Raw genomic sequence first — 71,282 nt, 5'->3', positions numbered from 1 at the left:
ATAAAGAAAACAAAAAATGATTGTTGTCGCATTAAACAGATGGAGTACCTTATTGAGCTCCACCTTCAGATTGTATGGATCACTTCCGTACGTGAACAGAGGCTTCTTGAAGCGTTCGACTGCCCGCTGCTTGAAGCTGTTTTGTGGAGCTGGAGGGAGCTAAAAACATTCAACATGAATAAAAGAGACTGTAACACTGTGGAAAATGCCTGAAATCAGACTCTAAATTACCTGAGTTATAAATATTATCTTATGCAGAAGTTCAAGAAGCCTTTGGTTGGGATCATCAATTTGTCGAACCTTTCTCTGAGACAAACAAATTCCCGCCGATGCTGTGAACGTGTTACAAACATGAGTGAAACTAAAGAAAATCTCTGCTATTTTTAGGTATTTAAGTTTTAGATGTGAGGACACTGTTACATTTACCTATAAAACCTATAGAAATTAGGCAAAATAAAATTCTGAGTTTATCATATTTGTGCACATTAGCAAAACGGAGAGCTTTTACCTGGTCGTGCTTTTGCTTTTTGGCAATCCGCACTGCAAAATGCAAAACAGAAAACATTATACAGCTTTTGCATGAGAACACATTTAAAATAAAATAAAAAATGAACTTAATTATTAATGGCATTCCTTTAATCTTGTAAGAATAAAAAAGAAAGAAAGAGCTAAAATAAAATAAAATAAAATAAAATAAAAAAATGAACTGAATTATCAATGGCATTCCTTTAATCTTGTAAAAATAAAAAAGAAAGAAAGAGCTAAAATAAAATAAAATAAAATAAAATAAAATAAATGAACCAAATTATTAATGGCATTCCTTTAATCTTGTAAGAATAAAAAAGAAAGAAAGAGCTAAAATAAAATAAAATAAAATAAAATAAATGAACTGAATTATTAATGGCATTCCTTTAATCTTGTAAGAATAAAAAAGAAAGAAAGAGCTAAAAATAAAATAAAATAAAATAAAAAATTAACTGAATTATTAATGGCATTCCTTTCATCTTGTAAGAATAAAAAAGAAAGAAAGAGCTAAAATAAAAGAAAAGAAAAGAAAAGAAAAAAAATGAATTGAATTATTAATGGCATTTCTTTAATCGTGTAAAAATTAAAAAGAAAGAGCATAAACTCACCTGAGTATGTTCAGCTCACCAGAAGATTTCACACCGACATTCCCAGACATTTCTACACATTAAGAATGGGGAAAAAAAAATCTTAATGTAGCAAATTAAGTATTTTCCTTATTAAACAAGAAGTGCATAAAGGACTGGAAGAACTTTTCAAGAGATTTTTATATGCACCATACACTGTTTTGTCCTAAAAAAAATACAATAAAGAAGAAACATTACACGTTCATTCTTCTAACAAACCTCACTCAGTTCACAAGAGGGCGCTTTACTTCTAATATATGTGCCATTAAACCAGATGTGTTATTATTGGCTACTACATTATATCTAAATATGTAGCAACATTTAATTTTCAGTTTGCATGGCTAGAAGTATTTGTGTTTACTCAAGTGCATTGCTTTTTGAATGTGTTCTATCACAGTTCACATACAACAATACCTGTAACTAATCAGATGCTAAAGGCATTAGCATTCAAATGTTTTTGTAGAGGTAAACTCTGTCACCTTGGCTTTGCTCTTGTTCCTCTGAGACAGATGCAGAAGTTTCCAAACTCTGAGCCTGTGATCCGTCTTGTTCTCTGAGGCCACCGTTCTGGATCAGAAACATCATTATTAGCTGACAGACAGGTTGTGATGATGAAGAAACTGCTGGTAGTTTTCTGATCTAACCGGCTGCAGTGGGCCGCACATCCTGGTCCTGTTACTCTCCAGGAAGTACTTCTGCGCTCTCCTCCTGTCTCGTTCCGCTCTTCTCTCCAGTGAATTATAGGATGCACAGAGATTGTCCACAAACTTCATCATTATATCTGCAATCCTGGAACTGACCTCGATGATGTCAGGACGCACGTCTGCGTTTGGGGTCAAGCACCTATCAAAAGATGAAGAGAACACGTCCCTCTTGTGAAAACTAAGAAACTAAACTTTAAAAATCTATTTAGTGTATTGTTGAGGCACGGCAGAAACTAAAGGAAGCAACAACACTACATTTCCCATAATTCTCAGTGACAGAAGGCAAGAATAAAATACAGCCAAAGCATCAACTACAGACCTAATGCTCATCCTTTTCTCTTCATTTTGATAAAAAAAGACAGAAATAAAGATGAAATTGTCCAACGCCTTCATGTTATTTTTTAATAAATTTCTGTTTTGTTTTAGCCTACCAAGGCTGCATTTATTTGATAAAAAATAATAATGTAAAAACAATATTATTGTCACATTTTATCACAATTTAAAAATAAATGCTTTCTACTTTAATGTTAATATATTTTAATGTACATTAAATATATAACAAATTATTTATATTATAAAACAAATATTTTTCTTATAATCCTGATTTTTTTTATCATGATTTCCACAAAAATATTAAGTCACAAAAACCATTTTCAACATTGATAATTAACGTATTAAAAAAAAACGTATAAAAAACAATAAAAACTCATGATTAATTGTGATTAATTGCATTCAAAATAAAGGTTTTGGTTTATATAATATATGTTTGTATGCGGTGTATATTTATTATATAAACACACACACACAAACATGCATGTATATATTTCAGAAAAAGTATTAAATATTATTATAATATTAATATATACATGCAAATGCATATAAATATTTTCAAAATATATACTCTCTCTATATATATGTATTTATATCTACATAATGAATATACACATTACACACAAATATATTATGTGAATAAAAGAGTACTAATTGACAGCACTAATAAAAATGAGTGAAATGAGTGAAAACTGCAGTAATGATGTTGAAAATTCAGCTTTGCAACACAGGAATAAATTCCCACTAAACATATATTCACACACAAAACAATTCTTTCAAACTGCATTAATATTTCACCATATTACTGTATTTTTTTATCAAATAAATACTGCCCTGGTGGGAAAAAGAGACTTTATATGTGTAAGCAGCAACTGGGAATCATACCATTTAATGACCTCAGTCACTCTCTCAGAGAAGGCTTTGTCTTGTACTGGCTCATAAACCGCTTCCACAATCTGAAGACATGAAGAACATGAGCAAATCAACCTGACAAAAATGCATGATTTGATTGAAAGACAGAAGTTCTTTTAAACATCAGAATTTCTTCACTGTATGGTAAACCCATCACCTTAGTAGCGAGCGAGAGCATGTTTGCGCTGTAGAACGGAGGCGTGAGGGTGACCATCTGATAGAGGATGCAGCCAACGGCCCAAACGTCTGCCTTCTCACCGTACGGCTCGTTCTTCACCATCTCTGGACTGACATGCAAAAAAAATGCTCCACCTCAAGATCCGACACAGTTTCACCTGGTTATATTTGAGAATTGCAAAGTACAGACCAGCAATACAGTATTGTCCCAACCACTGACGTCAGCTTACTGTTCTCCTGTTTCTGTTTCGCAAGACCAAAGTCAGCTGGAAAACGATTCGACTGGTTATTATTATGTGTACTATATGTCAAGCAGTGTGCCCTTAAATATACTATATACGCTGTATATGAGACCCTGGACCACAAAACTAGTCAATTAGGGTACATTTTTCGAAAATGAGATTTATACATCATCTTTCCATTGATGCATGGTTTGTTAGGATCCGACAACATTTGGTCAAGACACAAATATTAAAAAATCTGGAATCTGAGGGTGCAAAAAAAACTAAATATTGAGAAAATCACCTTTAAAGTTGTCCAAATGAATTCTTAGCAATGCATATGACTTATCAAAAATTAGGTTTTGATAAATTCACAGTGGGAAATGCACAAAATATCTTCATGGAACATGATCTTTAGTTAATATTCTAATGATTTTTGGCATAAAAGAAAACCCATACAGTGACCCATATTTGACTATTGCTATAAATATACCCCAGAGACTCTAGACTGCTTTTGTGCTGCAGAGACATATATTTATATAATGCACTGGACAGATAAAAGGTGATATCAACTCACTAATAGTGACTTTATCTCTCTCTCCGAGCATGATATTGTTGGGTGTGAGATCTCGGTGGATGATCCTTTTCTCCTTGTGTAAGTATCTCAAAGCCAGACAGATCTGTGGAGGGTTCAATATGAATTTATTTCACTTTTATTTCACATTTTCCTTGTTCTGTTCTAGTGCCGAGCTCCTGACCTGTATGAAAATGTTCCAGACTCTCTCCTCGGTGAACGTCTGCCGTTTCTCTTTGAGAGAGCTGAAATGTTCAGCCAGAGGAGCTCCTTCTATGAGCTCCATCACGATATAGAGCTTATCAGCTGAGACAAAGACAACAGGGGACAGTTTTAAACTATATATATTTATATGGGGTCCAAATACAATGAAAATCTGGGATTTTTATGAATTATACCTCAAAAAAAAAAAAAAAAAATTATGTGTGTGTTTGTGTTAGAAGACAAACCAAATGATAAAACATTTTCAAACCTCGTGAACTTTCACTCAAATTCATTATTTGCAAGGGAAACATTTATATTAAATGAGGGAAAAAATTAAACTGAAGTATTTTCACAGATGTTTGGATCCCACTGTACAACTTAAATATTCATTATATGCATATTAATATCATACATATTAAGATTTATATATAAAAATAGGAGTACATACCTTCTAAAAATGTTTTGAAGTATTTCACAACGTTTGGATGAGACATCTGAAAGAAATGAAGAATTATTCATGACAGCTTTCAATGCTGAGCTTGTCTTAAAAATGAGAAATAAGATTTTGCTTAAAGGGGGGGTGAAATGCTATTTTATGCATACTGAGTTTTTTACACTGTTAAAGAGTTGGATTCCCATGCTAAACATGGACAAAGTTTCAAAAATTAAGTTGTACGTTTGTCACAAGTTTCGGAAAGTTTTTTTCGAGTATGGCTCTGTGTGACGTTAGAGCGGAATTTCCTTATATGGGTCCTAAGGCACTTCTGCCGGAAGAGCCCACGCTCCCGTATAGCGAGGCTGAGCACAGACATTTCACTGATCAGAGCGATTCACTGATCAGAGCGAGAGAACGAATTGTCACAAAAGAAGTGTGTTTTTGGTTGCCAGGGCAAGACAACCCTGCACAGATTACCAAAAGAGAAACAGCATTAAGGGACCAGTGGATGGAGTTCATTTTTACAGAGCATCAACGGAGTTGTGCAAGTGTTTTTGTTTGTTCCCTGCATTTCGAAGATGCTTGTTTTACAAACAAGGTCCAGTTTGACGCCGGATTTGCACATCGTTTATTTCTTAAGGATGATGCAATCCCAACGAAAAAGGGTCACGATCGTGTGTTGGAACCGCAGGCGGTGAGTAAAACTGCTTCAAATATATCTGTGTTGTTAACTTAGCTATCGGCGCGTAAGCACATCAAGTAAACAACATGCGATGTTGTCATCAAACTGCACTTTCCACATGTACAGCTTAAAAAAAAATAATAACTTAGTCATTTTCCAAAACCGCTAAGCAAATATATACAGTTTCAGTACATACCACATAGAGACGTCGTTGATGCTGCTCTTGTTAAATTTCAGCCTCTGGATCTGGATCTGATTCTGGATCATAAATAAACGGCTGAATCTGACTGTTAGCCATGGTTTGTTTTGGATGATGGTTTTTCCCTCACGGTAATGTCACAGCTTCCAAACGCTCTCAACGCAAAAGCTTACTCGCGCTCGTGATTCTTTAGCTCCGCCCACACATCACGCCAGTGTTGTAGTCGAGTCACCAACTGTCGAGTCCAAGTCGAGTCTCGAGTCTCAGTGTTCGAGTCCAAGTCCAAGTCCGAGTTACCAAAGAAGAGTCCGAGTCGAGTCCAAGTCGAGTCACCATCACCAGAGTTCGAGTCCGAGTCGAGTCTCGAGTCCCTTATTGGATTTTTTTTTTGTTTTGTTTTTTGAGGAAACAATAGCAACCAACTGAGTTGGTAGGCATTGAAGTCCATTATATGAAGAAAACATCATTAAATGTTTTCCTTAGAAAAACTTAATTTAAGAAAAAACGCCATAGATATCCTGGATGGCATTGGGAGGAGTAAATGATTAGGAAATTTTCATTTTTTGTGTGAACTAATCCTTTAACACTGTATTACAGAAATACACTCTGCGAAAAAAAGAAACGTGCATATTACAATGATTGTGTGTGTGTTTGTGTGTGTGTGTGTGAGAGAGAGAGAGAGAAAGAGAGAGCGCGTTTGTGTGTGAGTGATCACTCACACACAAACGCTCTCTCACGCTCATTGACGAGTGATTTAGCGTGAATGCGTTTGTATGTGTTCAAGTGAATGTGTGTGTGTGTGTGTAACGCTCATGTTCGTTATTTCCAATGTAGGCGCGCGGTATGCACGCTCATAATGGAAGCATCCAGGCGCGTCCGCAACGCGCAACGAGTTAAAAACATCTCAACTTTTCAGAATGCCACAAGTGCACCGCGGGTAATGTGACAAGAACTAACCAATCAGCTTCATCCTTTCCCGCAAGTGCCCGAGCGCTTTGGAAAAAAAGTAAAGTGAGTGACGTCAGTGAGTGTGTTGTCAAGCAAAGAGAGCGAGCGGTAGCAGTGTCTGATCCCGGCCGGTCTTGGGCACGAAACATTTTTTATAATATTTTTTGTCAAAAACAACGTGATGAATGCTCAAATCCGAGTCCGAGTCCAAGTACGAGTCATCAGTCCACGAGTCCAAGTCGAGTCACGAGTCCAAAGAATAGTGACTCGAGTCCGAGTCCAGGACTCGAGTACTACATCACTGCGTCACGCCTCCAGCCGGTCGTGTTTTTCCGGGAAAAATCGGTACAGACTATCTTTCTCTTATAAATATGATAAAACTAAAGACTTTTTGGAGTTATGAAGGATGCAGTACTACTCTATAGGTACTCAAGATTAACAGGATATTGAGTGAAAACGAGCATTTCACCCCCAACTCCCCCCCCCCCCCCCCCCTTTAATGAAAATGACTTCAGATGCATAACTTTTTTGAATTGCGACAATAATTTACTAACTAAACACATTTTACTCTTTCCCTGCCATAGACGAGTTTTTACAGCTTTTTGTGTTTTCACTGTTATACACTCGGGGGCGCTATTACACATCTTCTGAACGAGTTACAAAACCTCCCGAACAAAAATATACATGAACAAGACGGAAAAATCAGCAATCTCTTATGTAAACAGATGCATATGATAATGCGATCATCAGCAATAGACAGCATATAAAAGAAAACTGCATAATGTTAAATCAATGAGTAAAATGTTGATCTAGGAAGTGGTATATGACTGTGCAAGCTTTGGAGGCGTTAATGGAAGCGATTACTGGATTTAATGCTTTGATAATCATATTCAATGTTATCCAGATGTAGTTTTTGATAAAAAAAAAACTTTTGCTCAAAATTAAAATTTTAATGAAACCTTCGTGTATTCAAGTGTTGATAAAAAAAAGAATGATTTAAGCTAGAATAAAACAGATTTTTTTTGTTTAAAAGTAAAGGCTTTGATCTTTATTTTGGTGTATTGCATATCCAAATATTCATACAGCAAAATATACTGAAGGCAATAACATTTTTGGGAAATCATCAAAATCGCTGGCGGTGGCTGGCAACTTTTTTCAAAAATGCTGGCGGGGAAAGAGTTAAATGGCCAAAATTATGTAAAAATGATGTAATGAACATCATCGTTTAAAATACACTGTGATTTTTTATTACAATATACAGAAATTATTTACAAATACTTTTGCATAAATGCTGAAACTTTTACAGAATATGAGATTTATTTATTTGTTTCGCATCACGGTGATGAGAATGTGCTAAATTGTAATGCAAGCGAGGTCATAGTGCAAAAATCTTAATGTTTAATAAAATAAGATTTATTTGTTTTCATGAAAAGCCTTTATTTCTTATTATTTTAGTCTGAAATGACAGGTTTCATAGGAATTAGCAAAATGACTGAGCACTAGAGGGATGTCTGAGACGCACCTGCTCTTTAATGATGGTCAGCTCAGACACAATCTTCTCCACGCTGCTGTCTCTGGATCGCTTGTCTTTGCCAAAAGCTGGATTGTGAAAGTTTACCTCCTTCAGTGCCAGAATGTTCTGTCCGCTCTGCTTACGGACCTTTGAGTGGGAGCAAAAACAACCGTCAAAGTCTCAGTTGAACTGTTATCCAACACAGCACAAATATACAGCAAAGAAGACTCACCTTAAAGACGCTGCCAAAGGCACCGCTGCCTAGATGGTCCAAAACCGCATAACCGTTGATCACTCTCAAAGGAGGTCGGTTCTGGTTCACCATCTCTATGCTTTCCCTGAGAACATCCAATTCCTCCTCCTACAGAAGAGATAAATGCATGAAAACAGGCCAGAGAGAAAATGTTAGAGAGAGAGTTGACCTTTCTCTCAAACTAGTTTAGTGCAAACGTTTTAATTTAATGTTGGAGTAGCAGTGGGGTCAGTGTAATTCACTGATGAAGACACCAAATATCATCATTATCTTACCGATAAGAGCGCGATTTTCTCCTGCAGCAGTTCATACGCACTAATGTCTCTTACATAGTGTCCAACATCAATAAACATCTCAAACAACTCCGGAGAAAACAGTCTGGAACAAGCAGAAACATCATTTAATTTAGATGCATTCAAAAGCATAACACATTCTGAATAAATAAACCACTTTATTAAAGATAATATGAATAAAATACTGAAATAATGAATAAAAATAGAACAAACAAACAACTAGCATCCACACCATTTCATTCAGATACCAACCAATCAACAAATAAATACCCTAAAAAATTAAAATAAACAAATATATAAATAAACCACCTTGATCATATTAATAAAAAACAGAAATAAAACATTAATACATTTTTATATATTTCTATAAATAAAAAAGTTAATTTAATAAATTTCTGTCAAATAAATAGAATAAAAAATTAAATACCTTTTAAAGTGATGTCTATTGCGTTCCATACTAAAAAGGAATCGTAGGGCCCTAAAAGCATAACACTTCAGAAAAAAATAGTTCAATTATTATGTGATAAATACTGAATATTTTATATGAAACCTGTCTGAGACTGTAAATCATTTTTGGCGTACCTGTAGAGATTTTGCCTGAGGATCTTGAAGGTTTTGTGGTAAAATCAGTTTGCCAATTATGTACACACCATTCTCCTAAAACACCAAATCAAAGCATGTAGACTATATAAATATAAGATGCATGCAAATTGATGTTTTTGATTCAAGAGAAGCATGTGACAAAAAGAAGTGACTACCTGAACCACATTATGTGCTGTTGTGTCGTCCAAAACAAGCTCAGTGATGGCTGCACAGCATGCTGGGAACAGGGACAGTTGCTTCATTAATTGGGGTTTTGTTCCACAGTGCAAGACAATGCAGAATGTATCCCACTATGGAAAAGTCATCTCAAACACAGCCATGTTTATGCATTTGAGTGAATCTCACAAAAAAAAAATCTCCACTGTACCTCATTGTACATGCAACCTACAGTATATATTAATTCATTATATGTATATCAGAAATAATTATGCATGTAAATAATAAATGTATATCACACACATAAATCACAAAAAAGTAAAATGCACTCACAAATAAATAAATGCTACAGAAATGAGTAAAAATAATTGTAATAAATAAAAATATAATAATTATAATAAAAATAAAAACAAATACATAAATGCATTAATTATTAATAAATTAATAATAAATAAATAAAAATACATTTCACAGGAGTATTTCACTGCAAAAAAAATGTTTTTAAAAAGAAAATAAGAAAAAGATTGTTTTGGATCCTCCCATGTTTGAAGACTGGTCTTGATAGATGACATAATTTATGTAAATTAATTCAATTGTTCATTGTTAATTTACAAAGGAAATATTTGTATTAAATGAGACATTTTTTTTTTCAGTTTTTTCTAATTTTCTACAGTCTACAGATTTCTTGCCATATGTTTCTTGCATCTTATGATGTTATGAATGAAAACATGTCTGTGCATGTGTGTAAAACCACAAATTGCCGATTTTTATATAATCATTTGTAATTTTATATACAGTGTTGCGATGCATTGTGGCTGGATCAATAATGTAGCTATAAAAATAGTAGCCTGCTGAAACTGAAATGTATATGCATCTTCAACATGAGGTGCTGGATAGACACGATGAGTTTCTTTTTACTATACACGTTAGATGTGATCCAGCCGATCTGGTTTCGTGGTTGAAGTGAACCTTTTCTACCTGTTTCAGTGCTGTTGTTGCTCAATGCTCAGCAATGGCACGGACGCAATGTTGTCTGAGGGTTTGGCAAAAGGACAGTGGGACGATGGGCGGTGCTCAGGGTGGTGACAGAAGGAGGTGACTGTTTAGTTCTGACGTCAACGTTTTACGAAAGTCACAACGGTTCGTGAAAAATCACAGCTATTTTATGCAGCGTGTGCATTTTACTGTCTGCTTTGAAATTTATATGGTAGTTAAATAGCCTCAGTTATCATGAAAAAAAAAAAACAGGAAATTCCAACTTTGACAACATGCATATGATTTAATTTGATCATGATCATTAGTACTGAATTCCTGTACTTTCTCACCTGCCTGCAGATTGATGGTGTTCTCGGCCGTCTCTTGGGGACTCACCTCCGCCGACACGTGCTGTCTGTGTATCCTGCCCGCCGCGTTGGCGCTGGAAAGCGTTTCTATTGTGGAGCGATCAGACACGTACACTCGTTCTCTGAAAATAAAAGTTTTGCATGACTTAAAAGCGCAAGTAAAACGCTCAAAACCTGAGCGGACGGCATTGTGAGACTCACCCGTGTAAGATGCGCAGCAGCTGTTGCACGCCGCCCCAGGCCCGGATCTCAGCGCTGGTGTCGGGATCCTGACACAGCTGCACGAGGACCCACACGGCGCTCCACAGCAGCTTCACGTGCTCCGAGTGCAGGAGACTGAGCAGCACTGGCACCCCGTCACACTGACGCACCTGATCCCTGACACACTGCACCGAGCACAGCAACCTCAGCAGCTCCACGCTCAACCTAATCACATGATCAATCAATTCAGATTTAAAGCAGAAGTAACAGTGCATCACTTAAATAACAAAATTACAATTTGAGTTACATAATACTGGCTCAAGCAACTACCTGTAATGAAAAAATATAAAATTAAATGTCTTTACTGTGACTTTTGATCCATTCAATACATCCATTCATAAATACATGTGGAGTTATTTTTACTTTCCCCTAAAATTTTGAACTGTAGTGTATGCAATTCTGTTTTGTGTCACTAATGCGGTAAAGTTTTTATGGATGCACAGTTTGCAAAGATGAAAAAAAGGAGCTAATAGGATCTCATTGCATCTTGTAACTGCAATTTAAAATATCTGAAATTTCATTAAATTTCTCAGTGCACCTGAAAAAAAGTATTTTTAATGTAGCATATCCAGAGGCTAATACAAATCTAAACAATGTGGGTCTGGTTTATCTAACAGAAGTATTTACAAATGTACACAGAAAAATGACTGCAAAAGATATCAATCTCAGAGCCTTGTTTCTACTCACCTTTTGGAAAACATGTCATACTCCTGTAAAAAAACTAGAAGGTGCTCCACAAGCGAGAGCTCTGCAATCTTCTCTTTGCATTCTTGACTGAATGAAAAATGAGATTAATGATTAACTAACGTATCTAATGCATCATGCTGATTTGTCTGCTGTAGATATACATTACTCATAATATTAATTTACCTTTCAGCCAGTGTGGTGAGAGCCAGCAGAGATCCTAACACCACGCTACTGTCCCGCGTACAGAGCAGCTTCATGAGGGTCTGTGCAAAAGAAAAATGATTAACTGGAAATCAGTGCTATTTTAGGATGTTTGATATACTGTTATAGCTTTAAATAACATTTTGAATTCGTTTTTTTAAATGTATTTTCAGTCACACTTTATTTTAAGCTCCAATTCTCGCCATTAACAAACATGAACTAAGACTTTTGCCTCAATAAACTCCTTATTGGATGCTTATAAATAGTTAGTAAGGTAGTTGTCAAGTTTAGACATTAGGTCATGCAGAATATGTGCTTTTTAAGTACTAATAAACAGCCAATATATTAATAATATGCATGCTAATAAGCAACTAACAGTGAGAATTGGTCTTAGTCTAAAGTGTTGCCACATACAAAGTTTGAGAAAATTTTGTAGTTTTTGTAATTTTTATTATTATTTTAAATGTTTATATAGTTTATTTTAAGTTAAAATGGAGAGAAGGATCATCCAAAAAAAAAATTATATATATATATATATATATATATATATATATATATATATATTTTTTTTTTTTTTTTTTAGTTAGCATACATTTTTTTCCAGTAATTCAAGAATTGATTTTTTTTATAAAACAAATTCCAGTTTATAAAAAAAATATTTTTATATAATAAATAGTTCACACAATAATAATATAATTAAATATTATTATTATTATTTAATAAATAGCTTTCTTTTTAGATTAATTTAATGAAAATGAGAAACGGTTCCAGGACAAAAGCTGAAATAAAGTAAGTATTAAGTATTATTTCAATTAACAATTTTTTTTTTTTAATGGTTTGCATTTTAGTATTTTGGATTTTAATTGTAAAAGTAAATCACATTCTTGTAAAATTTCTTATATGCTTTATAAAGTTTGACTTCTTCAAAAAAACACTCTATAAATACCTTATGTGCACCGCAATTAATAATCCACTGCCTTTGCTCCTCAACAGAAGACAACTTCTGAAACATATCTGCAGAGCAAATGATGGGGACACAAGCAAACACATTATTCTTCTTGCGGCTCGTTTACAATCTGTACATACTGTGCAAAACACTGCAACATGTTTGTCTCACATGTCATTGCAACCAGCTGCTCGATTTCCAGCCTCTGTTCTCTGCATTCTAGATAAACTGTTGCAACCGACTCCATGTGCTGAAAAACACCCAATGAGACACGATGAACTTCCCCCAGCTGCTGTGCATTTTCAGCATGTTAACATTGTGACGATCTTTACCTCAGCGAGCTGCCCGGCGCCTTGGAGTTCAAAGAAGACTTTCTATAAGAGAAAACAGAAAAATATATACAGCAAATGAAAAGACAGAACGTCAGAGTCACTAATTGTATCAGGGTGTAAATAGCAATAGCTATAATACACATACATAAGATAACATAAAAGTAACACTTCACAATAAGGTCCCATTAAAAATTTATTAAATACAGAATTTACTGACCTTTGTTGACTCAAGTTAATAAAAGTACAGCTATTCATTGTTAGTTCATGTTAGCCTAAATGCATTAAATATTTTAATTTTAACAAAACTTCTGACTATAATAATGCACTAGTAAATGTTACAATTATTATGAACTAAGATCAATAAATGCTTTAAATGTTTTTAAATATTAATAAACATAATCTTATTGTAAAGTTTTACATATATATATATACATTTATGTGTGTGTGTGTGTGTGTGTGTATATATATATATATATATATATATATATATATATACTGTATATATATATATATATATATATATATGTATATAATGACACTAATGTTTCATTATATACTTTTTTTACAATAGTATATGTTATTAGACCAACTGTATGTGTTCATATTTTGCATTAATTGTTTTATTTTATACCGTCTTTAAAAACAGGTTGCTGTTGTTGTTTTTTGCATTGCAAAAATATAAACTTATATTTATAATGAATTTAATTTAGGATTTATTTAATTTAAACTAAATTCAACAAATAGGTTTATTAACTTAATTAAGAGTTTTAATTTCTACATATTACCAAGGTACATTGTTCCACATTTTTACGGAGTGATTTTTAGGATGATATTAAAGTGAGATTTTTGATCTCACCTGGTGAAGAGGATCCCTGATCAACAATCTCAAGCAGTTTAAAACTCTTAGGATGTTGTCCGAGGAAGAACTGTCCAGCCAGCTCCTAAAAACAAAAAATAAGACTAGTCTATAATCCATAACTGGCACACATCCTCAGCATCATGCTCATAAATGCACACCTGCAACCGAGTCTGTTGTTGATCAACGCAGTGAAGATGTCCAGGAACAGTCTGTGATGTGGCTGGTCACTAAAACACCTCTGATTTCTGTAGATCACACTGTTAATGAACGCTGGTTACAAAATGCAATAGAATAAGAGAAAAATTAAGAGACAATATGGGACACTGTGCACCTGAAGTTATCCAGCTCTGATGCTTCGCTGGTTGTGCCGATTTTCCGGTGATCAGGAACATTTGAGGAGTTCTGAGGCTTTCGTCCCTTGGATTGATTCAAAGATGAAACCTGAGATAGTGAGCAGAGATGAATCAACTACGTTAACTATTGACAAACTAAACTCACAGCACGCTCATGCACAATTCAGATTTTAACTGAGAATAAAATTGCAGTTCAATTCCTTAAGCAGCAAAAATAATTGTACTTCAAATTAAAGATTTAAAGGGACATTTCACCCAAAAATGAAAATTCTGTCATCATTTACTCATCCTCATGTCGTTTCAAACCTGTACGAGTTGCTTTCTTATGTTGAATATAGAAAAAGAAATTGTGAAGATAGCTGGTAATCAAACAGTTGATGGTTCACATTGACTTTCATAGTAGGAAAAAAATACAATGGAAGTCAATGGGAACTACCAACTGTTTGATAAGAAAGCAACTCATACAGGTTTGGAATGACATGAAGATGAGTAAATGATGACAGAACTTTCATTTTTGGGTGAACTGTCCCTTTAAGCAATCTGAAAAACAAACATTTAATTTAAATTACAATTAATTGTCCAAATTAGAATTTTACCTGTTTTGACACTGGAGCTGTGATCAGTGATAAAAGCCTCTTGAGATCAAGAAGCTCCCTAAAGAATATTTTAAAAAGACATTATAGATATCAGCAGAGAAACTAGAATCTCATCAGTAATAGTTTCGGCGATGACTTACTTATCTTTAGGTTTGGGGTTTGATCTGTTTGGTCCTCTAGACTTTCTGTCTTGGAGAGGCATGTTGACAATATCTTCATCACTTTCATGTCTGCGGATGACAAATACTTAAAGCAAGAAACTACAGACAAAAACTTGAAAAAAACTTTTCTTTTTTTTCATGCACTGGTCAATTTTGAGATTTGTGGAAACAGATCGAGTGGAAAAAAACATGCAAAATCCACTTTTATTATATTAATTATGTTGTTGCATTGCAAAAATACAAACTTACATTTATAACGAATTTATTATTCATTGAATTTATTAATAAATGAGTCAACCTATTTTGTTTATATTTAATTTAGTCCTAAAATCCTAATTTTAAATTAATTTATTTATCATTTAATCAATTTAACTTATTAATAAACACAAATCACGTCTTCATATTAACATGGCACACTGATCCACATTTTTACAGGCTTTTAAGAGTGACTTATATTTAAGACGAGAAATATTAAATGTTATTGGATTTTATAGCACTTATCAAGTTGCATCTGAGCAGTAGATTTCAATTACAATACATATCTTTAAAGACCAATCTTCTCAGTTTCTCATTTTTTTCTCACCACACTTTATAGTTTTATTCCTATCTATATTTTGAAGGTTATTACAGAGGGGTTTGTTCATAAATCATTCACCTGATAACATTTCATTCATAAAAAAATTTACTTTGTTTTACAGTATTTTCAGATTTATGGACTGATAAAAATATTAATCTCAAATCCACTATTTAAAACATTAATGAACCAACAAAATGAACCAGAATTTTGAATCTGGCTTCAGATTTCTGTTCCGAAAATATATAAACATCAGTACACGTTTAATAAGATGATGTATAATTTGTATATTTAAAAAGAACATTTCATAAGAAACTATGTTTGTTACTCATAATGTAATTAATCAATTATTAATACAATCCATCAGTTGTTGAAGTATGGTGGTCTATTATATTTTAGCATGTTAACCTTTATTTTAAGTTTCTTTTTATACAAACTCTAAATAAGTGACTAGAAATAACTAATTAAAACACCATACAAGAAACGTTAGCAGTTTGGAATGACATTAGTGTGAGAAATCAATTAGCGGTTACATTTTTAGACGAATAAAATAACTTTTTACATACATTTGAACACTTAAATCATATTTGCTCAGTGTCCTTGGATCATCTGGGGAATTTTCTGAATTTGAAGTCATTCTCCTCAGTTTCACCACAATATTATTAATGATTTTATATCATGTAAATACCAACAATACTTTTTTTTAAATCTTCTGTTTGAAAAGTGTCTCTTGTGCTATCACTCGTTAAAATAACTGCCAGAGGCGTTTGTATTTAATCAAACGCAGTTCAATTCGTGACTGAGGTAACGATAATACCTTTTCTAGAGGCCCCTGGCTGTATAAATGAGATTTAACGGCTTTATGATGTATTTTCTCACCTGTGTGGATCAGGAATATTTCTGGCCGTTGAATCGCATGACTGAAGCTCGTCATGTATTTGTGAGAAAACAACACAAGCTCGAATCAGGAACGTGAAGACACACAGCAACCAATCAGACAACGCGATTTTGAGGCGTCTGAGGTTACCATGGCGACACGTAACCAAACATTCCAAGATGAGCTCGAGTTTCTCTTTTTCCGTTGATCTTATAACATTATTTTTATTATATATATATATATATATATATATATATATATATATATATATATATATATATATATATATATATATATATATATATAAAATTATAAATATTTAATACTATTTAATCAAATATGCATTTCTAAGTGTAGGTTACAATAATAAACAAAAATGCATAACGCACAAATTTTGGACGAATTCTTTAATAACCTCTTTATTTAAATGTAAGACCAAAATAACTATTTTTATATATAGTTGTTATCATATAACTATTTATACTTTCAGTTTTACAAGCATTGACAAAAAAAAAAAAAAAAAAAAAATGTTTCACGTCAAAATATTCCCAATACAAAAATATAATTTATTGTAGGCTTTTATCCATACAGTATGTGTTTGTCGAAAGGAAAGATAAGATGCATGTTTGTTTACACTGAGGTTTGCATGTTGTTTGCACTCCAACGAATTTAAATATTATGCATGCTTCCCAAATTCAGAGGCAATAAGAGTTTTGCATGTTAGTTGAACTTTAGCTGTCTAAATATCCCTAACAGTAACGCATAGTTATAGTTTTTTTCTCTTAAACACCCTGTTCAATGAACTCCGCTCAACAGTGGATGATCTATAGGAATAACACACCAAATCAGCCTCAATTTTAGGAGATACCAGGAAACACACAGACGTTTGTGGTAAGGCAGTTTTCATAGTGACTTTAGTGATTTCCCTTGTGTAGAAACAACTAAACCTATCTGTTTTAAGGAAATATACTGTAAGAATTTGGACACTTAAGTCACACCTTTTAAAAAAAATTCTGAATAACATACTTAGAAAACTGGTAAAAATCACACACAGGATGCTGCATTAAAAAAAGTTAAATAATACAAAATATATAGATAAATAATAATAATAATAATAACATCAAACCATGCAACTTGGTTTTGTTATTTAATGCAATGCATTTTAAGACAATTTTAAGTGTGCATTTCATATTCAGATATTTACTGGAGGTTGCACTGACAAAAAAAGTAAATAATAAGATAAAATAAGATTAAATTAGATTAAAGATAATTGTTTTTTTGATCTATAATACAATTACTTTCATGTCTAAATAAATTTGTAGGGCATTATGGCTGTTTATTAGTATTACTTTTTACAAAAGTAAAATAATTGAATTTAAAAATAGAAATAAACTTTTTAGTTTTCTTTTTTTATATTATTGTATTTTTTATTATTTTATCTTATGGTTTACTTTTTAAGTGCAACTTACCGTGCATGAACGTCAGAGTTTCAGACATTTTAAGTTAAATACATTTGTAAACCACTATAGCGGTTCATTAGTGTTGGCTAAATCAATTATGGGTGCGGTCATTCCGAATTTTTACTGAGTCTTGCTTCCGGTCTTATTCCCTTCCAGCTATTTTTAGCCGTACAAAAGCACTTTTTTGCTGCTTGATATTGCAAATTGGTGTTATTTTAATGTTTTATCTTGATCATGAACACTCTGGTTTATAGTGCAAACAGTTTTATCATTTACTGCACGTTGTTATTTCCTGATAGCGGCTAATTAACCGAAAGTCTCACCCACACACTCGTAAAAATAAAGGTGCTTCCCGATGCCATAAAATAACCATTTTGTCTAAATGGTTCTATAAATAATACAATGGATGCATTGTTTGGTAAATCTCATTTTGATATTTTCCAGAGTCCATTCCCGTGCAGAATGACGAACCAGTGGGTGATTTTAGCCATCTACATCCTGACGTTTCTGATCGGCCTTCCTGCCAATCTGCTGGGCATTTACACGTTTTTTAAGAAACTGGGTGACAAACCCAGTCCGAATGATATCCTGCTCTTCAACCTGACGGCTTCTGACTTGGTCTTCCTTCTCTTTCTGCCATTCAAAATGTACGAAGCCGCCATTGGAATGAAATGGTATTTATCCCAGACCCTGTGCTCCATTGCCTCTTTTGTGTTTTTCACCACCATTTACACCAGCTCCCTGTTGCTCATGGCTGTAGCCATTGACCGCTACTTAGGGCTGGGGTTTCCATTCAAATACAGACTGATGCGTAAACCGCTTTACACCGCAGCAGGAAGCGTCATCATCTGGCTGGTCAGCGCTGCCCATTGCAGCATCGTATTCATCACTGTCCACATGCCAGATCCCAACGCCACCCTTCCCAAAACAGTCTGCTATGAAAACTTCACAGAGAAGCAAAAGAAGATCTTGTTACCATTTCGACTCGAAATGTTTGTGGTTCTATTCATGCTGCCGCTCTTAGTTTGTATCTTCTGCTATATCAGCTGTATCTGCATCCTGTACAGCAGGCCTCATATTAGTAGAGAGAAAAAGCAACGGGCCATTGGCATGGCGTTGTGCACGCTCACCATCTTCTTAATCTGTTTTTTACCCTTCAACATGTCTCATCTGGTGGGTTTCAGCAGCAACGACAGCCCATGGTGGAGATACTACACGCTCCTGCCCAGCACCCTCAACACCTGTCTGGATCCGTGCGTGTTTTACTTCTCCTCTTACACTTTCTGTGAAAGCAAAACGGTTTCTTTACTTAAGAGGTGGTGTTTTAAACCTAAGAAGACCAAGGAGAGTGAAACTGAACTTGTGACTGTGGCAAAATGAACATCAGATATGACTTCATGCAATTTGCAAGATCTGTGTATTAATTTAATTATTTTGGATACTCAAATACTCACCGTTTGGGGTTGCTAAGATTTTTTTTTTATGTTTTTAATAGAAGTCTTTCATGCTTGCCAAACACAGTAAAAATCTGAAATATTATTGCAATTTAAAACAACTGTTGTCTAATTTGCTGTTTTATTAAAATACTCTGAATACTTAACCACTTCACTTCACTTATTTTTATTTCCGCCATCATGGAAAACCTAAATACTAGGGAATTTTAAAATTTTCAGTTTTAAGCCTGTAAAATATAACAGAAACGCCAAATTATTTGTTAAAATGTTGAGAGTTTTTTCCTGGTCAGTTTATGGACATTAATAATATTTGATACATTTTAAAGTAATAGAAATCTCAAATTAAAAGCCAAAATCTGAAGAGTTTCACCAAAATATTATAAATATTAAACTTTTTCCTATAGCTTAATTATGGATTTTCTCAATAAAATCTGAATAATACAGAAAGGAATTTTAAAATGAATCTACAAAAAACTGAAACATTAAAATATTAATAAAACAATATTATTTAAAAATATATATATATATATATATATTTTTTAAGTAACAGTGAAAATGAAAGTGTTTCATTACAATATTCTGCAGATTCTAAATATTTTGAAATTTTCTTTTTTCCACCATCATGAAAACCTAAAAATATCAGGTTATTTTGAAATTTAATTGCTGTTAACCTGTTAAATGTCACCCCGTCCCGTATACGGGACACCTACGTTGACTATACTATATTACAATCAAATTTAATCTAATCTTGACAAACTATATATCGTTGGAAAGGTCTAAGACTCCCAAATATATATTATACCAATATTTTTTGTTAAAAATTATGTAGGAAAAGTAATAGATCAATTTATGACAAGAGTGCACCCTCAGAAATCTACATTACAAAAGGAGCTTTGACCTTTGTTTAAAAAAAAGACTTCCTCGTTGCCTTTTTCTCTATCACATTTTAGAAATCATCAGAAGTTATATATCACTTGAAAACATAAAATCTCAAAATTCATCTTTCAAAACCCATTTTAAAATCAGACATTGCATTACCATGTAAATGGTACATCAAAATCATGTTACAAAATGTTTTCAGTCATGAAATATAAAAATTTAGGTTTGTATCATGCACATTCAAGTCTATCTTCAAAAACGTGAGTGACAGTTAACAGGTTAAAACCTCAATATAGTCATAGAAATGTCAAATTACCAGCCAAAATGTTGACCTTCCTTCACTAATTAATGTCAGTCAATAAATAAACGATGACATCGAATGATGAGAATAATCAGAGATTTTATTTGAGATTTTGTCTCGGTGCATGAACAATGATTCAGTTTCATTCAGGACTGTGTGATTTCAATCTTAAATGTGCATCTTTTGGGATAGAGACTAAAGAAATCCTGAGGGAAAACCTGCAGAATCAGAACGTGGCATATTCTATCTCTCTGCCAACTTACACTGGTACTTTTTTAAGTAGGATCAGACTACCAAACACTTGCATATACATGTTTAGACACTTGAGTGTTTGCTTGAGTTCTTGAAAACGTTCTCTTGTGTTTTAGCGAGGGGCGGCCACTCTGCGGCATTCATGCATCCTGTATGCACACATGTAAAATATACCTGCAAAAACAAAACACACGTTCCATGAGACGTACAAGACTTGCTGGAGATCAAACCAAAAGAAATCCACCAGTACTGACCTGCAAAAAAGGTCATGAGCAGAGCCACCCAGCCCAGAATGTAGGACCATGAGAAACGCCAGTCACCGAAACGCTTCCCGAGGAAGTTGACCGTCACCCCAGTGTAGATGGCCATAGCGAGCAAAACAAAGAGCGCTGGAGACAAAAATGAAAAGTTCCGATGGTTTCTTGTGTTCATTATCTACCTGTAAAAGCATCTGGAAAGAAAAGACTTACTGGAGATAAAAAACATGATCCCTGCAGCGAAGGAACGGTTGAATCGCTCGAAGGCGGAGAAGTGAGCGAAGGAGAGGATGCCTGCAATGATTCCCGCAAAACACGACATCGCTGAAAGAATCATGAAGGCCCGGGTCGCGTTCCAGTAAGCTACAATTAAAGAGAAACAAAGAAACATGGACAGTTTAGCTCAGACTGATGGAGAAACATGTTTGGACTTTAACAATGATTTGCACAGAACATCACAAATTTGAGGAAACTGCAGGCTTTATCTTTGGAAGGAGGAAGTAAGTACGGCCCAACACTATTGGAATTGCTCAGTTTTTTATCCTCTAAAAATGAATCCCATTTTTGAGGGCCTAAACATGCTTGAAATTTAATGAAACTTTGCACATGCTCCAGAAGTGGGGAAAATTTACATCTGATATGGGTTTCAGAAATAGGTTTGGCAAAATGGCTCAATAGCGCCACCTATAATATTTCAACAAAGTGTCCCTCGAGCTATGTTGCAGATACATGCATGAGATTTGGTGGACACATGTAACACATCAGTACCTACAAAAAAATATGAAGTCCGAAACCCAACAGGAAGTTTGTTATTTTGACATTTCTCTGCATGTTTTGTACCATTTTTGCAATTTTCGGGCACTGTATTTAAACAAATGCATCCTACAGATTTAAACAGATCAACACTAAATTTGGTTAGTGTAATCTAAAGCCCTTTGTGATGTCAAATCGAAAGAGTTTTCATTGAAGGCAATTTTTACTAGGTGCCCTTGGTATTGATTTTTATTTCTTTAATAAATTTACCAAATATCAGGGTATTGTAAAATTGAAATTTTCAAGGCAGTATATATATATATATGTACATACACATACATACACACAGGTGCTGGTCATATAATTACAATATCATCAAAAAGTTGCATTACACACAGACGGATATATTTCAAATGTTTATTTAATTTAATTTTGATGATTTTAACTGACGAACTAAGGAAAATACCAAATTCAGTATCTCAGAAAATTAAAATATTACTTAAGAGCAATACGAAGAAAGGATTTTTAGAAATCTTGGCCAACTGAAAAGTATGAACATGAAAAGTACATACACATGCGTATATGTATACACACACACATACATATATATATAATTTTTTTTTTTTTTTTAAGTTTAGTGCATGAATTTGGGGCGAGATTCAGTGTTTTTCTGACTAATGAGAGAGCGTGTGTGTTAAGGAAACATGTCTGAACACAGTCAGTGCAGTAAATAATATCTTGCACTCACTCACCGATGCTGTCGGTCTGCGTGTAGCACTTGCCAGACATGCAGTATCTCCACAGGCCCTGGTGAGCGAAGCTGCCAGACAGTCTGTACTGCATCCAGTAGTCTGTCGCCAAGGAGACCACCAGGAGGATGTTGCCCACAATGGCACAGAATAAGCCTCCTCCCATAAAGCTGTACATCCTGAGGAACTAAACGCACTGACAGACACATTACAGTCAAACACACACACACACACAGAGATGCTCATCATGCACAATATACACAGGTCAAGAACTCATAAAACCAGAAGTTCCAAAAGAAACATTTTTGTCTGCACAAAGAATCTTTCAATGAATCGTTCTTAAAATGATTTGAACAAAACTGTAAAAATCTAAAGAACATTTTTCCACTTTAGTGCAGTGGATGTTGAAAGTAAAAAAATTTGGACTGTATTAAAGCATAAATATACCATAATATATTTTATATAATGTTATCAGACATTTAGTAAACATATTTACACGTTTCTCCGAAAAACAACACTACATGTCTTTTTTCTACTGTGAAATGTATGGAAGCCAATTTCCTCCACAATAAATAAATAAATAAATAACAAAAGGTAGGTGCGATTTTTTTCCTCACAATTCTGACTCTTCACACAATTGTTTTATAAAGTACAATTCTGGGGAGGGGGACACTGATATGTTGTCACACACAAACACAAAATTATGAGAAGAAAGTCACAAGTGCAAGATAAAAACTCGTAATTGCAAGAATAAAATCATAATTGAGAGTTTATAACATTTCTGACCTTATTTCACATAATGTCGACTTTATTTATAACATTCAATTGCGAGTCAGAAAATAAGTCAGAACTCCCAATTAAAAAGTTGCAATTAGGTTTTAAAATTTTTATTTAGTCACAGAAATGTACTTCCGTTTTAATGTGTGCTCTGCGTCGCAATTTTTGTTTTGGGTTTTGTGACTCCGCCCACTGCTCATTTAACCAATAGGATGGAAGCTAGGTCAGATATGGCAGATTCAACCCGATCTAAAAAGCATTAGCATCCATCTAAAAAAAAACTCTATGACCAGATGAATATAAGCACTAAATATATAAATATAAGCCAATGCCAAAATATTAAAAAAACTATATAAAATGCGCTTTCTTAATGTAAAATATTTCATGTATTTATTTTCTTTAGATTTTATTTGTAGTTTGTAAGATTAAAGTCTGACATCATTAGTAGAATATTCAGTATTTAAAAATGTAACAGTGATGACACATCATCAAAATATTTCTAAAGTGAATTGTAATTGTAGACTATAATCAATGTCATTTCAATAATTGGCCTTGTATTCCATACACAGGTATATATATATATATATATATATATATATATATATATATATATATATATATATATATATAAATAACATTCATGTAGCTCGAACAGCAACATAAAGGTCATGGGTTCGATTAGCAGTGAATGCATGAACTAATAAAAATTTGTATGCAGAATCCAATAAGTTGCTTTGGATAAAATCATTTGTTAAATGCATACATCTGATTTTAAGGATTATATGTTGTGCACAGCTGTCATATCAACAGCTCTGATTCATTTATACAGAACCTTTGAAATGTTTTACATTATTTAACTATTATGTTTTTTCCTTTATGAAAAGCAGATGTAGTGTGCATTGATCACATTCCTCACAAAGCCAGACTGACATCATGGTTGTACATGCATTTGCAATTTTCCTATGTTTTCAGAGTCCACACCACAGTTTACACAAGCAAAGCAGCATCAGTTACTCATACATCGGAACATGTGACATCATTGCTTCACATAAAGGACCAAACACCATTTAGCAAGCCAAATGCCAAACTGCAATGCCACAAAACAACATGTAACGTAATAGAGCTGGACAACAAACTCATGCAAAACAGCACAGGGACAACAAACAGTGTGTACCAAAACTACAGTAACACCTGGAGAAATGCACAGCTATCATTAGGATCTCTACATAAGAGCCTGAATGCAGATGCATCGAACTTCATTACATATGGTTGCTTTTGAACAAGAGCAATTCATAATGTGACACAGGCATGTTGCATTCTCAGTATTGCCACAGAGGGCGCTCTAGCATAAACCGTCTGAATATGTGAAAAATCTGTATATAAAATGTTGAATAATATTTCTAAGATATATATATATATATATAAGATATAAGATATACGTGTTATTTTTGCATGTTGTGATATGACTAATGCTTAAATATCCTGCAGATTAAATCTGTATAAACACTCATTCTAAACTTCTGCAGACTTTGTTAAATGTATGCATTTCAACAACGATTCTGCACGATTGCACAACATTGCCTGGGACACTGTGTTTCATATACGAATAAATGCAGTTTTTAAACGGAGTTTAAATATTATATTTAAAAAAAAAAAACAATACGTTTATGCATGTGTTCATCCATCTCCCTTCATTAAAGCAGAACAGAATAATGAATAAATGAACAAACAAATATGTAAATGCCAAAATGCTGTTTTTTTTATTATTATTTAAATTCCTCATAATATAATTTGTAATAAAAGTTTTTGTCTTCAGAAACAATTTTCATTAAAAGTGAAATTCTCACTCCTCACAACACCTTAAAGGTTTTTAATAAAGTAAAAAAAAAAAAAAATACAAATTTATTTTTTGAAAGATTACACTTTCATTCATTAAGTTTTAGGAGTTCTATTTATTTAGATAATAATATAGTTTGTAATTAAATATGTTGCCTTTAATTATAAAGTAATTTTCACTTCCAGTATACATGAAGACTTTAACAAGTTTTTATTAAAGTAGAAATTAAACAAAATTGTTTTTAAGATTAGATAAAAACTTATTTTCAATCCCAATTTATACGCAATTTCTAATGAAGGATTTTGTATTTAATTTTATAAAAGTTTTTACAAAAAGTGAGACTTTTGTTCACCACTATACACAAAAAAAATAAAGAGGATTACATCTTTTCAACCATAAAATTTCAAGAGTTTAAATATGGTTTGTCAGTTTGAAGGGCCTTTTCAATAGAAACTGCAACAAATGATCACATTTATCCTGAAAAACATCACAAATGTGAATTAATCAGGTACTGAGATGTCCGAGGGATCCTTACCTGAGGTCTTCAGGAGAAAGGAACCTGCTTAAGTATTGATCTTCCCAGAGGGGAAAAGAGAGAAAGTGGGACCTGCAGCGAGTGTAACGTCAAAAGGACCCGCCAGGCCAAATTCCAAAAAGTTATCCTCTCTGCTTTTCTGTCGATGGAGGCAAAATCCTTTAAAACAGGCTAAACAGAACAAATGCACTTGAGCTTGATGCTGTGGGAGCCACGTGACCGCTGCACGCCGGCCGGGTCTGCGCTCGGGGTTTGGAGGGGGAAGGCTCTTTTTGTTGTTGTACCGGCCGTTCTGGAACCGTGATGTGCAGAGGCTTGCAGTACTGCTGCGATGTCAATGCAACATGCTGAAGCGCACACTTTCATTCAGCCGTGCATGTGGTGACACACTATGAGTGGACACATTAGGATGTCGCTTGTGCACATTTTCACTCACATCACATGTCCAGGACTCTCTTTTGACTTTGATGTGATAGATGAGAGTTTTTGAACGGTGTTTTTATGCATGAGAAAATACTAATGTGGCTGCTGTGCAGTAATAAAGTAATGCAAGATCAGAAATCCTCTAGTAGAATTTACCACACTTTGAATATTAAAAATATAAAAAATATAAGTTGTAAATAAAATGTTTTACAAGACAATTCTTTTTCAGTCTTTCTAAAACAAAATTTCATGTATAATTAAATGTTACGTGATGCTTCTTTGTTATTATTTGTTAAATCTACCAATTTCTGAATTAAAAAGTGCTTCTGGTTTTCAGTGCATCATATTTTTGTCTGATCATTCAAAAGGAAAAAAGTTTGTATGAAAGAAAAGTTTAAAATTAGGTTCAGAAAAAATATTTTATATTCCAGGAGGATTATTTAAAATGTTGTTTCTTTCCTTAAAAAAAATCCCCTAGAGAAATAAAGTCAATTTCATTCATTAAAAGAACAGATGTATAAAATGTACATGAATATTGTTTGATTTTTGATCATTTGATAAGAAATGTGCAAGTTCATTTTGAGATCTCTGACTTTTTAATCGGAGCAAAATTTTACACATTGCTCAGACTCTGAAACTCCAGAGGAGGCTGCTGATTTATTAAGAAAAATTACATTATATCAAGTCATTTATTTGATCAGAAATTCAGAAAAATTGTGAAATATTATTACAATCCTAAATAACAGTTTTCTATTTGACGTAATTTTTTCCTATAACGTAATTTATTTCTTTGCTGAAAAGTTGTATTTTCAGCATCATTCCTCCAGTCTTCAGTGTCACATGATCTTCAGAAATCATTCTTAAAAGCTCATTTGCTGCCCAAAAAAATATTTCTGATTATGATCAATGTTGAAAAACAGTTGTGTTACATCATAGTTTTGTGGAAACTGATAAAAAAATTTTCAGAAAGAAAAGAAAGTTCATAAAGAACTAGAAATATAAATCTTTTAGAACATTATTAATGTCACTTTTGACCAATTTAATGCATCCATGCCGAATAAAAGTATTCATTTCTTAACAAAATTAGAACTTATTTTAAAATAAATGAAACAGTTTTGATACAGCTCTCACGTGTGAATTTAAAATACACTTAGACAGAATAACAGATTATATGCTGCTGGAGTAACTGTGGTGCTCACGTGGGTGACACAGGTTCACGTCTGGGCTGCAACATGTCAACAAATGTCCTGGTTAAAGGTTAAAGGTTACATGTCGGTGAGCTCAGGCTCTCGGAGTCAGACAGTGGTGGCCATTCTCACGCTCGAATTCACAGACGGCAGATGAGCCGATCGTTCAGGCTGCAACACATGGAAGAACAGTCAGGAAACACAAAAGGACGTCACACATCACTGAAGCGGAGTCAGTGCACGTACCAGCTGATGTCTGTACTCAGGCGGTGGTTTCAGTCTGGCTCTCAGCAGACGATGAGGGTTCAGGGTAGACTGAGAGAAGACGGCCTGAAGAGACGAGAAAGACACTTGAGAGAACATGAAGAACAAGCTCACAGTAACACACAACCAGCCTCCTTTACCTTCTCCACTGCTCTCGATACAGGATACCTGGGGACTCCATCTGAGGAGGAAAACAGACATTTATTAGGTTGAAGAAGCTGCATTTGAAGCCATGGCAAAATGCAACACACGTCGGTGACTGCCAGGGTTATTATTGGTTAATATTGAAAAACAAAAACATAAAAATTGTTGCTTAAAAATAAAATAAAACAATTTCTTACATTTAAAATAAGAACTTTTATTTCAGCTAGTTGCTAAGTATAACTAAAACCAATTTAACCAAAACATAATAAAAACTTTTTACAGGCATTAAAACGCACACGCGTGCACACAAAAACAAAAATAATAATAGTTTTATATATAAATGTATATAAGTTAATGAAAGCAGATAATATGAAGATGAAATCTAACTAATTTCTACTAAAATAACTCTGGTGACCACACATTAGTTTATTTATTATTTTATTAAAGGCAGCAAACTGCTATTACTTTATTACCCGAAACAAATGCAACTAATTAAATTAATGTTACTACTTTATTTATGACTACATACTATACTGTTATAGTGTATTTTAATTTTATTTTTTATTCTGATTATTAATTTTAATAAATTGATCTATTTATTGTACACTGCTATGAATAATTGTATTATTTATAAAAGCAATATGCATATGGCTTATAAACACTTTGCATAAAGGTCCTAAATAACATGTTGGAATTATTTTTTGCAGCTGAATCATTCTAAAATTCAAAGTTTATTTTAATTGATATCTAAAAACATTATGCATTATCCATATACTTGGATATCAACTGATCAGCATTTATGCATTTAGGAGATGATTTTATTTAACAAATAGAAAATTCTGTAAGCATTTGTTCATTCTCATGTTGTTCCGAACCTGCATGATTTTCTGTCTTTCATTGAACATAAAGGAAGATATTATGAAGAGTGTTAATAAAAAAAGAAAACAGCTACTGGTAGCCATCGACTTCCACAGTATGCAAAAAAATACTAATGGCCATCATTCTTCAGAATATATTTTTTGTGTGTTTGGAACAACTTAAATGATGACAGCATTTTCATTTTGAGTGCATTCATGGAATATGTTTAGCCCTGAATTGAACCCATGACACTGGTGTTGCAGGCACTATGCTCTACTAATTGAGCTTTAGACGGTTGGATGAAGCATCACTCACCACGTCTTGCGCAGTAGATGAAGGCCAGCACAATGAGGAGGATGAGGAGAGCGCAGGGGACTCCAGCAGCGATCCCAGCGATAGCAGCTCCACTGAGTCCAGCAGCTGAAACACATCAACAACAACCAGCTTCACAAGACTTCAAGCACACTAATTAGGGCAAAATTATGGATCAGTTTTATTTTAATGAAATAATACTTCTGTTTAGAAAGGAAACATTAAATTGCTCAAATGTGAGAAAGATTTCTATTTCAAATAAATGCTGTTCTTTTAAATTTTGTTCATTAAAGAATCCTGAGAAAGTATGTAAAACAGGTTCTACAAAAATATGAAGCAGCACAGCTGTTTTAAACACTGATAATAATCAGAAATGTTTCTTGAGCAGTAAATAAGCATATTAGAATGATTTCTGAAGATCAAAAGACCGGAGTAATGACGATGTTAAAAATCACATTTTAAAACAAACAAAATATATAGATTTTAAACTCTCATTTCTGTTTTCGAATTGTTTTCTAGCATTTTTGAAGCATAAGAGATGCATTTCAAAAACATTAAGAATCAAACTGATCCCAAACGTTTGAACGGTAGTGTATATTTTATTTGTAGTATGCATTAAATTAAATTTACATTTATGCATTTAGAAGATGCTTTTATCCAAAGTGACTTACAGCATTCAGGATATAATTGTTTTTTACTAGTATGTGTGCTCCCTGGGAAATTAGCCCACAAGCTTTTGCGTCGCTAACGCAATGATCTACCACTGAGCCAGAGGAACTACTTAATGTATTACATAATTACACATGCATCATTATTTTTCCTGATCACTCCCTCTGATCCTTAAAATAAAAAACGCATTTGTTGTTTTTGGCTGATTTTCTGTTCACATGGAAAATCAGCAACAAGGCTTAGTTGCAAAAACACACAGGTTCAGGTTTGCTTTTGGGCTGATGTATTATTTCTTTTTTTTTAAATTGCTCTATTCTGCTTAAAAAGCTGCATCCCACTGTGACAGATTCATTAAAGTATCAGTGCAGAATTAAGGTGTTAAACCATTTTCACTGTTTACTTTCAATCAATGGTATTTTTGGACTAAAGAGTTGTTGAAGATCATTATTTTCTCAAAAGATCAAGAAACGTTTGATTCCTGATGGTATGAGCCGTTTAAAGCTTATTCAGATTTGTGGTTCTCATCACCTGGTCCAATCCGATGTTGCTCAGACTGCTCTCCTGCGGTTCTGCCGGCTTTAGGGATGATTCTGATGTAGTACGTGGATTTTGGGTCGAGTCCTGAGACGGCGGTGGCTCTGGCGGAGGCTGGCTTTGATTGGATGGTGCGGAAGTCTGATGCGATGCTGAGTTTGGGTTGAGATGGGATTGAGAGCTCTGGGCCCTTCAACTGGATATCAAAGCCTTCAAAATACAAAGACACTTTTATTATGCACTGATATGATACTATTTGTAATTATTCACAAGCAGCATGTTAATAATTAGCATTTACCTGTAATAACGGAGGTGAGAGGAACGTGCCACTTTAGAGTTACTTCTGTACGATCACTACTCAGGAAAACACTCAAATTTGAGATTTGAGGGCCTTTATTAAAAAACAAACAAACAAAAAAATCCCTGTGCATTAATAGGATGAACAGAACCAGGGGTGGTTCTAGGGTGAGTGGAGATCCGGGGCTTAGCCCAGAAAAATCCATGTATGTGACTTTTTATTTTAATAAATCAGAAAGATTTACCTTGTTTAAAATATACAAAAACAATAAAAACAAAAACAAATTTAAAACATTTTATTTAAAGTATTGAGGAAAATACATTTGCTTTTTGCAAACAAAAATTAAGAATTGCAAAACAAATGAAACAGCGAGAAAGCAATGATTTTGCAATGAATATTTTCCATGGTCATATCTATTAAGTTATTTGCAATGCTGCTTTTATTTTGTGTCAGTTTGAGCTTGCAATACCATTTTCCCTTTGCGCTTTACTTTTCTGCACGTCTCTCTTTGTGGCACTGTTTTGACGTGGGGGTGGAGTCAAGGGACGGGGGCGTCTACAACATGACTCCCTGGAAGTGACGTCATCGGCCCGAGACGCAGCTCACTGATCCAGGTCATTTGAGTGAGTTCGGGAGTTCGTAGCGGGTTCGCGAATCATTTGAGTCAGTTCGGGAGTTCGTAGCGGGATCGCGAATCATTTGAGTCAGTTCGGGAGTTCGGAGCGGGATCGCGAATCATTTGAGTCAGTACGGGAGTTCAAAGCGGGTTCGCGAATCATTTGAGTCAATTTGGGGATCGCGAATCATTTGAATAAGTTCGGGAGTTCGTAGTGGGATAGCGAATCATTTGAGTCATCTGACTCCAGTTTGGGAGTTGTAGCGGGATCGCGAATCATTTGAGTCAGTTCGGGAGTTCGTAGCGGGATCGCGAATCATTTGAGTCAGTTTGGGGATAGCGAATCATTTGAATCAGTTCGGGAGTTCGTAGCGGGTTCGCGAATCATTTGAGTCAGTTCGGGAGTTCAAAGCGGGTTCGCGAATCATTTGAGTCAGTTTGGGGATCGCAAACATTTGAATCAGTTCGGGAGTTCGAATCGGTTTTGCGAATCATTTGAGTCAGTTCGGGAGTTCAAAGCGGGTTCGTGAATCATTTGAGTCAGTTCGGGAGTTCAAAGCGGGTTCGCGAATCATTTGAGTCAGTTTGGGGATCGCAAACATTTGAATCAGTTCGGGAGTTCGAATCGGTTTCGCGAATCATTTGAGTCAGTTCGGGAGTTCAAAGCGGGTTCGTGAATCATTTGAGTCAGTTCGGGAGTTCAAAGCGGGTTCGTGAATCATTTGAGTCAGTTCGGGAGTTCAAAGCGGGTTCGCGAATCATTTGAGTCAGTTTGGGGATCGCAAACATTTGAATCAGTTCGAGATTTCGTAGTGGTTTCGCGAATCATTTGAGTCAGTTTGGAGTTCTCAAATCATAGCTGTATATGGATAGGCATTTTTAACTAATTTAGTAGCTAGTTCTAATTACGTTTTCCAGGTGTGAAATGTGAACTCGTATTTTTTGTTTTAATGATGTGCCTTTTAACAGTATCAAGTATATTAAAAAACTAAACAAATCGTGCCTAAAAAGTGCAAGCATCTAGGCTAATGTAAAGTTACATGATGAAGTCATACTAGTGCACATGTGCATTTTGAGTGCGTTCTTTCACTGCATTATTCGGTGTATTCAAATGCATTTATGAATGCATGTGAATGATCACAAAATTCAAGATATGAACCCTTTGTGCCAAAAGGGTTCTTTCTTGTCATTATAGAACCTTTTTAGCATAAAAGGTTCTTTGGAGTTGAGTAAAGAACCCTATGGTTCTATATAGAACCCCATTGATCCCTTTCTTCTAACAGTTTGTTGTCAGAACTCAAAAACATGCACTAACTTTCAAATTATTTTATTTCAAACCAAGTCCCTTCTGCCCACCAAGACTGCATTTATTTGATTAAGATTATACATAAAAAATTGTAATATTGAGAATTATTATTAAAATCTAAAATAAGCATCTTATATATATATATATATATATAGTAAGATGTAATCTATACCCATAATGCAGTGCTTAATTTTTTTTAGCATCATTACTCCAGTCTTCTGAGTCACATGATCCTTCAGAAATCATTATAATATGCTGATTTGAAAACAGATGCAATGCTTAATGCTTTAAGGAAACTACGACTTTTAATTAATACAATGCATCCATGCTGAAAAAAAAAGTATTAATTTCTTTAAAAAGTAAAAAAAAAACTCCCAAATTTTTAAATAGTACTGCAGGCAGACAAATTGTGCCTTCAGAAATCAATATACATTGTGTGTGTGTGTGTGTGTGTGTGTTTATCAGTGGTATAGACTTTCGGAAGGTCGAAAACCCATTATTGCTAATGATAATCTAGAATGGATCCATACCCAGTAGAGTAGTGTCCTCAGTTTTATTGCCGAGAGGGTTGATGGCTGTGCAGGTGTAGGTGTCGAGGTCTGTAGTGACATTAAAATCATGAATGAACAGTTGAGTTGTGTTTGTACTGATCTGGTATTTGGGCCCAGTTTGCAAGAGGTTTCCATCCTTGACCCAGTGCACAAGAGCTTGAGGTGTAGCTTTAGCAGAGCAGTGAATCACAACCAATGTCTGTTCATCTTGACTCGTGCTGATTAAAATTACTGGGAGAAAATCCACTGGACCACCTGCAACATAATGCAATGAGATAATCTAATGCATCCTAATTGAAAACAATTCGGAACACTCTACATAAGCAACAACACAAATAGCACTTTTCATCTGAAGCAAAATGTGTAGAAAGCGATCCCATAATGCATTGCAACACTATGTGAACAAAACAACTCAAGGTGGTGGATAAATATATAAATAATAAATCAATGCATAAGAAAGAATAAAAATATGAAAATAAAATACAAATAACAAGGTATAATCCATTCAGACTCATTAAAATGTTTATTGAAAACAGTTGCATTGGTTTTATTAAGACTTTTATTTCCTTATTTATTTATTTGTTTGTTTAATTATGTTGAATTTGTGCAGGTTTGGGCCTACGAAGTGGACGGAGTAAAATAAATGTTGATTATAATTATTATACAATTTGTATTTTTTGCTATGTATATTTAGGCTTATTTGGGGTATCATGTATTTTAGCAACACACTTAAACCAAAAATGCTTGCTATTATTGAAATCCAATCAGTTTATTAATGCGCTATTTGAATGACTCATTTCAGTTAAAATACAGTCCATGTATGAGAGCTATTTCTACAAATAATATTCATCATAACTACATATGAAATATTAATAATTCTGAACTAACAAATAAATGTAACTTGGTGTCTGTAGAATTTCCTTGAAAATTAAAATATGTTTTTTTCTGAATGTATTAAGAATACAGTATACTGTTTATTTACATTACCACTTAAACTTTTTTGAACAGTAAGAATTTTGATGTTTTTTTTTGTTTGTTTGTTTTTTAAAGAATTCTCTTCTACTCAGCAAGCCTGCATTTATTTGATCCAAAAGTACAGAGGAAAACAGTAAAAATTTTATATAGTTTTACTATTTAAAATAATTGTTTTCTATTTGAATATATTTTAGATTGTAATTAATTCCTGTGATTTCAAAGCTGAATTGTTAGCATCATTCCTCCAGTCACATGATCCTTCAAAAATAATAGTAATTTTCTGATTTGCTGCTCAACAGACATTTATTATTATTATTATTATTACTATGTTGAAAATAGTGTAGTATACTTTTTTCAGGCTTCTTTGATGAATAGAAAGTTTAGAAGAACAGCATTCATCTGAAAAATAAGTATTTTGTAACATTATAAATGTCTTTATCATTACTTTTCTTAAAAAAAATAATAAAAATAAAAATGAAAGACTCCAGAAAAAAATTGACTCAACAGTTTTAAATATGGATAATAATAATATTATTAATAATAAAAGTTTCTTGAGCAGCAAATCAGCATATTACAATGATTTCTGAAGATCATGTGACACTGAAGACTGGAGTAATGATGCTGAAAATACAGCTGCGCATCACAGGAATAAAATGCATTTTAAAATATATTCAAACAGAAAGCACATATTTTAAATGGTAAAAATATTTCACAATATTACTGCTTTTGCTGTATTCAAATAAAAGCAGCCTTGGTGAGCAGAAGATAATTCTTTAAAAAAAAACAAAAAAATAAAAAAATAAAAAACAACGTTACAAATCTTTTGACTGGTAGTGTATACTAAATAACATTCCCCATAAAATGACTCCACAATTCCAAATATAATTAATTTGTAACTTAAGTATCAATATTTCAAATGCCAGAAAGAAACAGAGCATGACTTACGAGGAATGACACTGCATTGTGTCTGAATCAGAGGATGCTCGGCTTTACAGATGATTTCTCTTCCGTTTAAGCTCTGAATGTCATTTACAGTCATACTGTAATTGCTGTATCCACTGGCATTGGCACTCAGGCTGGGAAACGACACTTGTGCTTCCGGAGCGCCACCTGGCCACAGACAGAGGAACTGCAGCGCTGTGCCTCCATTCACAGCCTGCACTGAACACAGCGGCCCACCACTGGGAGACTCTGACATGATGGAAAGAAGAAGAGAAATAAAAGCCCTCTACTGGCTTCCTAAAACCCTGTTAACTTGTTAAAAAATACACATAGCCTTGAATGACTCACGGCTTTAACAAACACTGTCAAGAGAAGAATATTTACATGATGCACAACATCCTAACATGCTGGTATTCCCTTATTTTGCTTACAAAAGGACATTTGAGATGCAAACTCCTACCATAGACAATTATAGTGATGTTTCTCTGAAGTGTCGCCTCAGTTCTGGTGTTGATCATCACACAAGTATAAACGCCGCTTTGACTCGTCTTAACATCGGTGAGACTGACTGTTCCTGCTGTAGACGATGCAATGGACTCGCCATTGAAAAACCATGTGGCAGAGGGGGGCGGTTCACCCTCGGCCCGACAGGAGAGGAACGGAGACTCGCCCGAAACAAAGACTGCTTTTGTGGGACTGACCTTGAGAACTGGCGTATCGGGTCCATCTAAGAGCAGCCCAAGAGGGAAAATGAGATGTCGGAAATGAAACGGGCTACTGTTGGGAAAGCCTCTTAAAGAAATAGTTCAGGCGAAGATGAAAATCCGCTGGAAATGTGCTCGCCCTCAAGTCATCCAAGATGTAGGAGAGTTCGTTTCTTCATCAGATTTGGAGAAATGTAGCACTCCATCACTTGTTAACCAACGGATCCTTTGTAGTGAATGGGTGCCGTCAGAACGGGAGTCTGAACAGCTGATAAAAACACCACAATAATCAATCATTAAGACGTTTTTAACTTCAAACTGTTGCTTCAGGACAAAATATGAGTTGGTTTTCCATAATAACATTTCCTCCAGTGAAAATCTCCTGTAATATCAAGATCCGCTAAAGCATTTATGTAGAGCTGTTTTGGCTTGTAAACTGTGCTTGATCTGTGCAGATTTCTCTCCTGATTCAGAAACAATATAATGGACTCATATTTTAGCTGGGAGCGATGTTTTGAAGTTAAATCGTCTCAATGGATTTAACTAATGTTAACTGGAGAGGTGTGGATTGCTTTTGATGTTTTTCTCAGCTGTTTGGACTCTCATTCTGACGGCACCCATTCACTACAAAGCATCCGATGGTGTGCAAGTGATGCAATGCATTTCTCCAAATCTGTTCCCATGAAGAAACAAACTCATCTGAATCTTGGACGGCTTGCAAATTTTCATTTTGGCCTGAACTACACGAAATCACCATATACTCACACAGCACTGTGATGTTCCAGTTTTGCGTCTCAGAGCTGAATGGGTTGGTTAGTAACACAGCGTAGCGGCCCGTGTGGTTCCTGCTGGGCTGGTTTATGGTGAGGTTCTTCCCGCTGATGGAATAATGAGATCCATTTCTTAACTGGAGTCCATTAAAGAACCAGCGCACCTCTTTGGCCTCCCCTTGCATTGTACTGTAATACAAGGTAAAGCTCACTTGACCCTCAATAGCGTCCCCTGGATCACTGTGCAGGGATACATTCATGATGATATCTATTGAGACAGAGAGGCAAGCAATCAGAGATACATGGAAATGAATGAATCACATTTACCAGCTCGAACAACATTTTTACTACTAAATGTAAAAAGACACTAATTAAAGCTCTTTTATGCATGTGTCATTAACAATAGCCAAATAATACATCAACAGTGTTTAAAGCAAAATAAGTGCATTTAAATAATTGAGTCACTTCACAAATATATAATGAATATTCGATTGCATTGCCTTGCTCTTCATAATTAAGAAACATAACAACATAAAATCATTAGTTCACACACCAATTTTATTGTAGTACCTTTAAAAATGTACTGTACATTTTGAATCTGGTTTATATTAATATATTCTGTTCTGTGTTTTGTCCTAATCATGTTTTTTTTTTCTATATGTCTATTAAGCTTAGTTATATTTCAGTTTTAGTGAAGTACATTGTGAAACTATATTAAAATAAGAAATATTGCCTTGGCAAATAGCTGTAATAAAAAAGTCAGTTAAAGTTTATTTTAAAGTAACAATATTTGTATTATGTTTTAATTATAGTTTTAGTTAAATATAATAACCCTGGTACATGGTAAATTTTAGTCATTTATTTTTCTCTTACACATTAATCACTTATTGTTAAATCAGTATGAAGTGTTTGTGAATCACTCATTAAAGTTATTGTATATTATAATTACCAGCAGCCAACGGTTTTTTTTTTACATTTAATACAAAAAATTTATAATTACACTTTTTTTATATATATATTTAAATAATTTACAAATAAATCAATAAAATTAAATAAATTAACTAAAAACTGACAAGGTTGCCAGGTAAAAATTTTTTAACTATTACTAAGGTTTTGTTTTTTGGCCAACCAGGAATAATTACTGATAAGTACAGATACTCTCAAATATAATCTTATTAATACTCACCATAAACAAAGAAGTTAAAAGTAGCGCTGACCTTTTCCTCCCCGACATTATTCATTTCCACAGTGTATGTACCATTATAACGAAGTGACACGTTTATGAAGGTGAGGGATCCATTGAGTTCTGGTTTAAAAACGCCTGAAGCAACACCTGAAAGTGGGCTGTTACCAACGGTCCATTTGGCAACCAGAAGGTTTTCCTTAAACCACATGACCTCAGGATGAGGGACACCAGCGTGAGACACACTGAGGGTCACATTGGAGCCCACAAGAGCTTCAACGGATACGGGTCCCTTGGGTGAGATGCTCAGATCACATACATTACCTACGAAAGGAGAGGAACAAGCAATAACAGATCATGCAAAACTCTCTGACGTGATTTTAAGGCGGTTGCAAACATGCACAAAGAGCATCTATGGTTTTCTATCTTCTAAATATTTCTTGAGATCACTTTACTTTACAGATCAACCCTGGCAAGATTTAAATCAACAACATTTACATCCAATTACTTCAATCACTACATGCAAATGTGATTTTTAGGTTATACCAAAAACGGTTAGTACTCTCAACAACACAGATTAACTTGATGTTATCTAAATAACTATATTAAGATATTATTAAAAATATATTAGAATGGAATTCATGAACTTTTTCAAAAAAAGGAAATAAACTAAAAGGCTTCAAACATAAATGTATAAAATTTTACAATAAGTTTTTGTTTATTAACATGAACTTATACTTCATTTATTAATATTAGTTAACATGAATTTCAACATTTACTAATGCATTATTAATATCAAAAGTTGCATGTATTCTATGTAACAGTTTTAATCAACTAACATTAACAAATTTTAATAAATGCTCCAAAATTAGTGTTTTAAGGATCCTTTAAAGAATCTTAAGGTTTTACATGTAATTTTACATGAAACTGCAAATAAATGTTTTGTGTGCATTCTTTTCGTTTTTTCTTTTTTTTTTTTTTTTGTAACACCAATGCTATTATAGAAGTATTATAATAGTAGTAGTAGTAAAAAATGAAACCTTTTTACTCAGTTTAAATTATGTTAGAGTCTGTAATTGAGCATAAAATTAATATATATTTATAGATTTGATTTTACTTACCTGTAATGAAGACCAAAAGCACAAAAACCAAACTAAACAGCGTCTGCATTTCGCCAAACTCACACTAAACATGTAGGTCTGTCAGAGTTTTCATTTTGATGATGAAGGGATATTCCTCTGATGGTGAACAGGTGCGAAATCACTCAACATCCTCCGTACAGGTGAGCTCTACCAGGACAAAACATCCCATCAGTCACTTCAGATCAATGTATAACATATATAAACCTCTGTTCAGTCCATGTATAATCAGAAAAATACGAATGCTCATTTTGATTTGACGTACAAAAGAAGTTTGATCTGCATTGCACTGCAAGAAGACGGTGTGGAAGCAGGAGTGGGCGGGGCAAGAAGACGGTGTGGAAGCAGGAGTGGGCGGGGCTTCGCGTCATGGATTTAAAGGGATAGTTTCATATTTCGCCTTTATTTACTTGTTCCAAACCTGCATGGAACCCGCGTTCACGGTAATTTCTATAACTTAGTGAAATGACTAAAACGTCATTGTGTTTCACTGTAGAAAGTATGAAACATGCAGGTTTACAAGAACAACGTGATGGTGAGAAAATAATGACAGGATTTTTTTTTTTTTTTTGATGAACATCAATCCCTATAAACAAAAACTGCATTAAAAACATACAGTCGATTATTTTGTTTTAATGCAGGTAGCGCAATTATTAGACTAAAAAAAGAGTTCTTACAATTAAGATAAAACAAAGAATTAAAATGCACAACCACAAAAAAAAAAAAAAAAAATCAATATATTTCTTATTTTATTTCACCCCTTCAACCTACAGTGTATTTAAAAAAATCTGAATATATGAGGATGCCTAATGTTAAAAGTGTGATTTCTAAACCTGTAAAAGTCAGGTAAATTATTAAAATCTCAATGGACGTTTTTTTTTTAAAAATAAAGATTAAAAATAAAATATTTTTTAGTAGTTTTGGGTTAAAAATTATGTGTAAAACCATTGCATAGTAAAGCAGGAAAATTGGCATTTGAATATTGCTGTGGAAAATGGAGTACAAAAAGTTGAGAACTCTCTCTCAAAAAAAATATATATATTATATATAAATATATATATATATATAGAAGCTCTCTCCTCATTGAGTGCTAACAGTTTATTAAAAAAAAACTGTCTTCAGAATGTCTTTGGAGAGTAATGAGTCACTGAAGGAGAAGTGAGATGAGAGATAAAGAAGTGAGCCACTGTGAGATTACCTGATGTCTTCATTCAGCAGAGCCCACATGCTTCCCAGCACTGCCTCTGTTTATCAGTAAACCAGACTGGTGGCACATGACAACACTGCGGACATCTGTGTGTTTCCATGATCATATCCCCACAGAACAGGTTAGACGAGCTCAGATCCTGACATCTTGAAAAGGACAAATACACGCTGCCCATTACAACAGAACTGATCTTCTCTGTTGGAAATGGGACAGCGAAACATATTTTAACATTGCAAACACAACCCTGCAGCTTTAAGAGAGGAAAAACAACATCAAGATTCATTGCACAGATTGACCCCCCCAAAAATGAGGCTACAAAAAAAATTAATAATAATATGCATATGAAAAATAACTTTTTATTGTCATCAAATGATACTGTACAATCAGGCGCTTGTGGTAACAGGATTTACTCTTGTTATGCTGAGAGAAACTGTCTTGTTTAAAACTTTAAACAACAACTAAACTATACTCATAACTACACTGATTATTAATTACACAATAAATGACAGGAGTCACAGAAAAGTGTCAATGAAACAAACTTAATGGCTTATTAGTGCATCAGAAAGTTCCCTTCAATATTGATGTACTTTGTCTTGAAATGCACTGAAAAGAAAACTGGTGGGGATGAATGGGGATGGGTGGCTGTTGATGGAGCAGTGTCTCTCAGCATCCACCTGAACAGAGAGAGTCAGACACAGAGGAGCAGGTGCTATGTGATCGACATGGGTCCGGTCTGGATTTGTGATGGCGCCAGACTTTACTGGCCTCAAAGTTTGCTCCATCACCAGTGATGAAAGACCTAGAGAAGAAGAAAACGAGACAGAAGAAAATGGGAATTAAAGATATCTGGATCTTGGAAAGAAAATGTTGCTTATTTGCAAAAAATGCATAATATTGCATAATTTATGATGGATGAAATATATTGCGGAGTTCAAAAATATCAATAAAAATGAATAAAACTTTCCGTCACTTACAGTGTTTTCGAAAAATGTTTATATATATATATATATATATATATATATATATATATATATGTATTAGCTGTAATGCACTTAAAAGCAGTGAAATGTGATTAATTGTAACATTTGAATGACAAAGTAGTATTCACTCAAAATGTGTCATTTAATTTATAATCTGCAAAAGAGTGGAAAATGTGGAAATCAGGATTATGCATAAAATAAATCATGCATGTGAAAATGTGCTGAACAGTTCAGAAATCATGTCTTTGTGGCAGGTTTTCACCTCATTATATATAAGTGACTCTGGAGCACAAAACCAGTCTAAAGTTGCTGGGGTGTATTTGTAGCAATAGCCAAAAAAAAAAAAAAAAAACATTGTATGGGTAAAAATTATCGATTTTCCTTTTATGCCAAAAATGATCAGGATATTAAGTCAAGATCATGCTCCATGAACATATTTTGTAAATCTCCTGCTGTAAATATATCAAAACTTAATTTTGGATTGGTAATATGCATTGCTAAGAACTTCATTTGGACAACTTTAAAGGTGATTTTCTAAATATTTAATTTTTTTTCCACCCTCAGATTCCAGATTTTTAAATAGTTGTATCTTGTCCAAATATTGTCCTATCATAACAAACCATACATCAATGGAAAGCTTAATTATTCAGATGATGTATACATTTTATTTCGAAAAACTGAAACTTAAGACTAGTTCTGTGGTCCAGGGTCAGATATTATCAAGAAGTAAAACTACTAATGGTAATAGTATTTAATCTAATAGATGGCAACGTTTTGCATGCTAAATGCAATATCTTTAACTAGGCCTCACATTTAGTTTCATTTCATTTATTTGTGCAAATTAAACAATCATATGATATTCTCACCTCCAGTGTTGGCCCTCCAGCATCTGCTTCCTCTATATTCTTCCAGCCTCTTTCAGTTTTCCCACCAGATCCTCGACCGTCTCCACTTTGACTCCAGCTTGTCTCTGAGGAGGTTCATCCACCTTCAGCACCTCCAGCCGTGAGCTCACATCCACTCCCAGATCGGCAGGCTTCACATTCGCGATCTTCTTTTTCTTTGCTTTCTACAAGGGCACAAAAATGCTTAAACATGCCTTATTCTGCAGCCTTGATGAGCAGAAAAGACGTAATTGTAACTGGCGGTGTATATATTTACATACAGTACATACATCTGGCAGACTTTTATCTTGTATTGCATTCAAGCTATACATTTGATCAGTTGATGCATTCCATGGGAATCAAACTTATGACCTCAGAGTCACTAGTGCAAAAAAATGTGCGGCGTGGCATTACAGTACCATGATGTTGGGCAGCGTGGCGTATCTGGGAGTGTTGAGACGGAGGTCAGCGGTCACCACGGCTGGCAATTTGATCATAATGGTCTCCAAACCACCATCAATTTCCCTCACCACCTTCAGCTTGTCTGCTTCAAAGGTCAGCTCAGATGCAAAGGTTCCCTAAGAAAAGGATAAAAAAATAACCCATTAATAGATTCACTATCCCCATCAGGCAGCGAAAACATCAATTTAGACTCCATTCTGGCATCTTCTGAAGAACTCTGCCCATGCAAAAAAATGCTAGGGTGCTCAAATCCATAGTAATAGTGATGCTTTCCTTCTCAAGCATCACTACACATACTGATGGGAGGAAGATGTCTGACCTGCGGCCAGTCCAGCAACGCTGCTGTCATCTGTCCAGTTTGATTGCAGTCATCATCTATGGCCTAGAGGAGAAATATTACCACGATATCATGAAACCCATTAATGAATAGTCAGTAATTTGAGATCATTGTGGCATAATTAACAAAGCAGCTACCTGTTTACCCAGAATGATCAGATCGGCTTGCTCTTTCTTGGCGAGAGCAGCCAAAATCTTGGAGACCTGCAGGGGACCGAGTGTCTCGTAGTCCTTTCCGGACACTTCCACGTGTATGCCACGGTCTGCACCCATGGCCAGAGCAGTCCGGATCGTCTCCTGCAACACAGATGTTTCATTTCAAGATTAAACATTAACAGGCATTTAATAACACAGAGTGTCTATTTACACTAAATCTTAGTCATATTGCATTGGAACTGCATTTATTTTCAATAAAAATGAAGGAAATAATCAAAAAGTTGAAAATAAAGTATCGGGTAGTGTGTAGGGATCGCTTTATTGTCCCAATAATGTGACATTAATTTAATCATTTGAATTAAAATTATAATTTACACTGAATATGTTATTGCATACTGTTTCATAATGTACTACAATACTGAGGTGCAGATAATTGAATTTTTTTTTGCAATAAGTAGTATAAATAGCAGATAATCCTGCTATTTTAACATGGTGTAAATAGAATCCATTGCCATTTGCTCTTAACGTAAACAGCATATAACGAAAAAATATAGATATTTAGTATAAATAGCATCCATAGCTAAGAAAATATGTTTTTTTTTTTTACTTCGTGCAAATAGCCTCGGTTTAATGCCATTTTCTCACATAGGATAGTAAATGAACATAAAGACATAAAACTGTTTACTGTTAAACAAGCTGCATTTTTTGCTGTTTTATATGACATCACAATAGTCAAGTTGGCGATTTCTTATTTTATAAAATGAATTATAATCCTTTTTTTTTTTTTTTTTTGAAAGAAGTCTCACAGCTATATTGTGAAATATTATTACAATTTGAAATAACTGTTTTCTATGTGAATATCTGTTGAAAAATGTAATTTATTTCTGTGATGCACAGCTGTATTTTCAGCATCATTCCTCCAGTCTTCAGAGTCACATGATCTTCAGAAATCAGAATAAAATACTACTCAAGAAACATTTCTGATTTTATTACTTAAAAATATTGTATTTCTCATACAGCCTACATGTGTATCCTAGACAGTTTTCCTTTTACCATGCCTTTATCATTTATTTTTTACAATTAATAATTTCCCCAGTTTTGGCATCTTTTTAACCACAACCAACAACTTTATTTAGTGTCCCTCAGCAAGGAAGTTCAAAGTTAGCATCCTTCATCAAGAAGAGTCATCAGCAAACTTATGCATTTCTGACCTGAACCTGCTGAGGACCACAGCTGACGGCCACGACCTCCTTAACAAGCTTCTTCTCCTTGAGTTTGACGGCCTCCTCCACCGCGATCTCACAGAAGGGGTTCATCGAATGCTTGACGCCGTCTGTAACCACTCCAGTGCGGTCCGGCTTGACTCGGATCTGAGGAAGACAGAGACATAGAGACGGTGCTGAGACTTCAAGAAGGATTACAAAAAAAAATGCATCAGCTGTGCATGCCTCGTAACATGCAACATGTTCATTTGCTGTTAAATGACAAATATACTGCAATTAATTCTTTAAAAAATATCAAATGCACTAAAACAGCATTTTACATGATCTTAAAATTTATATTTACTACTGATAAACTAATTATTATTATTTTTTTTACTTCAGTTTATTGATTAATTTACATAAAAGTTGACCAGATAATGAGAAATAAGTTTGAAGATCCACATATGTGAACAGAAATATTAAATATGAAAGTGCTGATACTGCTTGTCATCATTTTATACATCTAATAATGATAAAAGCATGCTATTTTCTTGTGTAATAAATATAAATCTGAACATGCAGTTATGCACATATAAAAAATTTCTTAATGCAATTACATATATATTATAAGACAATAGAAGAAGCAGGCAATATTAATCATGTAAACTTTAATGAAAAGCTAACGAAGAGTGAAAACAATTTCTATGTCATTAAAAGATGACTTTTGTTTCATTTCATAACATTATCAAATGTATTTGAACAACTCACATTCATATGCATGTTTATAAACTACAGCTGAACAGGTGAAGCAGAACACAGTTCATTATTATTAAGATTGCATTGATAATTCATCAGATATTAATTAAAACTACAATAATAACAACAATGACCTTCATCAAACAACCCAGTGTTCATGTCTAACCTCATTCAATCAAGAGAACAGCTGGTCTGGAATCAGTTTTAAAACAGGGAAACTCCGCGTTTATTCATAATTAAAAGCATCTGTATGTGTTTATTGAAAGATGATGTTTTGTATACCTTGACAGCATAGTCAATGACCCGCTTAACTCCGACCAGAACCCGCGCGCTCATCGTGACTCTTCCTCTGGCTCTGATGAATCCACTTCAGCACGAGCGGTTACGGTGTGACACCAGTTGGGGCGGGGTTTAAAGAACGCCCCTTCTGTGAGCCAATAGAACTGCTCAGATCAGAGAGCTGTCAATCAAAAACTGAGAACTGGCCAATCAGTTACACGGAATGTTCTTGCGCTCTAGCGCTCTGTCTGAAACGCACTTAAAAGTCGTTCCTACGTAAGTATGTTAAAGGTCGCGTGGCTGTTGTGGCTGTTATTTTCAATGTAAAATAAAGAGTTAGAAGTCTCGTGTGATAATAAATATCACACTATGTAGATTTCTTAAAGTTGCTCAAATATAATTATATTATATAATATAATATATTATTTCTACATTATTTTATACATGTTTACTGTACTTTGTATGTGTGTGTATCTAATAAATTTACCATATATATTTTTTCATGTATTGTATGCATGTATGTAATAAATAATAATACATATAATATTATGGTTTTTGCTTTTGTTGCTTGTTTGTTAATACATGATATATAAAATTCTAATTTAATTTTATAATGTGCTTTCATGTATGTAATTTTATATATAATGTCTAAATCATCACGAAGCTGGAAACGTGTTATATTAGATGGATGTTATATTATATATAAGAAATATATATACATATTGTACTTTATGGGCTTCACTAGGTTTTGAAATAAAGCCTGTTTTTGCTTATTCCTTATTTTTGTGTTTATTTTCATCTATAAAAAATATTATAATCAGTAATATTCTGACCTCATTAATGTCCCACTATGTATATATGTTTTTGAAATCCCAAGCATTTGCACTTTTTATCCTTTCTGCCTATTTTATTTACCGTAAAATAAATCCTTTGGAATATAATTTTCTCAGAAGATTATTTTTAGTTTTATTAGTTTGGAAAGATTTTTTAACCATATTTTTATCCTTAAATTCTGACTTCATAGATTCGTTTTTCAGAAAATAATATTTATATAATATTTAATATGCAATAATATTATTATTGATATTTGAATACAATGATGTATATTTCCACACTCCAGTTCAGTTGGTGGCAGTAACGCATCATTAGCTGGTTTACCATTAAACCTCAGATGAAGAAGAGGACTGTCACGTGACTGGAGTGTTTGGTCTCTTGATTCAGTGCAGTGATGGATCAGATGGAGCTCTACTAACACTCTTCAGGCAGACTCAGGTAATGCATTACACTTCCAACAGCTCAGGGCTCAAGCAATGCAAACCACTGCAGAAAGTCTTGAGAAAGATGTCATGCATGCAGGACATTTCATGCCCTGTAAATTTGTGAATGTATGGATTGAAAAAAAAATTAATAATAATAATGCATTTTGATTGAAGAAACATTGTGCATCTTCTATACAGCTGGGGATACATCCTAAACTGTTACTGGTCCTCAAAACGTTTTTGTATATTTTAGAGACCAACATCTGCTGAAAAGTTATACAAAGTTTTAAATGTAATTATTACACTTTTATGTGTCACAGGAACAAGAAGTTTGTCTGCATCCACAAATAGTTGGACAAATAGCTGTAAGGTATGTCTTGTTCATCACATGATGCTTTTTGTGATTGATATATTTTTCCATGATGCATGCTTTATTTGTTACGGTTTTCTCTTTTCATGATATTTTACCGTATTCCCAATATAGTTGCATTTAATGAAATTAAATTTAACAAAGTCCTGTAATATGATGTGCTATAATTTATCTAAAACTGATTTTAAACACACTATTTTTTTTATGAAATGTTATATACTATACATCACGTCGTGTTAATTAAAAGACTTTTAGATTACTTATCAATAATATTACTTATAAACAAAAACCTCATATTTTGATATCAATGAACTTTTTTTTGTCAACTACCCATCCGCTGTATAATTTTCTTGATGTAGGTGTTGCTGCCAGTGTCTGTCCTTTATCTCATCAATCAATCAATCACCTTTATTTATATAGTGCTTTAAACAAAATACATTGCGTCAAAGCACTGAACAACATTCATTTGGAAAACAGTGTCTCAATAATGCAAAATGATAGTTAAAGGCAGTTCATCATTGAATTCAGTTATGTTATCTCATGTGCACAGCAACATTCACTATCAGTTTCACACAAAAAATACAGGCAGACAGGTGAGTTTCCTTTTAGTGTCATCATAGATAAATCCTTCCTGATGTCTGTCTGACACTTTATTTCTCTGGATAATGTGTTTCTTTTTAATCTCTCATGAAATCTGTCAAGAAGCTCTTTGATCTTACTTAAAATACCCCCCCCCCCCCAAAAAAAAATATATACATATATATATATATATATATATATATATTTTTTTTTTAAATCATTAGTGTAAAATAGTGTTGCATTGTCTTTTAATTGATGCTGTTTTAAAATAATAATAGAAATAATATTTTTTTACACTGTAATCTAGTGAGAATCACCATTGGGAATAATTGGAAATTTAAAAAAATCTAAAAAACTCATAAGTAAAATATCCAGATGCATTATGTTAATGTAGAAAAACTGCAAGAAGGACGGAAATTAGGGATAATGTCACAGTGGAAATAATAAATAAATAATGCATGTTTATGCATGCATTTTCTTTTCTTTTTGTGCGGTGAGATATGCCTGGGAAATGTTTTCTTGAGTTTTACCCATTAGCAGTCATGTGATTCTAATCTCTGGCTGGGATTGGCACCGGGCCTGAGTCACATGTCAGTCAGGCGGCGTGTCACATGACAGATGATTGGAGCGGGGTGCTGTTAGGGGGTATTTACAAATACTATTCTCTTAGTGAACAACTGCGTCATTCAAACCTTTAAATGAGATCATGCACGGCTCTCTGCATTGCAGGAATAATGGATGAATGGAGAATTGAGTCAGGAGACACTGGAAACTTCCAATTACAGCTGTTTTCTCTAAGCATCAGGTTCTGTGGCTGACAAAAAAACTGCAGAAGCTCTTGTCTTTATGATTATTATCCTGTAGGGGTGTCACCATATCTTAATCGCATCACATTATTCACAAATATCAGCTGAAGTATGATGACCACATGCATGCTTGTACTCAGAGATGAGTGTGATGGGAATTTTAATGTTGTGTTACTCCTTTACCAGTTTACTAGTGTTTAAAGTCATAAAAAAACATGTAAAGATCTGGAAAGTACTACATTACAGGTCCGAGGTTTGGAATAATTATGATTTTTTTAAATGTTTTTGTATCATGAATTATTATTATAGTTTAACATAACTGTTTTGTATTTAAATATATTTTAAAAGGTAATTTATTTCTGTGATCTGCAGCTGTATTTTCAGCATCATTCCTCCAGTCTTCAGAGTCACGTGATCTTCAGGAAATAATTATTATATGCTGATTTGCTGCTCAAGAAACATTTCTGATAGTTCTGATTTGTTAAAAATGTGCTACACTTACGTTTAAAACTTTAGAGTATTTTAAGATTTATTTATTTATTAAAGAAAGAAAGTAATACTTTCATTCAGGAAGGATTCATTAAATTGATCAAAAGTGACAGTAAAGACATTTATTATGTTACAAAAGATTTCATTAAACTTTCTATTCATCAAAGAATCCTTAAAAAAATATGTATGATGTTTCCACAAAAATATATCAAGCAGAAAAAAATGTTTTCAACATTGATAACTACTATTAATAATTGAGAATCCAATAATAATTGATAATAACTGAGCTCAAAATCAGCATATTAGAATGATTTCTGAAAGATCATGTGATGCTTAGGACTGGAGTAATGATGCAGAAAATTCTACATTGCATGACAAAAATAAATTTAATTTAAAAATATATTCACATAGAAGACAGTTACTTTCAATTGTAAAAATATTTCACATTATTACTGTTTCACCAGCATTTTTTATCAAATAAATGCAGCCTTGGTGAGCAGAAGAGTTTTTTTTTTTTTTTTGAACACTGAAACTTTTGACCGCTAGTGTTTTTCTTTTCAAGACCTGAAAAACTTCTGGAACTGGTTCTATACATATTGTTCAACAATCATTTGAAAAAGACGAATTAAGAATGCACGATTAACCTGAAAAATCAATATTTTTTATCAGCTCTAGTAATGAAAAGTCTGTGTCTTTGTCCTCCTCAGGGGACAGATCAGTGACTGTAGAGTAGAGGTGTTAATGTGGTCTCTGAATCCAACATCACTAAATCCCAGAAGGTATGGAAGCAGCCAGCTCGCTCCCTGCATCAGCAACACTTTTACTTCCCATTCGCTTATGCTTATTCATTAAGTCGTGATGTTCCACAAATCTTATTCGACGCGCAGCAGAATGTGACAACATGTCAGAGCAGAAGATAAAAATTACACAAACTCAGCTTTAACTAAATAGCCAGATGTTCTGCATTTGTTTGAGGGTTGTATAATATTTCACGCCTGTTTTCTCCCAGACAGTAATTCAAAACTCTTTCAGTAATGAAGACAGTCCTGCTGGAGAAGATATGGCCATGTCCATGCAGACAGCAGCTGACCCTACTCTCACACACACAGCTGGTACGGATCGGTTTATAGAGGTTATAGTATCACATGCAACGTGCTTCATGCTTTTGGATTGAGCGGTTGTCCTTTATACAGTGCTTTCTCCTTGGTTAAATTAAGTTCTTTAAAACCTCACAAAACAGAGTTCTTCCATCAAATAATGCATTCATTATTCATTCATGTTAGATGGTTTAGTTTCAAAAGCATGCATTTATCTGCATTTCACTATGACTTCAAATGCAGCTCATGCTTTTCAGGATACATTCGATGATGTCACTATTTACTTATTGTGAATAATCAGTTTTCATAATTTAATTACAAATGAAAGGTGCTTGATCTCATTATTGTATCTTTTTTTTATAACTATGTATTTATTTTTTATTGATTATCCTAAAGTAGTTATATTTTATATTTGTAATAATGTAAACACACACATTTTATATATGTACAGTTGAAGTCAAAAGTTGCAGATTCAATGCAAAATGTTAATGATTTGACTATTATTTACTATTACTATTATTATTATTATTATTTTAATACAATAAGAGGAATAATACAAAATGCATGCTATTGTTTATTTAGTACTGAATGAGATATTTCATATAAAAGATGTTAACATATAGTCCACAAGAAATAATAATAGTTGAATTTATAAAAACCCCATTCAATAGTTTACATACCCTTAATTATTAATATTGTTTTGTTAGCTAAATGATCCATATGCAACTCTTGCAGAAGGTTCGAACACTCATAGATGCTCCAGAAGGAAAAACCATGCATTAAGAGCAGGGGTGTGAAAACTTTTGAACCGAATGGAGATTTTTAATATTTTGCCTAAATATCATATTTTTTCATTTAGTACAGCCCTTCAAAAGCTCCAGAAGATACTTTCCCATTAGATAAAATAAGGGTTTTAATGCATCATTTTATATGTGTATACATACATACACACATGTACAATGTACAATGTATGTATATAAATAATATTTTAGTCATACCAGCCATCTTTGAACTCTCAGTAACTCTCTTATCAGGATAAACATGAGTTCTCTCTTGGTTGCAGTAAATATGATTTGAATTTAGTATTTGTAGCGATACAACATCTGTGGTCTCTCTCATTTAGGTCAGTTCTACGTGATGATGACTCCTTCAGATGTTCTGCATTCTGCCACTCAGCGGACTTTAGCTCCACGCACACATATCTACACTGTGTGAGTACAAGATAAACTGCATTTACAGCATGCCACTGGTGTTGACTATTAAAGCTTAACTCGATGGATCGAAATTCATAACATTCACACCTTTATAGGTTAAATAATACAGCATCGGGGGTTAGTCTTTTGATTTTGGGATGGGATTTACTTAAGAGGTTCTTTGTTGCACCGCTGCATGCTTTCTTTTTTGTGCCTTGCTCTCCTTTTAACCTTGGGATCCCACTAGTGCATTGGTGAATCTATGTGAAAGCAGGGCTGTTTGTCATGATTCTGTTTGCTGACAGTATCATGTGCTCAGATTCAGTCAGAATTAATGGGAGAGCGTGGTTTGCTGTGCTTCCTTCTGAAGCTGGTGGTTTTAAGGTGAAAATGGGTGATGCTGCTCACACGTATGTGCGGTTGCAACATCCTTATCCTCCTAAATAAGCTCAGTAGAAATATCTAGCTGAAAAATCTCGTGGCAGAGGTGGGTTTTTTTTCAGACACAGACAGCTTTTGCAGCTCATGTGACATGAATTCAATGTAATGAATGGCACAAGAGTCATAATCTTACTTTCTTCTATTAGAATTCCAAATCCTTCATGTTATTAGATCCTGGGATAAAAACCACTATAGTTAGAAAGTATGGATTGTGTTCAGGATGCAATACTAATCACTCAGATACAAAGTACAAGTGTTTTTTGTTTTTTATTTATTTATATATGCTATTATAGTATTTATTAATATTTTAAATTAACTTTTAATATATATTTTCATAATTTTGCTATTTGGATTTGCTTTATACTTCTACATAGTTTTAGTTATTTTGAATTTCAGTTTTAATTTAATTATATTAAATTATTATATTATTTTATAAATTTAGTAATTCAACTTTATTTCAGTTAGTTGCCACTAAAATAAAATATAAATATTAGATGAAAACTTCAACTTAAAAAACTTAAAACATTTTTCATATTCGTTTAAGCATAATTATTTAATTTGTTTTGCATTATTTATTTTTATATATATTTATTTATTAGCATAATTTTTTCATTTTTATTTCAACAGTAGTATACTATGCTGTTGTAACGAACTAAATGACACATTTTAATTCGGCAGGCACCAATAATTATCTCATAAAAAAATATTTTGAAGTGTGGTCAAATATTGTGTCAAAAATAATGTTTTGCTCTATTGTTCACCCAAAATTTTAGATCTTCCATGCATACAAAAAATTGCATATTCTGCCCGGTGTAAATACAGCATAAATTGCAAGTTGTTTACCATTCTAATGTACTTCTCAATCGATTCTTGTGTTCATCAGATTTCTTTGGTAACCATCAAAGCAAACAGTTTCTTTCATTTTCTATCCATGTTTTAGCCGAAATGTCATTAATTAGATAATTTTTCATAAGTCTTTTTTGAAATTTCTGAAATATATTTTCCACTTCTCTGCAGAGGGGAACACAATGCACAAGAGCATGAAGGTTTTAACTGGTAAGAAGAACTTTTACATCACATTAACAAAATAAATTCAAATAAACAAAAACTGGCAGGTATACAGAAAATACAGAGCTGCAAAAGTAATAATTTCCAAACACGTTTCAGACACTCAAACATGCCTGTTTTCCAATCCTAAATACATGCTATTGCTTGAGACAATATTATTATGTCCTGTCCATTCAAGCCTCTCAAACAAAATAAGTTGAAATTCCATTTGCTACCACTGGTGGCGCAGAATTTACGCACTTACTGTAACTGTATACTGTGGTTCTTTAGTTTATCATGGTCTTCTATAGAAGCCCGTTTCCACCACTGAATAAAAAAAAAAAAAGTAAGTGCAACTTTTTATCATTCACAATTCTGACTATTTTTCTCAGAGTTGCGTGATATAAACTCACAATTGCGAGTTAAAAAAAGGTCAGAATTGCGAGACATAGTCACAATTCTGAGAAATAAAGTCAGAACTGCTAGACATACACTCACAGTTCTGACTTTTTTTTATTCTGATCAGGATTGTGAGATATAAACACGCAATTACGGGATATAAATTCTGAATTGTTTGAGAAAACTCACAATTCTGACTAGTTTTTTCTCTAAATTGCGAGTTTGTATTGCGCAATTCTGATCAGAATAAAAAAAAGTCAGAACTTGCATTTCCGATTATTTTTTCGCAATTGCGAATTATAAAGTCAGAATTGTGAGATTTAAACTCGCAATTCTGAAAACATATCGGTTCTCCCCCCCCCCCCACCTCAAAATTGGACTTCAACTCGCAATCGTGAGAAAAAATCAGAAATGCGAGTTTTCTCAAACAATTCTGAATTTATATCCCATAATTGCGTGTTTATATCTCACAATCCTGATCAGAATCAGAATTATAAGATAAAAAGCAATAAGCTTTTTTATTTTTTTGTCAGTGGCGGAAACTGCTTCCATAGGCTTCTGAGGCCACTTCCTCTGTGTATATAGTGATTTTAATAAAAAGAGATGTAGGGATAGACTTCATGTAGTGTAAATTAAAATAATCTTCAGTTCCAAAACACTTTTTGCTGTTATGCATTTGCACAGATAAAGCGTCTCGCTCTTTACCCTATGTGTTCTCCCCTGTGCGGTGAGACAGACGCGACGCTGCGGAGTCGTGACTTAATTAAAGCGTACCTGAGGGAAGATTCACGCGGAGAACAGTTGTGTCATTAGGCTAAAGTCGGGCCTCGTCGCAGACGGCAGCTGTGTGCAGCGCTGCAATTTATAACCTAATGAACACAGCCGATGCTGCGACTCCCCTGAGATCAGACGCGAAGGACAGAGAGACCTTACGCACATATCTGCCAGTCCACACTAATAATAGCTTCAACTTTACTAAGCTGGGACTAAGTTTGTCATTCCTGCTAGTGGTTGACCAGTATGGGCTTTTTTAATGTCCCAATATAGATATCATGAGTTGTACGGTGGCTGATGGCAGATTTATTATAAATAGGCTTACATACATGTTAAAAGCAAATGAGATCCATACAACATTGATGAAATTTTTAATAAACACTTACACAAAAAAAAAGAGTAAGTGTTCATGCTGCGTTTAAGTTTTATGTTTAGTCAGCTTTAAATGTTAAGTTGTACTAAGTGACAACTTGAATAGTTGAGTAAACGTAAAATTTTAAGGCAGTAAACACATTTTTATTTTACAGTTAGCTTTACACAATATTGATCTGTAATTTAATTTTTGTGCAAATAGTTTAACTAAGGCTGAAAGGGTTGTCTCTAGTTTTTAAATGTTAAATACTTTTGTTAATCAGTCCCAAACAAAAAATTTAATTGTTTATTATTATTATTTTCCAAAGAAGTACATTTTAAATCATAACTTTAGAGATAATACATTTTAGTAAAATTAACTTTACTAAATCACAGTCTCTATTTTATTTTATTGTATTTTGTGTTTGTTCTTTTATTTGTTTTATGTATTTATATATTATATATTTTAAAATGTTTGTTATTTATTTATCCATCATTTTATTTGATCAGTTTAGTTTTCAATCATTCATTCTTTCTTTCTTTAGTGGTTTAGTTTTTTTTTGATCATATTACGTTTTATAAAGATAAGATTGCAAGCCTTGTAAAATACTTACACTGAGATTGTAAAGCTAAGAAATAAACGCATATGCATCTTTTATTCCTTTTTATTTTGTTTAGTGTTTGTTCTTTATTTGCGATTGATTTTAAGTAGTTTTAAGTTCTGAATATCAGGAAATATAAGGTTGCAGATGTTAAGCCTTTCAAAACGCATTCACTGAGATAAGTGAATAAATGTATGAAATATGCATATTATTTCCCATTATTACTTTAGGAAAATGGACATTCTGCGCACTCCTAGAGACGAGAGGAGAAGAGCACAACATAATGAAGGTCAGTTATCATAATCTAGTCTCAGAAACAGTTTCTAGATTACTCTGAATAATGTGACCAGTCTCTCAGAAGGCACTGGTGTGAATCCTCCTGTAGAGGCCAGTAGAGGGTTGATGGACTGAACATGTAGTGCAATTTTGGACAATATGTCTTTGATTTTGCCTCTGATCGTTCTTGTTGTTGATGTGCAGTTGAAAGGCGACGGCGAGACAAAATCAACAACTGGATCGTGGCGCTCTCGAAAATCATCCCAGACTGCAGCATTGACGGCACCAAGACTGGAGCGGTGAGCTGCATGATGCTTTTTTCCCCTAAATGAAGATCTGACCTCAGTTTTGACCTGTTGCTTTGAAACTGCATCTCTCTCTCAAATGCATTGTGTTTCTCGATCCTCCAGAGTAAAGGTGGGATCCTGTCAAAGGCGTGTGATTACATTGGCGAGCTGAAGCAACATAACCAGCGTCTGCAGGATAGTTTGAGAGGAGTGGAGAGAGTGCAGATGGACAATGAGCTGCTCAGACGGCAGGTATGATGCATTTAACATCAGCTTTGCATTTTACATTTTACATTGTCATGCAATCCCTATTCTTTGCATTGACATATTGATTATTTTAGGCTGTATCAACATTTTCTTAAAGATATCTTTCCTAGGAACCATATTCCTAATTTTTAAGTCAATTTAAGTTTTTCTTTGCACAAAGAAATAGTCACAATTATCCCCCCCCCCCCCCCCCCCAGAATTCATCAGGCTATTTATGTTACTGTGCCTTTAAGACTATATGCAAATGACCTCCTGTGATTGGCTGACCTCTTGACATTTAAAGTTCTTATTGCTGTTCAGCAAAGTGTGCTGAATAGCTGTTAATATGTAAATGTGGAAGATATCATAATACATTAACATGCATATATATGTTTTGACATCAAAGAACCATTAAAATAAGCATTGTTTATTTGCATTACATTTTATTTAATTCATTTTAATGAAATTGGATTGTAAAATGTTTAGCTTTTTTAACTTTACCCTACATGTAGGCTGAAGTTTACTTATTCGATTTTTATTCAATACACATTTTAGTTGGAAATCATAATGAACATTATCAGACTCCTTTTAAAAATACCAAAGATAATTTTTCTTCCTTTTTGTTAGCATTTCCTTTTAACCCACAAAATCCAAATATATACTCCAATATACTCCAAATATACACAGTTATTTAATAATCACACCCATTCATTCAGTATTATTTCACACACAATTTAATTCTCAGACCCGATCTCTCCTTTACTAGAAAGTCACAAACGTCACCTATTAGCCTGAAGCACTGCACCAGAAGAGGGTGACAAAGAGTGGTAAAAAAAGATGTAATTTTATCTAGTAATGCAACTTTTTACTTATTTTTTTAAAATTATTTTTTTTTTTTAATATTTGTATAATTTGTTATTTACTTTTATACTTTTACTTATATGTACTTTTTTATAGTCTTATTTTATTTCTGTATAATTTTTTTATTATTTTATACTATTTGATAATTTGTATGTAATATCCCCAGTAACTCATTTCATTTTATTTGTAATATTTGTGTTATTTCATTTTATACTTTTTAATTTGTATTATATATTAATACTATTTTTGTTTACCATTTTATTCCATTAAATTTTTATTTATACTGTTTTATTTTTATATTGATAATATTATTATATAATATTATATTATATTATTATATTGATTGTATTTTTATTTAATTTTTTTTATACAGCCTTCCTGTAGCTCAAGCAGTAAAGTATGCACTAGGCACTTTTGTTAAAAAAAAAAAAAATTATATATATATATATATATATATATATATATATATATATATATATATACATATATATATATATATATATATTTAGTTTTATTTAATTGTACTATTTGTAATTTATAAAATTTGATTATATATTTATTTTATTATAAAATAAAAATGTATGGCTGGAATGCACTGTTGCTTTGCATAAAAGTATCTGGCAAATACATAAATATATATATATCTAAAACATCTTGATATTTTACAATCATTTTCTGTGTTGTTGCTTTCAGCTGGAGGAGCTCAAGAGCGAGAACGGCCTTCTGCGAGCGCAGCTGGAGCATCACGGCATTGACACGATCGCAGACGCCTCGGCACACTGAGCCTCAGGCATTCTGGGAAAGAGATTCTGGTCAATCCAGACGACAAAAGGCTCTCGGAGAATAACACGGGACTGCAGTGAGCCGAATGACAAACGCTGGCTTGTGCTCGAGAGTCTGTCTCAGATGTCTGATACAGTCCGGCTTGCTACCGATGAGGTCAAAGGTCAAGACGTTTCCATTAGCACCAACACCAGGTGTTTCCTAAATAACTCTGAACTAAAGAGAAGAATATACTGTAGTTATACTGTGTTTCTAGTTGTCCCCGCTCTATAAAGCACCCCAGACATTTTCCGTTTGCTTTTCCTAATTTTCCAGCTTTGTTGCTTTCAATTTTGTCTTCATGCTTTACTTGGAGTATTAGTTGTTTGTGCAATGCCTCGTTTAATTTGAAATTCTCCTGGAGAAAAGCTACCGCTTTGTGGTGTTTGGGAAGGTCGTTACGGGATGAATGAAGCCGTGATGAAATTTCATTAGCGGTTCCAGTGAAATTTAGTGTTAAAATCAGAACAAAAGCACCTGCGGACGGCTCCCGCTGAAAGAAAGCTCTGATGCAAGAAAATGAGCTCCGTCTGGGATTATTAGCTTCTTATCTCGGATCGTCTTCAGAAGACAGTTCGGAAAGCATCGCCTAATCTAAGAAGCAAATGAGAAAATATTCACAAAGCCTTGTAGCTAAATGCTGGACGTGTTTGTTAATGTGTGCTAGAGGATTATTCTGTTACCTTCATCTGATCAGCAGGTCTGACTCCTGGAAATGTAATGGCCTTTCTGGGTTGCTAAGTAAGCCTATTTGCAATCCTCGAAAGTTAGGGTTTTGTTATTAGTTTACTTGGTAAGTCCCTGAACATTTTGAGCCATATTTATATGAATAGCATTAATGGAATAGTTTTGTTCCAGGCTGTTATTTTTCTCCAAAATTCAATCATTATTCAATGATTAACTCTTACAATACAGCAGCAAGAGACATGAAAACAAATTAAATGTTCTTTTTCCATTTTGATTTGCAACGCGTTTCGTTATATGCATGTGTTGTGATGATTTGCAACACTTTTGTTGTCAAATTGATGAAGATGTTTTTTTTTTTTTTTTGCTGGTGTTTTCTTAAATTGCAGCGCGTTGAGCTCTCTCGGCCACCGTAATTGAAGCCTTCAAAACATCACAAATTCAAAGCTTGTTGAGGCAAAAGAACCCTCCCTGGAGAATAGTCGTCTTCAAGTACCCCTGCAATATCCAACCAAGTAGTTTTTTTCACTTTTCAAAAAAAAAAAAAAAGGAGTATCCATCCCATTGGATTGCTGTTTAAACCCAATCTGGAAAATTTAAAAGTTTATTTAAATGTGCAAAGCCAAATACACCTTTGTTCTGAAGAAGGTGTTTCAGCTGGCTTTGTGGTGAACCATCAGTACAGATTCGTCATCATAGTTCAGTTTTCACTGCAGAAGCTAGTCCTACTGTATCATTTTGGTATTGCAGCATATGAAAATTTCTTAGCAGAAAAATTACCTATTAATGACAGACTCAAAATCTGTCTTCAGACTTGCATCCATGCACCAAATACACTGTCCATCCAAAAAAATAAAAATAAATGTCACACACTTGAATATTTAGTTGAACCACCTTTAGCTTTGATTATGGCACGCATTTGCTGTGGCATCATTTCGATAAGCTTCTGCAGTGTCACAACATTTATTCCAGTCCAGAGTTGCATTAATTTTTCACCAAAGTCTTGTATAGATGATGGGAGAGTCTTCTCCAGCACATCCCAGAGATTCTCAATGGGGTTAAGGTCTGACTCTGGACTCTTGGAGGACAATCCATGTGTGAAAATGATGTCTCATTCTCGCTGAACAACTCTTTCAAAATTTGGGCATTGTCGTCTTGGAATATGCCTGTGCCATCAGGGAAGACAAAATCCATTGATGGAGTAACTTGGTAATTCAGTATTTTCAGGCAGTCAGCTGACCTCATTTTTTGGGCACATAATATAATCATCCATGCAGTAATTGTCCAATAGGAGGATCTTACTTATTTGCTTAGATAAATCCAGGTGGTGACTTTTAAACATATTTTTTTGGACGGCCAATGTATAAACATCCAGCAATGGTGGGAATTTTAAATAGTTTGCAGTCCTTGGAAGAATAGAATTTTTAATTATTTTATTTATTTTTAGGTCCTCCTTCATGTTCTTTGTGCCAGAATCCATTATCTTTGAAGCATATTTTGATGGATTGTAATAGTTTAATGTCTGTCAGAACGCTTTATTTTTCAGTCAACTTTTATAGAACGTTTTTTAATGAAGTAAGACCCATTCTCACCATGAATATAGCCAAGGTAGCTCATAAACAAACTAAACAGATTTAGTCCATATTTTACTTGGTTGGACTTTTTTATTTCTTTAAAGTCTGATTCATTGATTAACCATTGCTTTCCAATCAAATATGGCTCAAAGTGATGTGAAAACCAATGAAGTTTGATCATAATTTGACATGACACATTTAAACTTTCTATATTTGAATTAAAAAGTGAAAAAGGAAACATTTTCAGGGAATGAATCCTCGTACAAATCTGATTTCAAATGATTTCAGAAGCTGTTGTTTGGCTATTTTTATGGTGCTTGACAGAGTACAGTTGAATGGAAAAGCGCTGCATGAAGACTCTTCAATTCTCTTTTCGTGATCCATTGAAGAAATAACAACATGGGGGTGAGTATATTCCCAAAGCTTTCGTTTTTGGGTGAACTGTTCCTTTAAGACATCACAGCGGAGAAAAACAATATATGTAACTAAAACTGTACTGAAGACAATGCAGTTATTAATAGACAACAGCTTCAGGTCAGTTGTTTTATGTAAACCACTTCAGTTCTTCAAGATAAATACTGTAAGGACTGTAAGCAGATTTCTGCTGTATGATAATTATTTTGTAATAAATGATGCCCTAAACAGCAGTGATTACCCTCGTGGCCTTACAGTTGACTGAAAAATAAACAGAGAAATAATTGCAGGAGTTTTAATATGACTGTAAACTCTCCTCAGAGAGGCAGAGAAACTTTACTAAGCATCGCTTTTACAGTTTCTTCATAAACTTTGTTTCAAAGTAATGGTCTGGGAAGGCCTCGTAATTAACATGGATATTAAGTAGCTGAGGTTATTTAAACTTCCTTGGCTCTTTATATGAATTTTAATATGAAGTTTCAGCATTATAATAATTTGCACTAGAAGCATGATAAGGTAGTGTCTCTATAAGCACCTAAGCTTTGAGGAAATTGCTGAATGATTATAGACTTAACTACCAAATTTACTTGTTAAAAAAAGAGAACAATCAAAGTTAATGTGTAATCTATTAATAAACGTTATTACACAAAGACTTGAAGAGTCACCATTGTGTGCTGTTAAAATGAAGATTAAAATCATAATTTCTGTTAATCATAATAAATATTTTAAAACTTATATAATGTATATAGTATGTATTTTGATATTTCTGTTTTTTTTCCCGATATGACTTAAAAAGTATTTATTTATAAAAAAAATATACATCTCATTTATTTTAAATAGCCTTGTCATTTTAAGTATTATTTTTTTTAAATGTGTGAGGAATAGCTATAATAATAATAATTATTATTTATTTTTTAAGGGATGGGCTGTACAGCTAAAAAATAATAATGTGTGTATATAATGTGTGTGTGTGTGTATATATATAAATATATATTTGTTTTTTTCAATTCATGTTTTATATATCTTAATATTTATTTTAAGCCAAACCAAGAGTGTAAATTATTTATCTAATTTATTTTAACTTATCCTTTCATTTTTAAGCAATATTTCAAGTCAATATATTTTTATTTTATTTAATTTTATTAATTATTTATTTTTTACATAGGCATGAAGAATATCCATTGTGAGCTGTTTAAGTTGACAATAAAATCATAATTTAATTTATATAATACTTTTCTATGGCTGGGCTGACATTTATTGATTTATTTGCTTATTTATTTGTTTGTTTAAAGCAAACAAACATTGTAAATTATATATTTTTTTAACTTACAGAATTAACCGATTGAATTGATTCATTTACAACAAAAGCAAATCATTGAATCTGAGTTTTGAACTGATTTATTAAATGCATATAAATGAAATTAGTATAAAGCATCTTAGGTTGTCTACATTTGTTTAATGACACAGAGGAACTGTAAAACTAAAAATACAATTATTCACAATGTTGCTTAAATTTATATAACTAGCAAAATCATTGTGAAAATATTAAATGTATCATACTCTAAGGGATTTTTCAGGATTGGCAAATCATTCCTGTGATTGGTGTATTGTATTTTAAACGTAGGCCGGTCTCATACAAATGACCTGAGAGATAATAGTTTGGAAGAGGAAAGCACAGCTCACTCAATCTCTCTCAATTCATAACTGTCTCTATTGTGTCTTTAAATGAGGTTAGAGTCACAGCTGGGACGATTTTATCTGATTGTTCATGAAAACAGAGCGAACGCTTGGCTAATATCTTTTCTTGTTTCAGACTTCATTTATTCTCAACCACCTCTGCGTCTCCAGGGATTCTTCACTCATTATAATTCTCCTCATCATTCATCATTGTTCACACCTTGCTAAGGAAATGACCCTCAACTATCGGAGAACGGCACATGACACCAGAGACGGCAGGAAATCTCAATCATATCAGTATGAAAAACATAACGCTGCTTTCATTGATCAAATGTCAGATGCTCCAAAACTATTATTAGCATATTTATTTTCTTTATGCATGCTATGCCTTGGAAAAAATAGAGTGCAACAGTTTGTTTTCTCCATGCCGTATGCAATGCAAATTATGTATTAGTCTCTTTACACTCAAACTTTGCAATGAATATTAAATTAATTGTATTTTATATGAATCATCAATTACTTCTAGTCAGTAGGTTTATATTTTATCTTTAACTTTATTTTTTCAGAATATTTTTTTATTATTATAAAGTTAGAAGACAAAAAAGATGAAATCACAAACTTGCAAAACTGGATTTAAATGAAAATGTATATATATGACAACAAACTGTTAGAAGAAAGGGATCATTGGGGTTCTATATAGAACCATAGGGTTCTTTACTCAACTCCAAAGAATAATGATAAGAAATGATAAGAAAGAACCCTTTTGGCACAAAGAGTTCATATTTTGAATTTTGTGATCATTCACATGCATTCATAAATGCATTTGAATACACCGAATAATGCAGTGAAAGAACATACTCAAAATGCACATGCGCACTAGTATGACTTCATCATGTAAGTTTACATTAGCCTAGATGCATGCACTTTTCAGGCACAATTTGTTTAGTTTTTGAATATACTTGATACTGTTAAAATGCACATCATTAAAACAAAAAATACGAGTTCACATTTCACACCTAAACAAGCGTGGAAAACGTAATTATAACTAGCTACTAAATTAGATAAAAATGCCTATCCATATACAGCTATGATTTGCGAACCCCAAACTGACTCAAATGATTCGCGAAACCGCTACGAACTCCCGAACTGATTCAAATGATTCGCGATCCTCAAACTGACTCAAATGATTCGCGACCCGCTACGAACTCCCGAACTGACTCAAATGATTCGCGATCCTCAAACTGACTCAAATGTTTCGCAATCCCGCTCCAACTCCCAAACTGGAGTCAGATGACTCAAATGATTCGCGACCCGCTACGAACTCCCGAACTGACTCAAATGATTCGCGATCCTCAAACTGACTCAAATGTTTCGCAATCCCGCTCCAACTCCCAAACTGGAGTCAGATGAGTGATTCGCGATCCTCAAACTGACTCAAATGATTCGCGACCCGCTTTGAACTCCCGAACTGACTCAAATGATTCGCGATCCTCAAACTGACTCAAATGATTCGCAATCCCGCTCCAACTCCCAAACTGGAGTCAGATGACTCAAATGATTCGCGATCCCTCTACGAACTCCCGAACTGATTCAAATGATTTGCGATCCCCAAACTGACTCAAGTGATTCACGATCCCGCTACGAACTCCCGAACTTATTCAAATGATTCGCGATCCCCAAATTGACTCAAATGATTCGCGATCCCGCTACGAACTCCCGAACTGATTCAAATGATTCGCGATCCCCAAATTGACTCAAATGATTCGCGATCCCGCTCCGAACTCCCGAACTGACTCAAATTATTCGCGAACCCGCTACGAACTCCCGAACTGCTTCAAATGATTTGCGATCCCCAAACTGACTCAAATGATTCGCGATCCCGCTACGAAATCCCGAACTGATTCAAATGATTCGCGATGCCCAAATTGACTCAAATGATTCGCGATCCCGCTCAGAACTCCAGAACTGACTCAAATGATTCGCGATCCCAATACATATAGGCTAATGCTATAAAAGTGTGCACATCGAGAGAAATAAACAGCAGATGTTCATGTTAACAACTGAACCATGTTACTGAACCTGGATCTGGATCAGTGAGCTGCGTCTCGGGCCGATGAAGTCACTTCAAAGGAGGCATGTTTTACACGCCCCGTCTAAACTGTCAAAACAGTGCCACAAAGAGAGACATGCAGAAAAGTGAAGCGCAAAGGAAAATGGAATCGCAAGCTCAAACTAGACTGACACAAAATAAAAGCAGCGTTGCAAATAAATTAATAGATATGACCATGGAAAATATGTATTGCAAAATCATTGATTTTGTGCTGTTTCATTTGTTTTGCAATTCTTAATTTTTGTTTGCAAAAAGCAAATGTATTTTCCTCAATACTTTAAATAAAATGTTTTAAATTTGTTTTGTTTTTATTGTTTTTGTTTATTTTAAACAAGGTAAATCTTTCCGATTTATTAAAATAAATAGTCACATACATGGATTTTTCTGGGCTAAGCCACGGATCTCCACTCACCCTAGAACCACCCCTGTATATATATATATATATATATATATATATTGTTTAAAAGAATAATTCAAATCCAATGTTGCAATTTATCTTGGAAATTTAGAAGTTTTACAATATATTTTTTTAATTATAAAAAAAATGTAGAATTAAAAAAAAGACAAATATAACAAAAAGTTTGTTTAATTCAAATCCAGTGTTGCAATGTTGTGAATTATCTCTGAGGATTAGGACTGTTTGGATTTTTTTTTTTTTATTCAAATCCAAGGTTGTAAATATTGTTATTACAATCTGTGAAAAAAAAAACACTAGGAAAAATACTGCAGTGCTAAAAAGAAATAACACATCCTTGATTGCCTCGTTTCTGTATTTTTGAGGTCATCACTCCGTCACCTTGACTTTCCAGCCCGTCTGGTCTCAGTCTTGTGTTTTGGCGCGTCTGTGAGCCACCGGTCAGACACACAAAGGCAGGCGTCTGTCTGTCCACTGCTCTGTTTGACCTGACTGATCTATGGACCCGTGTCCCTGCCGTCCTGCAAATACATAAACAATAGAATCAGGCTTCCTGGATGCTGCTTTAATTGTGTTGGCTTGATGAAGCCGAAATACTGTTGTTGTACTTGGTACATGAGTTTACATTTCTAAATCCTCTTCTAAATTAATTTGCTTTCTTTTTTATAACTGACCACATGCACCTAAGGTTTTACTTTAGAGGTTTTGCTTTTTGCATTTTAGATCTTTTTTTTTTTTTTTATCCAAATGAATGGTTGCATTGTTGGATGCATTGCATCAGATGCATTGGAAAAAAACAATGCATCGGATATTCTGGAGTGTATGCAAGGCTTTTTTGTAACATTCAGTGAAATTATGTAGTATTTGAGTCTATAAGTCTCCACACAGTACTAAAGATCATGGGTGACTCTCAAAAGCACACCAAAGCGCTCTGTTTCGTGCAACAGAGACGTTTGGGGCTGGCGGAGTCCTCGCTGTGTTCTTTCTGAAGGACTTGATTGTCGCAGCTGAACTGATGTCAGAGCGCAGTGAACCCGTCAGCTTGTGTTTTACAGCACTGTAACTGCGCTTCAGCAGAAGACATTGTTCGGCTGCTGGCTGTTTGTGCTGTAATTACAGGCGAGGAGCTTGTCGCACTTATTTATTCATACAGGTTCATGCCTCTATCCCCCACTGCTTCTCATCTAGTCTTAGAAACACTCTTCTACTTTCTACTGAAGAGCTTGTGGCGAACTTCCTCTTCACTTTTCTGTGAATTTTCATCATTGCAACAGCCATCTCATTGTTGTTTGCAAGAATAAATGCGAAAAGGTCGAAAGCAAACACATTTGGACATGTTCCTTCGTCTATAAAATCAATGTACCTTTTATTTATTTAGTAGGCTGGATGAAAATAAAATCTGATGGCGCTTAATAAAAGCATTGGAAACTCCCAAATATCAGATCAGGTGGTGGAATAAATGCTAACAGAACCACAGAATGTGTGGGTCAAATATAAAATAGGAAGACATATGAATAAACTGGAGGGATGAGGAAAGGGTGAAATGGCATAATTTGGACTTAAAGTGAATTTGTAGCAAAAAAACGGATTTTGATTGGACGTGTGATCTTTGACATCAGCAGCTAAAGATAAGGAAGGTATTTTCTTTTAAAATTGATGTGTATTGTGCCATTCTAAAATACACAAAATATATAATTATATATGTGTATATATATTTTAAAAAATCTAAATGAAAAACTCTCAAGATTGCAAAAGACAAAAAAATAAAAATAAATAAATGTATTTATACCAGCTGGCCCCCATCTTCATTATTTTTATTTATATTATTTATTTGATTTAAATATTTTACATTTTATTTGATCATTTTTATTCTGTCTATTTATTATTTTTTTATTGTATTTGTGTTATTTCTTATTAGATATTTATTATATTCTTGATATATCATATTGATTTAGTTATTTTCTTTTGAAATAAATGTATTTTTTATATATTTTATTATTTATTTATTTTTATTTTAGTCTATTTCTTTATTTCTGTTCTTTTATTTATCCTATTTTGTTTCCCTTTAGGATTTTATCCACAATCATTATAGAAATGATTTTTCCTTTCTTGCCATGGTTCAGTCAAGATCCCTTTATTTCACAACAGATGTGAAGTAACTACATTTTTACATATATAATCTGATTATCTGACACATTTCATTTCCCATTAGCTTCCTGTTTAGCAGGAAATCTCTGCTGAAGCAGATCGTTCACATGTAAATTGGACAGAGGTCTATTAATGTCTTCTTTCAGTATTATCAGCTGTGATTGGTCAATAATGCTTTTATCTCTAGGCTTAGTGAAGTTTCAGTAGATGATCCATTAATTATAATGGTGTCCTTTTGCTTGTTGGCTTTTCAAAGACACTGGACTGTGTTTTCCATTCTTTCCATTCAGTATGGTAGATACTATTCTGCACTACTTCCATCATCTGCTATTCTCCAGCAGGTCCAGAAACTGAGTCGATCAGGTGTTAAAGGTCAAGTAGCTCCATTCACCTCGCCACAATAGAGACCTCATGTACCATTAAAATTGAAAAAAGCTTGTTGTCTACTATAAACAGAAATGGCGAGGAGCCGTTCTACATGACTTCATGTGCCCGTTGTCTCTTTCTTGGTAATATATTGGGAAATAAATTGAAAAAGCAAGCAAACGAGGTAAAAAAAAAGCCATTGGAACAACTGTTGTGCAGTGAAACTGTAAAATGAAGAAGACAGAAAAAGCACAGCGAGCACCTTGCTTGTGTAGGCACCATTTCAAGCTTTTTCTTTTGAAGACTTTGACTTTTACATTTAATATTTAAGTTGTGTCCTAAAATGTAGGATTATTTTACACACACACACACACACACACACACACACACACACATATATATATAGAGTTTTAGATGCAAAAGCTTCTAAGTGCCGTCTGCAATTTTCTTCTAAAATTGCAAAAAAAAAAATCATTTTATAATTGTGTTGTTTTATTTCATGACAGTTTTGCTATTTTATTTTATTTTATTTTATTTTAGGGTTTATTCTACAGTCATGAATTATATATATTATACAGTAATAGATTTATAATATTTGTAATTTATTAGATGTTGAGTAAATATCCCTGCATTTTACAAGGGATATAAAGACTACATTTTCTACTTTTAACATGTATATTACTGTCCTAAATGTTTATTATTTTATTTACATTTTATATTAATATTTTTATTTTATTTTTCAGCTTCAAAGCTACATTGATCAAACTCGGGAGAGCATTTCATACTTTTACATCTCTGGAAGATTTTTCCCCTAACTACTGTACATCAGACCAGATGCACTTCTGACATAAAGACTATATTATACTATATTAAAAGAAAACAGCATATTTAGAGTTAAAAAGACAATCCCTAAATGCAACAATTTCTGAAAAAAAACATCAAAAAGGTTGTTATTTTTACCCATTTTTTTTTCTCAGAGTCTCTTTATTTGCTAAACAACATGCTAACATCAAAACCTATTAATATCAATTGTTTATCAAATCTTTTGCATGTCAAATAGCTCACTTTTCTTGTGTGTTTTACATTTTATTCAACTTTAGAATGCACCTTTATTATTTTTATCATAAGCAGAATAACATAAATGCATATTTATGCACACAAAAATAAAACACCTAACACAAACTATATAAAGTCTTGCAAAGTCTATAGAAAATGATTTTTTTTTTTAACTAAACATTATTTGTTTTTAACAGGAATAACATACAAAATAACACATCAAAATTACATAAATCCAAAAAAAAAAAAAGCTCACTTTTGAGTTGTGATGTTGCCAGTGAAGGCAGCTTTATGTATTTCTAAAAACACAGCATGAAGTTGGTATGTTTGGGTGGTTTAAGATTGATTTGGTCAAAGTCCAGCTGTTAAAAACACCAGTTACACTCTTAAAAACAAAGGTGCTTAAAAGGTTCTTCGCAGCGGTGCCATAAAACCATTTTTGGTTCCACAAAGAACCATTCAGTCAAAGGCTCATCTCTTTCTTACCTTTTTATAATCTCAAGAATCTTCTTTCGCCACAAAAAGAAAAACCTTTGGTGAAAGGTTCTTCAAATGTTCAAAGTTTAGACATTTAGACAAAAATGGCATTGTGAAGGACCTTTATTTTTAAGAGTGTAGCAGACCAAACAAAGCACCTTTCCAGCAGCGCTTGTTTGTGCAGTAGCTCAGTTTTGCAGGTTGTTTTCACCTGCTTTCATTAGAGCAGGCTTTTTGGCTGGATATCGATTGTCATGTTTTGGAGGCGATCTGTGTTTGGGAATGTGCGAGTGATAAGTTAGGATCCGTGCAGGTAAGAGAGGAGGAGAGGGGTCATTGTCCCGGGACAGAGGAGAGAGACGGGCTGTGGCGCCTGCGTCTGTTTGAGCAGAAGATCCCGGCTGATAGCGCTGGCGTCAATCTCCAACCAACACACAGCTCTTGAGAAACACTGGATACGTCACCACCACAGCTGCACCGGTTTAAAGAGAGGATGCAGAGGAATCATGAATCAGGCTTTTGAAAGAGACTCTCTGTTTCACCTAAATGAAACTAAAAACATACACTTTTAATCATCTCAAAGAAAATACAAAACTTATTTTATCTTATAATCTTAACCTAAATATTTTATAATAATTAAAAAAAACATAAAAATGACTGATAAACACAACTAAATTACCAAAAAAAAGAATGTATCTCTCTCTCTCTCTCTCTCTCTATATATATAAACTTATTTTATCATATAAACTAAGCCTAAATATTTAATAATAAAAAAACATAAAAATGACTGATACACACAACTAAATGACCAAAAAAAATGTATACATATATATATATATATATATATATATATATATATATATATATATATATATATAAACTTATTTTATCTTAAAAACCTTTTGTTCTAAAGAATTCAATTAAACCTGAAAAAACACTAAATAAACATTTCTGTGCACAAACACACACACACACGCGCGCGCACACACACACACACACACACACACACACATTTTATTATATATTAGAATATTAAACATTTCCAATAAAATTCTGATTCATTTCAGAGAGTATTTATTATTTTAGAGTATATATAGTTTTATTATCATAATGAATATTTATATTTGTGCCATAACAATACAAGTATCGGCAAAAAAAAAAAAAAAAAAATTAACATGAAAGTAATAGTTGGAAATCTAAAAATAAAAACTCAAAAAAAATAATGTGTGTATATATATACATATAAAACTAAAAACTAAATTAACACTAAAACATATAGTATATATTTTAAATATATGTATCATTATCATATATACATTAAAATAGTACTTGATTAAAAATCAATAACTGTCTTTTGTGTCATAATATCTAGAAAATATTTGCTTTGTATTTAGCATTTATTTTTTCCTCGGCCCATTATTAGAATATTCAACATTTTCAATTCAATTCACATTCATTCGTTGAGCATTATTCATAATAAATATCAGATTTACAAAATTTAGTGCCATATAAGCGATGAACATGAAAGTGTATCTGGAAACACAACGGATATGCAATATTTTCTAACATGAACATCACATGGAACGAGAATTTGCTATTGTTTAAATACATAACATTACATTATTTAGGCTTCCCAGAAACATCCTGGCATCTTCTTTGTGGCTTTTTTGTTATTCACACTTTGACAAATATCATGCATTCAGGATATTAGCACAGTATGTATACAGCATAAATTAAATTAAATGATTAAAAAATAAAACAAATCTCATTTCAATGCATTTCATGATATCTATGATCATAGATTATATAAAGAGCATTTAATGTGATTTATACCAGAAAGAAGAAACAGAAAAAACAAGAGAAAAATGTATAATCCCCAAAGTGTATTACTACATAATTCAAGCTGATTTTTTAAAATCATTATTCTCCAAAATGTGACCTAGACTTGTCCTTTATTTAATGGAAATTTTGTCATTAGAAAAATAATAAATCGAGAGATGCAGATGGTTTGGTCTGTGTATTGTGGTGATTTCATCTGCACTTTAAATTCTTCAGAACGATAGATTGAAATCATTATTGATGTGCATCATGAGGCCGTTGTGGTTTATATTTATTGACATCATTGACAGACGCTGACAGAAGGTTATCTGACGCTTACACACCTCATGAATAGTGTGAGAACGAGGCAATCTGTTTTTAGTTTATCTATAAATTACTCATGTTGCATGTGTATCACACTTCATCGTGGGATCTCCCCCTTTTTTGTCCTTAAAAACAAACATATGTGGTCAAGTTTTAGATTTTCTAACATGGTAATGGACTTGTACAATCCTTTTATAATATATTATGCTCTATCTATTTATATTCTATATCTTGCAATAGTTTATATTCAGTTAATAGTTTTTTTTTTATATAAATTTAACATTTTAATTTCAGTTCCAATTTATTTTTGTAGACCTTTTTTTTAAAATAAATATCAGCTTTAAAAAAAGATAGTGGCATACAAGAAGGAAGTATGAAAATTTCACTAGAAATATTACATACAAAAGTACATGGGAGATATTTTCTAACATGAAAATTACAAGGAAATATAATTTGTTACTGTTAAAACACATTACAATACATTAAATAATATAGAATTTTATTTCTATTTATTTAAATATTGAATTTGTTATTATTTTGTAAGTTCTTAGGTTTTACCAGTAAATTAATTTAAAAATTGATCTTTCTTTCATTGACTAATTTATTCTTTGAACAAAACTGTGGTATAATTTCATGCCGTATATATTATCTTTTTTTTTCTTTTCCAAGAGAAATTTGTTTTTGTTTTCATTATGACACCAAAATTAATAAATAATAAATTAATAAATATTTATTTATTTATTTATTTTGGCGTCATAATGAAAAACCTTGGGTGTCATGTTTTTAAATGTCTGGTGATATACTTTAATAGACAACCAAATAATTATATTGATTCTGAAGTATGAAGGAAAATAATGTCATTTAAAACTGAAATTTTCTCTGTATCGAGGCTGTGGAGTTCAGGTAAACTTACATGGAAATCAATTTGTTAGTGCAAGGCTTATTGGTTGATTGATTGATTCATGCATTGGTTCATTGGTTCATCCCTTCATCGCCATCCTGGAGATTTGCTGTGATTTCCACAGCTGTGCTGCTGCTGAGAGTTTCCAGTGTTGTGTAAGAGCTGACAGGAAGAGTCACGCAGGTCAAAGGGCTCTCAATATAAATATCAGAGCAGAAGAACAGAGGATCACTTCAGCAGATCTCATCCTCAGCTGCTCAAGAGAAGAACCACCTTCAGCGCTAGAAGTGATAATGAAGCTGACACGTGTGGCTCTCGCTGCTTCAGTCATCATCACATGCATCTGCTTCCTCCAGACCGCAGCTGTTCCCTTCACACAGGTGAGCGTCTGCGCTCAAACATCATGGACAGGTCTTTCATTAGGCAAACTTACATGCATGCTGAACCATCAGTAATATTAATAACTTTCAATGCATGCTTCA

The 71,282-nt window shown here is 33.5% G+C and overlaps 7 protein-coding genes across 9 annotated transcripts in view; 3 read left to right on the top strand and 4 right to left on the bottom strand.

Moving 5' to 3' along the window:
* Positions 1-15,161, bottom strand: part of nek10 (NIMA-related kinase 10) — a 16,915-nt gene extending 1,754 nt beyond the window's left edge. The window contains exons 1-30 of the mRNA XM_026283206.1: positions 15,075-15,161; positions 14,935-14,992; positions 14,317-14,426; positions 14,144-14,242; positions 13,983-14,067; positions 13,127-13,168; positions 12,966-13,044; positions 12,795-12,862; positions 11,831-11,910; positions 11,648-11,734; positions 10,901-11,125; positions 10,682-10,821; positions 9,356-9,417; positions 9,180-9,254; positions 9,025-9,089; positions 8,580-8,682; positions 8,284-8,412; positions 8,061-8,198; positions 4,722-4,767; positions 4,254-4,375; positions 4,073-4,175; positions 3,465-3,540; positions 3,255-3,384; positions 3,071-3,141; positions 1,796-1,994; positions 1,631-1,718; positions 1,134-1,185; positions 509-540; positions 232-332; positions 49-159 (exon numbers count right to left, since the gene is read on the bottom strand). Of these exons, the coding sequence (XP_026138991.1) occupies positions 49-159; positions 232-332; positions 509-540; positions 1,134-1,185; positions 1,631-1,718; positions 1,796-1,994; positions 3,071-3,141; positions 3,255-3,384; positions 3,465-3,540; positions 4,073-4,175; positions 4,254-4,375; positions 4,722-4,767; positions 8,061-8,198; positions 8,284-8,412; positions 8,580-8,682; positions 9,025-9,089; positions 9,180-9,254; positions 9,356-9,417; positions 10,682-10,821; positions 10,901-11,125; positions 11,648-11,734; positions 11,831-11,910; positions 12,795-12,862; positions 12,966-13,044; positions 13,127-13,168; positions 13,983-14,067; positions 14,144-14,242; positions 14,317-14,426; positions 14,935-14,992; positions 15,075-15,136 (2,838 nt within the window). The 5' untranslated portion in view covers positions 15,137-15,161. The remainder of the gene's footprint in view (positions 1-48; positions 160-231; positions 333-508; positions 541-1,133; positions 1,186-1,630; positions 1,719-1,795; positions 1,995-3,070; positions 3,142-3,254; positions 3,385-3,464; positions 3,541-4,072; positions 4,176-4,253; positions 4,376-4,721; positions 4,768-8,060; positions 8,199-8,283; positions 8,413-8,579; positions 8,683-9,024; positions 9,090-9,179; positions 9,255-9,355; positions 9,418-10,681; positions 10,822-10,900; positions 11,126-11,647; positions 11,735-11,830; positions 11,911-12,794; positions 12,863-12,965; positions 13,045-13,126; positions 13,169-13,982; positions 14,068-14,143; positions 14,243-14,316; positions 14,427-14,934; positions 14,993-15,074) is intronic.
* Positions 15,162-18,457: 3,296 nt separating this feature from the next.
* Positions 18,458-19,386, top strand: LOC113116753 (free fatty acid receptor 2). The gene has a single exon (XM_026285089.1). The coding sequence runs from the start codon at positions 18,469-18,471 to the stop codon at positions 19,384-19,386; it is 918 nt and encodes a 305-aa protein (XP_026140874.1). The 5' UTR covers positions 18,458-18,468.
* A 1,333-nt stretch (positions 19,387-20,719) lies between these two features.
* On the bottom strand, positions 20,720-26,050 carry lim2.5 (lens intrinsic membrane protein 2.5). 2 transcript variants are annotated; one of them, XM_026283204.1, is made up of 5 exons: positions 25,801-26,050; positions 22,655-22,847; positions 21,363-21,512; positions 21,155-21,281; positions 20,720-21,075 (listed from the first exon to the last, which is right to left on the bottom strand). In XM_026283204.1, the coding sequence occupies exons 2-5, from the start codon at positions 22,827-22,829 to the stop codon at positions 21,033-21,035; spliced, it is 495 nt and encodes a 164-aa protein (XP_026138989.1). In that variant the 5' UTR covers positions 22,830-22,847; positions 25,801-26,050; the 3' UTR covers positions 20,720-21,032. The 2 variants fall into 2 exon arrangements, with proteins under 2 accessions (XP_026138989.1, XP_026138988.1); XM_026283203.1 differs by having other exon boundaries at positions 20,720-21,066; positions 21,147-21,281; positions 25,801-26,046.
* Positions 26,051-27,263: 1,213 nt separating this feature from the next.
* vsig10l (V-set and immunoglobulin domain containing 10 like) lies at positions 27,264-38,978 on the bottom strand. The gene is made up of 13 exons (XM_026283202.1): positions 38,941-38,978; positions 38,658-38,825; positions 37,540-37,860; positions 36,349-36,621; positions 35,340-35,606; positions 34,883-35,128; positions 32,942-33,217; positions 30,490-30,582; positions 30,186-30,401; positions 28,992-29,096; positions 27,815-27,855; positions 27,657-27,740; positions 27,264-27,581 (listed from the first exon to the last, which is right to left on the bottom strand). The coding sequence occupies exons 2-13, from the start codon at positions 38,704-38,706 to the stop codon at positions 27,519-27,521; spliced, it is 2,034 nt and encodes a 677-aa protein (XP_026138987.1). The 5' UTR covers positions 38,707-38,825; positions 38,941-38,978; the 3' UTR covers positions 27,264-27,518.
* A 1,240-nt stretch (positions 38,979-40,218) lies between these two features.
* etfb (electron transfer flavoprotein subunit beta) lies at positions 40,219-45,056 on the bottom strand. The gene is made up of 7 exons (XM_026283201.1): positions 44,941-45,056; positions 43,912-44,070; positions 42,683-42,841; positions 42,528-42,590; positions 42,166-42,324; positions 41,729-41,931; positions 40,219-40,681 (listed from the first exon to the last, which is right to left on the bottom strand). Exons 1-6 carry the CDS (start codon positions 44,992-44,994, stop codon positions 41,761-41,763), a joined length of 765 nt encoding a protein of 254 aa, XP_026138986.1. The 5' UTR covers positions 44,995-45,056; the 3' UTR covers positions 40,219-40,681; positions 41,729-41,760.
* A 1,047-nt stretch (positions 45,057-46,103) lies between these two features.
* On the top strand, positions 46,104-57,197 carry usf2l (upstream transcription factor 2, c-fos interacting-like). The gene is made up of 10 exons (XM_026285114.1): positions 46,104-46,209; positions 46,517-46,566; positions 49,148-49,219; positions 49,473-49,552; positions 50,661-50,748; positions 52,189-52,227; positions 54,575-54,633; positions 54,825-54,919; positions 55,031-55,159; positions 56,708-57,197. The coding sequence occupies exons 3-10, from the start codon at positions 49,182-49,184 to the stop codon at positions 56,795-56,797; spliced, it is 618 nt and encodes a 205-aa protein (XP_026140899.1). The 5' UTR covers positions 46,104-46,209; positions 46,517-46,566; positions 49,148-49,181; the 3' UTR covers positions 56,798-57,197.
* A 13,679-nt stretch (positions 57,198-70,876) lies between these two features.
* hamp (hepcidin antimicrobial peptide) overlaps positions 70,877-71,282 on the top strand; it is a 1,438-nt gene continuing 1,032 nt past the window's right edge. Inside the window, exon 1 of one of the 2 annotated variants that reach the window (XM_026285113.1) lies at positions 70,877-71,180. In XM_026285113.1, the coding sequence (XP_026140898.1) occupies positions 71,094-71,180 (87 nt within the window). In that variant the 5' untranslated portion in view covers positions 70,877-71,093. The remainder of the gene's footprint in view (positions 71,181-71,282) is intronic. The other variant, XM_026285112.1, reaches the window with a different exon arrangement.

Source organism: Carassius auratus, chromosome 16 (assembly GCF_003368295.1).
Source record: "Carassius auratus strain Wakin chromosome 16, ASM336829v1, whole genome shotgun sequence".
Lineage (NCBI taxonomy): Eukaryota > Metazoa > Chordata > Actinopteri > Cypriniformes > Cyprinidae > Carassius > Carassius auratus.
This window is presented reverse-complemented; position numbering and strand designations above follow the sequence as displayed.

Coding starts and splice junctions, on each gene's coding strand:
- vsig10l (XM_026283202.1), bottom strand. CDS start 38,706: ATGCAGACGCTGTTTAGTTTGGTTTTTGTGCTTTTGGTCTTCATTACA. Junction 35,129..35,339: donor CATCACTATAATTGTCTATG/GTAGGAGTTTGC, acceptor CCATCATGTCAG/AGTCTCCCAGTGGTGGGCCG. Junction 27,741..27,814: donor TATCGAGAGCAGTGGAGAAG/GTAAAGGAGGCT, acceptor TCGTCTCTTCAG/GCCGTCTTCTCTCAGTCTAC.
- lim2.5 (XM_026283203.1), bottom strand. CDS start 22,829: ATGTACAGCTTTATGGGAGGAGGCTTATTCTGTGCCATTGTGGGCAAC. Junction 21,513..22,654: donor CACGCAGACCGACAGCATCG/GTGAGTGAGTGC, acceptor CTTTAATTGTAG/CTTACTGGAACGCGACCCGG. Junction 21,282..21,362: donor GATCATGTTTTTTATCTCCA/GTAAGTCTTTTC, acceptor TTTTGTCTCCAG/CGCTCTTTGTTTTGCTCGCT.
- etfb (XM_026283201.1), bottom strand. CDS start 44,994: ATGAGCGCGCGGGTTCTGGTCGGAGTTAAGCGGGTCATTGACTATGCT. Junction 42,591..42,682: donor TGATCATTCTGGGTAAACAG/GTAGCTGCTTTG, acceptor TTTCTCCTCTAG/GCCATAGATGATGACTGCAA. Junction 41,932..42,165: donor CCACGCTGCCCAACATCATG/GTACTGTAATGC, acceptor GTGCCCTTGTAG/AAAGCAAAGAAAAAGAAGAT.
- usf2l (XM_026285114.1), top strand. CDS start 49,182: ATGTGGTCTCTGAATCCAACATCACTAAATCCCAGAAG. Junction 49,220..49,472: donor ACATCACTAAATCCCAGAAG/GTATGGAAGCAG, acceptor AAACTCTTTCAG/TAATGAAGACAGTCCTGCTG. Junction 55,160..56,707: donor ATGAGCTGCTCAGACGGCAG/GTATGATGCATT, acceptor TGTTGCTTTCAG/CTGGAGGAGCTCAAGAGCGA.
- LOC113116753 (XM_026285089.1), top strand. CDS start 18,469: ATGACGAACCAGTGGGTGATTTTAGCCATCTACATCCTGACGTTTCTG.